The sequence below is a fragment of the Nyctereutes procyonoides genome, unplaced genomic scaffold (assembly GCF_905146905.1).
Source record: "Nyctereutes procyonoides isolate TBG_1078 unplaced genomic scaffold, NYPRO_anot_genome, whole genome shotgun sequence".
NCBI classification, from domain to species: domain Eukaryota; kingdom Metazoa; phylum Chordata; class Mammalia; order Carnivora; family Canidae; genus Nyctereutes; species Nyctereutes procyonoides.
The window spans coordinates 5,506,570-5,578,658 of NW_026575160.1; the positions used below are offsets into that span (position 1 = coordinate 5,506,570).

General features: G+C 35.6%; 1 protein-coding gene across 1 annotated transcript; it reads left to right on the forward strand.

The window, feature by feature from the left end:
* The first annotated feature begins 8,019 nt into the window (after positions 1-8,019).
* AHR (aryl hydrocarbon receptor) lies at positions 8,020-57,863 on the forward strand. Its single transcript, XM_055314747.1, has 11 exons — positions 8,020-8,212; positions 20,326-20,513; positions 34,561-34,664; positions 37,537-37,626; positions 39,269-39,392; positions 40,696-40,826; positions 42,274-42,476; positions 43,194-43,303; positions 43,949-44,090; positions 51,492-52,749; positions 55,370-57,863. The coding sequence occupies exons 1-11, from the start codon at positions 8,148-8,150 to the stop codon at positions 55,514-55,516; spliced, it is 2,562 nt and encodes an 853-aa protein (XP_055170722.1). The 5' UTR covers positions 8,020-8,147; the 3' UTR covers positions 55,517-57,863.
* Positions 57,864-72,089: the final 14,226 nt, after the last annotated feature.

Sequence of the window (72,089 nt, forward strand, 5' to 3'; positions counted from 1 at the left end):
ATATGGGAAGTCAATCTATGTTCAGGCAGGAAAGAAACTCAACTAACGCCTAAAATTTTACAAGGGAAATTCTTCTACCCTGCTTTAGGAGGGAAGGGTGGAGAACCTGATGTTATACAGGACACTCCACCCGCAGCTACATCCCCTTGATTAATTATGTAACCAGATCTCCTTTATCATTATCAATTTACCAATCAGGTAATGGCAGATTTTTTACTATGCTTGGTACAGGGTTTGACTGAGAAGGGTCCTAACCTTTACATATCATACTTGTTCTGCTAGCACTAATGTGAAAAGATTTAATTTGGTGTGCAAGTTAACATTTTTTCCCTAAAAATTTTTAAAAAACTGATTATTTTAGCATGTAAGCCTAACACATAAATCCTGACTATTGATGCATTATAAAGTCTTATGCAATTCAGGGAGTTTATGCAAGAAAATGGATAAAGAAAAAATTTCTAATTTACAGCATAAGAACAAGTAAAAAAAATATTTGGGAGGTATTAGAAATTTAGACTAGAGTAGAAATAAAATAGAAATGAAACTATTTGCATTTTAGTGTGTATAACTAACAAATGAATACAGTAAAATGATTTGTAGTTAGCATAAACCAGCTAAATTCTTGAAATGCCCAACTAGTAACACATATATTCCTCAGCTCACAGATGCTGCAAAATGGTGATTTTAGGCTTTTAGGTTTGTTCTCACACTGAAGAGCAGAAATTTCATGTGAGTCTTTTTTTCACTTATCTTTCATCTGTTTCCTGGAATATTAAGGGTTAGAGCAAGATCTAAAGCTTTATCTTAGCAAGAGCTGGGTGATTAATACATCAGTCCTGGCTTTGTCTCTCACTGAAACAGTTATTAGGCTCCAAATAATTATTTTGTTTCTGAATTCTAAACTTGAGGGTCAAAGGTTGTTTTTATTCTTACTTTTTATTGCGAAAATTTTCAACATACAGAAAAGATGAAAGAATAATACAACAAATACCTTTATACCCTTCACAGTGTATATGTGTATGTATAAATATGCATATCTATATGTATGTGTGTTTGTTTTTTTATTTTAATTTTTTTTTTTTTGCTAGGCCCTTCTTAGATAAGTTACAGACACGGGGATATTTCACACTTAAATGTTACAGCATGCATTTCCTGAGAATAAGGGTCTTCTCCTATGTAACCACAATACAATTATTATCCCTAAAAATCTTGATGCCCAGTCCATAACCTACATCATTAAACTAAAATCTTTGTAAAGAAACCCTAGACATCAGTATTTTTTAAAGCTTCCAGGTGATTACAATGTACAATGAAAGTGAAGAACCACTGTCTACAGATTAAATCCAAGTTAAACATTTTCAAGAAAGAAAACATTGTTTTTTCTTTTATTTTCTTTAAAGATTTTTATTTATTTGAGAGAGAGAGAGTGAGAACACAAGCAGAGGATGGGGGAAAGGGCAGAGAGAAAGGGAGAAGCAGAGTCCTTGCTCAGCAAGGAGCTGGACAACATGGGACTTGATCCTTGGACTCCAGGATCATGACCTGAGCCAAAGGCAGATGCTTAACCAACTGAGCCTCCTAAGCACCCCCGCTTTTGCTTTTTAATATGCATAAGAATGTGCTAGTCTTTAACGTTTAGCGGATCTAAATGATAGATTTTAGGTCAGAATGTCATAATAACTTACATTTCCTTAAGATTTTTCTTAGCATGTTTGATATAATTTAAAAAATATCTAATATAAATGTTTTTAATCTTTATTTCAATTTCTCCTATATGATAATTTAAAATACATAAAACATGTATCACTATAGGAATCCCAAATATACTTATCTGTAAAGTTAAATGGCATTAAACAGAAAATATTTACACATTTGTATGTTTTTAAATAAATGTTTAATAAATCAGATATGAATCTTAGCATGTGAAACATAAAACTTCTTCATAACCTATCCTGTAATCAAATTTCACATTTATAAAAGTTCCAGCAAGCAAAAACCAAGATCCAAATGGAATACATGCTAAAACAAACAAACAATAAATAAATAAAATACGTGTTAATATTTTAAGAATGTTCTTTCGTGTGTTAAAACTCTTGATGTTTCTTCCAACAAAACATTATCCCTAAGTAAAAAAAAAATAATCTTGACTAATTTCAAATTATTCCTACATTTTATTGTAGCGTTAGTGTTAGTGTTAAGATTAGCACTGGCCCAAAAGGTATTTCCAAAGTTCTTCACTACCTGTTAATTACTTTTGTTTTTGGCTTCTACCTATGACGGTGTTGTGGGATATCCAAACAGGGAGAGAAGGCATTAAGCATTAAGAAATAGCTATTAGATATTTATGTCTGCTCGTTAGTGTCAAAGCAAGTGATGTATAAACTGATGATTTGTAAGAAATGAATCAACCAGTTCACAGTGACATAAATATTTTTTATTGGAATAGAAGTCATAAGACCTACAGTCTAGGTAGGCTATGAGAAGCTAGCCACTTTCTCTCTCTGGCCCCAAGGTTTCTCCTCTGTTAAGGGAAGGGTTTAGCAATGTTACAGATTCCCAGACTTCCCCAGTTCATGGTATTGTTAGTGTGTTAATAACTTTTTCACAATAACACAGGGTAAAAGAAATACTTCACAATTCCATTTATCAAGTAGTTAAGTCTACAGTTATTAGTTGGTATTTTAAAAAAAATAATGCACCTTGCATTTTTAAAAATATTTATGTCGTTCTTAAAGAGATGTGCACATCTATTGGGCACTTTACAAATTCTCAAAGCTTGGAATTGGATTGGAAACCACTACCCTCATTTTCTATTTCATAGTCATTTTCTCATGGTCCTTGTGTTTTATAACTACAACTTACAGGGATGCCTGGCTGGCTCAGTGGTTGAGCGTCTGCCTTTGTCTCAGGCCGGGATCCCGGGGTCCTGGAATCGAGTCCCATGTCAGGTTCCCCACAGGGAGCCTGCTTCTCCCTCCACCTATGTCTCTCCCTCTCTGTGTGTGTCTTTAATGAATAAATAAAACCTTTTTAAAAAATTACTACAACTTACAAAAACCCAGCATCACAAAGACATGATGTCATCAAAAGGAAGAAGTACAATTTCATGTTGAAGTTCTGAACTACATGGAGCTAGTGGTTTGCATGGTGTTCAACTGATGTCATTGTGTTGGCTAAATGAAATGAATGAATACATGTACTGTGACAGAATAGGGTTAGCGTTCAATTTAGTTATTTTCCTTTATTCTAAAACAGCTGCTATCTTAAGCAGCATTCCTAAAACATAATTCTTTTTTTTTTTTCTCATAATACTTAGCAGGAAATAGGAACCAATAGACCTATAGCTGCATCTGAAACATCAGAGAGTAATCTCACATAATTTAAATAAAAGCCTAACATTGCTTTGGATAAAGGAGTAAAATATTCACAAACTCTTTTAGGCTAATTATTTGTTATAAGAAAGAAATTATATTGTTACATAAAAATTGATCACAGGAAATTTTAAAATCTGACTGATAGCCGCAAACTACACTTTGAGAACCATATTCAACAGCAGACATATTAGAAGTAGAAAGTGATAGCTTCCAGAAAATGGTAACTCTTTTTTTTTAATGGAATTATACTACAAAGACTAATTTCATTGACATACTAAGCAAAAATTGTCAAGGAAGAGCATGGTGTTACTATTAAAGTGAAATTCTGAAAACTGTATTAGTCTTATGATCTATTATACAAAGATCGATTACTAAAATAAGACTGTAATATAGTATAGCACCATAGGATTTCTGGATAATGAAAATAGTCCTGAAGTCAAGCAGAAGATTAGGGTATGGAAGTAGGACAAAATAAGATAATGATTATATCAAGTCACTAACAACTTTAAAAAGGGTGGACATTTTGTAATAACACTAAAATAGGATTGGTTTATGTGATTTAGTACATTGCGTTTATCTCATTTCTAAAAGGAGGTTTAAGCTACACAATCAATAAATTACATTTTGATATGCACTTCTCACTCCTGAAGTTCCTATGCTAGGAGGAAATTATTTGTACACTTTATACATTTTAGATAGAATGGCAATGAATAAGAATACAGAGATGAAGCAATAAAAGAGAAGGTAAGACATAGACAGCAAAGTCCTCTACATGCGGTGTCACTTTTGGGAATTTGTTCCCTCTTTTGCCTTAAACTGAAAGCTAGCTGTCCCTGTGCCTATCATCTCCCAAATTAGGTGCCTAATTATTTTCTCTCATCACACACCCAGGATATAGGGCTGATGTCTACCTAGTTCCCTGTTGCCATTTCCCAGATCAATTCTACTTCACAGATGTGTAAAATGGAAACAAAACCCATCAACCACAAAAAACACCTGGTTTCTTTGTAGGTCCTGCTAGAATATGTGCCTCATCACATCTCCCTCATCTTTATGAACAAAAATCACCAGCCTACCAGGTCTCACCCACTGTTCTTCTTTCCCCCAGCTTCTGTGGGGTAGTGCACCTCAAACTTTATGTACACTTGAACTATCTGATAGATCTTGTTAAGGTCAGACTCTGGCTCAGCAAGGACACTCAGAGCATCTGCATTTCTTATAACTCCCTAACAAGCTGTGGGCCACCATGAAAAATAAAGCACTAGAGGAGCTATTTCTACTATTACCTCATCTACTATACTCCTAATTCCCCTGTTCTGCTGGGCCACTCATTCCTTTCTGTCTTTACTATTTTTAATATGTATTGTTCCTTCATTGTTTCTTGTCTTTTTTACATAGTCAATATCCATTTCTCCTCTCTCTCTCAACTTCACAAGTTTATTCATTAAAATACACACACACATAAAATCCCAACCTAACCCTTTACTCTCCTTCTAGCGACCTTCCCAAGCCTCTCCCTTTTACAGCCAAACTTTAAAAAATTGTCTGTATTTATGTCATTTCTTCATTTCCAACCCAATTCATTATCCACCAACATAATGTTCAGTAAAGTCACCAATGAGTCCATGTTGAGAAGCCAACAGTTTCAGTTCTCATCTTATGTAAACCTATCAACAGCATTCAATACTGTGAACCACTCCCAACAGTTCTCCACTTTGTTCTCTATGACATAACGATCTGCATATTTTCCAGTTAACATTTTAGTGACTCTTTTTGAATTGTTGTTTTTTAAGTCCATCATCTTCTATTCAGCTATTAGATATTATATATTGAAATTGATTGGGGCCCAGCCCTTCTTTTCTAGCATATATTTGTACCCTAAAATCTCCATGCTCTGTCAACTAAATGCAAATGACTTCTAAATTTATGTCTCTAGCTTATACAGCTTCTTTGAGTTACAAACTTGTGTACTCTATTGCCTGATATCTTCCCTTAGATGTCTTAAAGGTATCTCAAACATAAGAGATCCATGCTAAATTAATGATTTCCCAGAAGTACTTGCCACATCACATAGCCAGGTACACAGTACGGAAAACTATTAAGTTGGTGACACATCCTCTTCCCTTGCTGTCATATATCCACTCTATCCTCCAAGAACTCCCACATATCTATGGAATGTATTCAATTTTCTTCATCTCTACCATCACCTCTACCCTAGTATCAATAATTGCCATCTCTGGGGTAGTCTACAGCAAATGGTTTCCCTAGTTGTATTACTTCCATGTACTCTACTCTAATCCTCCCTCTTTAATCTGTTCTACACTCTGCAGATATGATATTTTTTAAACACAAATTTCACCATTGATGCTCCAAGTTTGTTTTTGTCCTTCATATCAGCCAGGCTCCTTCCCAATAGGGAGATGTTGCTTATACTGTTTCACTGGCTTGGAATGCTTCTCTCCTCTTTTCTCCTAGCTAATGCTATTTATCCTTCAGACCTTAACTCAGTTACTATTTTTTTTGGGGGGGGGGGGGAGGACCTATCTTTGCCTTAATGACCAGGTCAAATTTACCTAATAGATCACAATATTACAATATTCCTTGACTACACGGTACATTTCTGCTTTTATTCACCGTTATCTCCCCAGTTCTAGCACAGTTCCTGACACATAGGTGTTACCCTTTACAAAATCTCTTCTCTTGATGAATTAATGTATGGAGAGGACGATAGCAGTTTAAGAATCCCAAATAGTATGCCATTTGAGTTGGGTACTCTCCCTCTGTAATTATTGAAGAATAAGGTGGAGAGAGATAAATTCAGGATATTGCAAAGAACAAAATGTATTAGCATTTGCTGTAATAATTAAGTAGAAGTGGAAGGGGACTTGAAGATGTTTCATAGGGGACCTGGAGAATGGTAGAGTCGATGGTAAAGCCGTTTCAGCTAATCTAAACAATAAGCTCCATTTATTGATGCACTGAATTTGAAGTTACAAGCTCACCAGTTGGAAAGGGCTTGAAGACCTATCAAAATGTAGGAATGTAGGATACGGTGAGAGATACCATCCAGACATCTTAGCCTGGATGCCCTTCGGTTCCTAGCAAGGAAACAGAACTTCTCTGTCTGTGTTCAACATCCTGGTTACCAGCACAGAAAGAGTCAGAAATCTTGGAGCCATTTGAGATCGATCGATGTCTTCTCATCTCCTGACCCGTCTCCATCATCATGTTTGTTCTTTCTTCTCTGTCCTACTGCCACTTTCCTGGACTTTCACCTGGACTATTTCAACAACTCTCTTACTACTCCCCCTGCATGCAGGCTTGCCCTCCTGTAATCCAGTTTGCACTTTCCTCCCAGAGTGACTTTTCTGAGAACCGCAGTGGCACTTTTCCTGCTGAGTATCTTTTATTAAGGGCTTCCACTGACTACAGGATAAACTTTATAGACTCTTCATCAAGGCTTTGTGATCGGATTCTAGAATCCCTGAACTTCACTTTCGGCTCCTCTCTCCAATCCTAACAGATTTATTATCTCCAGATGCTCCGTGATTTCCTTCTTCCTTGCTCCCTTTCCATCCCATTGACTAAAAAATAACCAAGTTATTCTGGCTGGGGAAAAAGATACTATATTGTCTAGCGTGGAGACAAAAAAAAAAAAAAAAAAAGGCCAAGCAAACTCTTAGGCTTCAAGTTCAACTCATACGGAGCCTCCCGAACGAAGCCTTCCCCTCTAGGAAAATATTTAGAGTCCCCCTGGCTATCTGCCAGCTCACTGTAATTCTTAGTCAAAGTTAGCTGAGTCACTCACAGAGGTGAAGTCAAGCTCACTACTTGGCAAGTCTGTCCTTGAGCTACCCTAGCCACAAAGAGTTCGGCTCCTAGGTAATCAGCTGCCACACCCCTTTTCTGGACTGGAAGGGTTGCCACAGAATCCTCCCCTTGACCTCAAGAAGATGGCTACGGGGGTGGGGGGGAGGGCGTCGTTACGCCTTACGTCACCACGTACAAGGAGGGTGGGGCCCTCGAGGGACTGGGGTGGAGGGGCGGGGCCTGGCGGGACGGGGCGGGGCTACGGTGTGCTGGGCGGAGCCGGAGAGGGGTCGGGGGCGCTTCTGCCGCGGAGCCGGCGTGTGCCGCGGCGAGAGGGAGCGCAGGGAGCGTCCACTCGACGCCGGGTCCCGAGGACGTGACCGGGACCACTGGCTCAGGGCAGGGGCAGCCGCGTAGCCGAGCGGAAGCTTGTGGCCCCGGACTGCGGCCGGAGTCCGCGTTCTGCAGGCGGGAAGCACCCGGGAGAGGGGAAGCCCCAGGAGCAGCGCGGCGGCGCCTCCCTTCCCCGAGGGGCCGCGGCGACCGTCTCGGGGCGCGGCGCCGCAGCTCGCGACCCGGGCCAGGATTCCACACAGGCGGCCCAGGCTCCTCCCCCGCCCGGGCCGCCTCACCTGCGGACAGCGCCGCGCCGCCTCCGCCTCCGCCTCCGCCTCGGCCGCCGCCGCCGCCGCCGCCGCCGCCGCCGATGTAGAAGGCACCTGCGCCTCTGGGCTCGCGGGTCTCCGCCCCTCGCCCCTCGGCGTCGGACCCGCGCGGCGCACCTGGACGCGCGGGGCTGCTGGGGCCCGGCGCCTCCGCCACCGCCACCGCCACCGCCACCGCCACCGCCCGGGGCGGACGCAGGTGGGGCGGGCGGGACTGCGCGGACCCGGCTCCTGCCCGGTGCCGCGGACGGGCCGTCTGCGCCCGCTCCCGCGGAGGAGCCGCCGCCCGCTGGGCACCATGAACAGCAGCAGCGCCCACATCACCTACGCCAGCCGCAAGCGGCGGAAGCCGGTGCAGAAAACGTGAGTGTCCCGCGCGCGTCCCCTGCCCGGGTGCGGGAGGCGGCCCCACCCCGCCCCCGGCTCTTCGCCGTCCGGAGATCAGGCTCGTTCCCGACACCGTCCCTGGAGCCGAGACGTGGAGGCCGGTGGAGAGACCCAGGCCTTTGGTTTTTTTTCCGTTTATGATTATTGCATTTTAAAAATTGCGCCCCCCCCCACCCGCAGTCCGTGGCGCGCGCACACCCTCTCGCACCCCCACCCATCTGCACCTCTGTTCTGATGTTTGTTTGTTTGTTTGTTTCTGCTCCTAATTCGTTGACAGGTCTAGCCTGCCCTGTGGGGCTCGTGGATTATTTGACATAAAACCGCCTTGGAATCCCCTTCCACTTTTAATACCCTCGTGGGTTCGGTTAAAGGACGGTTATTATTCTCATTCCTGGTAGGGCCAGATGTGTTAAAGAGCTGAACACGTGCCGTCTGCGAGAAGGGCTCTCAGTTCCTGTGAAGGTACTTTTTGGTCCTTGCAACCGGCTTTCTGGTGCGCTCTTATTTACCTATTTGGCAGTAATTTTGTAGCGCCCAACGTGATCATATCAGTAAAACACATAGAGGTGGCAGCAGAGATGAGTGAATGTAGTGGACAGGAGGCAGCGGAGGATTTGCATGTTCAGCCACCCCGTTGGGGGGAACTTACACTTTTGAGATGGTTTTAGGGTCTGGAAATTGAAAGATTTAGAGGTGGAATCATTGAAACAGACGTTTGCATTCTTAGTATCTTTCTCTCCCCACTTCAAAGTTTTATCAGTTCTAATAGAGTGATTAGAAACTTAGGTATTTTGTTTCGGTGAGATATTTGTGTGAGATGGTAACTAAAATAATGTTTCAGAAAAAAAAAAATCAGTGCTTGACACAGATTGACTGCTGCGTGTTGGCTGTACTCATGTGTTTATTACTAATGATGATGTTTGAGTTACTTAACGTTTTTCAGATTTTCATAAACCATTTCAAGAACACAAACGTTTACTCAACACAAGTCAGAAGTGTGCATTTTGCTTAAAGCTTTAATTTAGGTCATTAATGCAGGTCAGAAAAATAAGTTTAAAATTTGTGTTTGGAGCCAGTAACTGGATTTTTCGTTATTTTCGTTATGTTTCATTATTCTGGAGTTTTAATTTCCTTTTAGAATTCCCGTTATTATAGTTCTAAAGATTTAGACTTGGCATTAACAGATAATATTAACCTCTAAATACACTGATTAAAATTTGGAAGTCTTATCCTGCAGTGTGGCTGACATTAGGCATAATGCCTAGTCAGCAGTTTTCTGTCTTGGCGGTTCTGTGATACCTATTTTGTAGAGTGGCATCTTATATAAAAATATATTTGCCTAACTTACCCTCATCCTTATTTAAAATTGAGAGGCATCCCAAATGCCTCTTCATGTATTTATTAATATCCTAATACACCTAATATAATATAAAATAGAGATATCATGGGTTTTATCTGTGTGGTTAGAAAACTTGAACATATCCCTGATGAATTTTTAGGTTTTAGTCATTGTTGTAACAAAGGCTGATTTAAAAAACAAAATCAAAAGCCTTAATACTGTATGCATTATAAAGTGTAGCAACTTTGGTTCTAATTAACATTTTATTAAAGATCTTCCCTTTAAACGTATTTTTTTTTAATTTTTTATTTATTTATGATAGTCACACACACACACAGAGAGAGAGAGGCAGAGAGAGAAGCAGGCTCCAAGCACCGGGAGCCCGACGTGGGATTCGATCCCGGGTCTCCAGGATCGAGCCCTGGGCCAAAGGCAGGCGCTAAACTGCTGCGCCACCCAGGGATCCCTAAACGTATTTTTTTAATGTAAGATGTACCTTTCGTTATTTCATCTTAGTGTTTTAATATACTTCTAAAACTTTTTAATATACTTGTATTTAATAATCTCATAATACAGTATAATTAAAGCATTTTCCACATTCACCTTAATCTTTGTTGAGCACCATGCCTTGCTGCTAGTCATATAAATACCTTAAAATGTCACTACATTGCTCCCTAAGAAAAGCCTAGTACTGGCATTCACATACAGAATCATATAAAATTGATTATAAGTTATTTTTGCCTGAATGAAAAATGGTTTACTTTATAATGCAGTTAATCAAAGTTCATTTTAGGAATGTGGCTATTAAACCCAATATTAAATTTAAGTTGGATTTTTAGTTACTATTTTTTAGCTAATGAGGTCTAAAATATGCCAGTGTTGTCAGAAAAATACATCTAGTCTGAGCTGAAAATGCTATTGAGATCTATTTAGCTTTGATCCCTTAAGTGAGAGTCATTTTATTTTACTTAAAGAAAAAATATGTTGTAATTATAGGATTGTTACTAAGACAGTCATTTTAATACACAATTCCATAGCATCTTGGAACCAAGTAGGTGATAACTTTAACCTGAAGCTCTTCCAGCCCATCTTCAATTGAATTTATTAAACTCCCCCTAGTGGCAAGTCTAACATTGACAATTACCTAATCGGTAGGATATACAACTTTAATGTGTTAAATTTAATCCCACTAAAGTATCTTGTACATAGTAGATGCTCAGTAAATGTTTTATTTATTTTTGGAGTAATTAGGATAGGAAATATAAGGATCCAAAACAACCTTGCACCAGACCTACGTTCCTAAAGGAGTTTTCAAAAGATACACTTAACAGTGGATTCTTTTGTGACTTTCCTTAAGGCGTTGCTCTATATGTAATAACCCTGCTTGGAAGACAAACAATTTTTTTTTTCTTACATTCTGTTTCTGTTTTCTTTGGAGATGAAAGTATTTTTCTTCATTTGCTTTGTTTTCTTATGAAGATAGGTGAAAAGCACACTATTGAATTAACATCTTTTTTTTTCCTAGTGATAACTTTGTATATATTTTTATAGTTTTTAAAGTTTTATTACTACAGGGAAAATTTTATTGCTACTTCAATTTACTGTATTTCTAGAAAATAATTACTGATTGTTGGTAAATAATAGGTGTTGAATAAATGATATCTACACTTAAAAATGATTATCACCATAGTGATGGTGAAGATAGCCATCATGAAATGTCAGAACCAGTAATAACTTCTCAGTTTTAGATGATCCTGTTTCCTTTGTTAACATAGTAATAATGTTAACGAATATAAAAGCGGACAGCCCAGGTGTCTTAGTGGTTTAGCGCCGCCTTCAGCCCGGAGGTGTGATACTGGAGACTCAGGATCCAGTCCCACCTCACGTTCCCTGCATGGAGCCTGCTTCTCCCTCTGCCTGTGTCTCTGCCTCTCTCTCTCTCTCTCTCACTGTATGACTATCATAAATAAATAAAAAGAAAATTTAAAAAAAATATAAAAGCATGCTCTTTCTTGCTATATTTGCTAAGTTGCTGTTCCATTTAAGCCTCATGAACCTCATTTATATAAATAGTAGAATAAAATTATGTATTGCTTTGCTGAAAATGCTTTTTATAAATGTACTATAATACCATTCTAAATAGCTTTTGAAATAAAAGGATAGGTCTTTTCAATTATATAATTATTGCTTCGCCATCATTTTTCTTTCAGATGGTTTTACTTAGTTTGTACATAGTGACTCTAGAGACTTACATATTGAAACTATTAAATAAGTGAAAGTGTATAGTTATCAATATTTGTGAAAAATAAATGACAAAAATAAGAAAAAGTTAGAAATAAATTGAAATAACATTAGGTCTAAACTAAGAGATGAGGTCTAGTTTCCTTGCTTTTGTAGATCTGAGCAAGTGACTGACCAATAGAGCAGGACGGTCCATACATACAATGCCAGTTTCACAACTGAAATGAACAAAACAAAAGCTTTTTATAAACTGTAAAGGTTATTAACATGTAAATGAAACAGAAACATAAATTCTATTCTTTAAATAATTTTAGCTCATATTATCACTGAACAATCAGTTCTCCTGCAAGAGGCAGTGTATGATTATGTTCTCAGTTATGGTTAAAACTGAAATGGACTACTCCACTGACAAACTTACATAGTATGTGCTTAGCATTGTATATAATTAGGATAATTACTCAGGAATAAATACCATGCAGATATCTAACAGTGGTGACTTTCTACTTCCGTACTTCTTTTAAAATTTATTTTTTGTACAGTGGTTTAATTCTTAAAAAGCTGCTGTTTATTAGTATTTACTATGTTGCAGGTGTGCACAGTGTTTTATATACATCATATTTTATTTATATAATGATAGTATGAAAGGTATTATTATTTGTTTTATAGATGGGGGTCTGAGGTTCAGGTTCAGAATTGTCAGGTAGTACTTGAAAAATCTTGAGTTTGAATATCATGTTTCAGATCTTATGGCTCCAGAGCTTATGTTATTATCAACTTTACTGCTCAGGTGGTAAGTGTAGCAATACATTCAGTCCACCAATATACTAGGGATTTCCTGAATATCCACTGTTTCTCCTTAAATAATTAGTGTTCTGAAATAAATGATTTACCATTTCCTAGACTTGTGAACTCCACACTTGCACTCACACTCTTTCCTCTTAGTCTTTTCCTACAATCCTCTTGATTTACTACCTACCTCTTGTCCTTTACAATATTGTTTTCAGTGGCTGACTAGTACTCCTTTATGTGAATATTCCATGATTTATTTAACTGCTTTTCTTTTGGGGGTAAATTCTGTTATTTCCAACCTTTTAGTACTTTACTATTTCAGAAAATAACCTTGAGATACGTGAGTTTCTATGCAAATTCTTAGTTGTTAACTAAGGAAAAATTCCTGTAAATGAAATTTGAAAGTTCAAAGGCATGTATGTATACTTTCAAGGTGGAGCCAGATATGCTCTGAAACATAATATCAAATTACTCTACAAAAATTCGATTCCTATTGGTAATATGTGAGAGTGCCTGTGTCCTTGCATTTTTGCTTTAAAATGTGAATTGCCAATTTTGTAAGCAAAAAAGAGAGGTGGGGTAGGTAATCGAACATAAATGTTGGGATTGTGAGTGTACATGTGTGTGTATGTATTTGAAGTTGTAGTACTAGTAGTAGTAATAGTGTGTCTGCAGATTTTTCTTCTTGAGATGTCCTTTACATGCTATTTTTCTTTGTCTTATATTTTTCAATTATTTTTTAGTTTGCTTTTTCCCTTTTATTGATAGAATTTTTTGGAGGGGGGTGAAAAGTATTCCTATTAAATACATATGCAGGGTTAAGAAAGTCCATAATATGTGTATAAATGCTATCTTCTTTTTAGCATACAGGTATGATCTGTTTTATTGTGATAGTTAAGGTTATTAGTGTTCTTTCATCTCTCCTTCGCCCCCCTTTTTCACCCTCTCAGTATAACTATCACTACGTCAGTTTAAATACCACTTTTATGTTCCATTAGTTTTTAACAGTAAATATTGTTTGCTGCTGAGCCAAGTAATATGCTATGATTACATTTTCCTTCCCTTCCTCCTGTTTTATCATTTATTTTGTTTCTACCTATTTTTCATCTTCATATTATTATCTGGGTTTAACTCTCTCTTAGGTGTATTCGAGACAGACTGTTTCTGTCTCTGGTTTTCATTGTCTAGGAGGACTTATTCAAAGAGAAGGGTCTTTGTAGATAGTTATGTGTTCTGCTGTCATGAAACTGGAGGTGACCTCCCTGACTTTTTTTTTTTTTCAAAGATTTTGTTTATTTATTCATGACAGACACACACAGAGAGAGAGAGAGGCAGAGATACAGGCAGAGGGAGAAGCAGGCCCCATGCAGGGAGCCTGATGTGGGACTTGATCCTGGGTCTCCAGGATCACGCCTTGGGCTGAATGCAGGTGCTAAACCGCTGAGCCACCTGGGGGTCCCCTCCCTGACTTTTAAGATCTCATGTACATGTCACATCTTCATGAAACCTTCTCTCATTAGTCTACCTGCTTTTACTTTCCTGAACTCTTGGGCGTCACTTTTTTATGGCAACTGTATTATTGTAGGATACATTGTGTTTGATTTCGCCTTGTTATAATGCATTCCCTCCTGGTAAGAAAGATAAATTCTTTAAGGTTAGGTTAGTCTTTTGTCTTTGTAGCAACGAGAGCATCCTAGTATCATGCACGTGGGTAGTTGAGCTTTATTTACTAACTTAACAATAGACCACTTAAAATTTTCATTTCAGTGATTTTGGTATGGTAGATATATTTTATGTGGGTCCCAAGAGAAATAATTAAAAAAAAAAAAAAAAAGAAAAGAAGACAAAAGAAAAAAAAAGGTACATTGATATAAGAAGAGGTAAAGGGGAATATTTTTAATGAGTTTCTTCGGGATTTTGGAAGTAACCATGATTTCCAGGGCATATTTCATGTTCTGGTTTTCACTGGTAAAGTCCAAGAGACTGTTTGTATGTATTGCCTCGTCTTTTGTATAGCATAAAAAGGGAGAAGGAAGGACGTATTACTGTAGAGTAACATCAGGAGAGTGACTGAAGAATTCTGACTCATTAAAAGTGACTTCCAGTTAGATTCTCTGAAGTTTTTATAGATTTTTTTCTCATCTAAGAAAGTAAAATATTCACCTGTATTCAGCCTGCCAATGAAATTTGACTTCATTTGTGTTACAGATCAGTCTCCAACATTACATTAATCATATAATATATGACTTTAAACATTTCAACATTTACATTCAAAGATAAATAAGTACACACTGAAACCATGAGGTGGAAATGATGAATGAATGGCTTGAGTATAGTCACTATGGTACAGAGATTTATTGAAGAATATGTCAATTTTCTAGCTGTTGGCTAGAGTGAAGAGCAGTACCATGTCCCATGGAGAGAGGGGGATGCCCGAGGTCTGGAAAATATGAATGAGAGGACATTCAGGTATAGGGGCTAGAAGTAAAGATAAACAACTTATGAGTAAGTAGACTAAAGCAGTTGAGAGTAGATTAAATCACTGAGAGGAAAACGCTGATAGAGCAGACTCAGTACTGTGATAGGTAATCTTTTTTAGAAAATGCTGCTTTAATCTCATAGGATTACTGAAATTGTATCTTTGCATGTCATTTGAGGTTTTACGATAAATGTCATATAAAAACAAACATTTACAGTTAAGGTAATTTATGATTAAAGTGGGTTAAAATTTTAATTTTGCTTTTAACAGTGGGCACAAGTGATGTGTCTAAGACATTCTACACTGGGATATGAAAAAAGCTTGAAAGATAGCGCTTATACTGGCATTAGTTGTGCTGTTGGGCTTATTAACGACAGTACTTAGAGCATGCAGGGCTTCTAAAACAGAAGCACGGTACGCAGTCCGCTAGAGTGTTGATTTCACAATTCTGATTTGCAGGTTGGGGCAAGGTTTTTGAGGTAAGGCTTAAAAAATAATAAATTGCTCCTTGGCTTTATCAACATCAGTGGTCTCTCTGTTTCAGGAGATATCATAACTTCAGATCTCCCAAATCTAATCTTACAGGGATTTTGTTTGTATTTCAGATGTAGCTTTTCATTTAAATAGATGGTTGGCAGTATATTTTGGCATAGATTTAAAGGGTTTACAAAAGTAAAAGTACTAGCATAACCCAAGTTGAGTATAATTGATGTAAGTTTACTCTCTATATTTATTATGTGCATCTTTAAAATGTGTAAATAAAGATGAAATATTTTCACAAAATAGTTATGAGTATTTCTCACAAAATCAGTGAAAAAGCATGTCATGTCTGTTACTTTAGCTTTAACGACAGTGGATTTGAAATGCAATACCAAGTAGATACTTCTCAGCTCTGACCTTGCTTAATTTTTCTGTGTATTTGATTTTATTCTGTAACCTTGAAAGTATTCTGCTCTCGTTCTTTTCCTGTCTTATTATAATTCCCTCTCTGTTGTCTTTGCCTGTGCCTTTTCCTCAGCCTTAACCTCGATGTTGGTATCATCAAGGTCTGTCTTCAAGTCTCTTTCTCTTTGTTTGTTGTACCTTCTGTTTAGGAAATATGGTTGTTACCCCAAGCTACAAATTCCAGTCATTGGCAACCTCACCCTCACTCAATTTTGTCCTCTTCCATACTTCTTGTGCCCTGTCAGCAAACATTTGAGTCTTGCTATATAGCAAACTTTGTGATAGGCACAAAGTGTCATTTTTTAAACGTCTGTCACGACACCTTACAATCCCTGTTATCACTGCCTTTGGTCAGGCTCTGATAATTTTTTGGGGGGGGACACTTCTGATTGGCAAACACTAATTTAAAGTCCATTCTATGTGAGATGCTATGCTGAGCAACAGAGATACAAAAGTGATCAAATTTACATAGTAATAAGAGCAACTAACAGGAATATGTAATACCGGTTATGTAACTTGGGAAATTTGATCTCATGCTATGTATTCCATAATATGCATAGTAACACATTAGAGCTGTGGGCAGTTTTACATGGCACAAAGAAATAGTTTGATCTAGTGCAGGGTGGAGTACTGCTGGGTGCCAGCACAAGATAGGCAGCAGTACCACATGGAGGGATATCCTTTTTTTTTTTTAAAGATTTTATTTATTTATTCATAGACACACACACACACACACACAGAGAGAGAGAGAGAGAGAGAGAGAGAGGCAGAGACACAGGCAGAGGGAGAAGCAGGCTCCGTGCAGGAAGCCCGATGCGGGACTTGATCCGGGGACTCCAGGATCACGCCCGGAGCCTAAGGCAGGCACTAAACCGTTGAGCCACCCAGGGATCCCTACAGAGGAATATCTTGAGTGCTATTTTTCTCTTTTACCATGATTGTTATTTCTCTGTGTCCTATCCATTTGTCTTGCTTCAGTGTTTGTGTTACTGTCTTCTTTTTGATGTTTTATAATCATTACTGGAAAGGTACTAGAGTGCAAAATTGCATTTTCAACTTACTGAAAATGCTATTTGCAGAGGATAGTCCTTAACGGAATGGTTGTAGAAGACGTTTGCACAATATACATAAGGCACAGAAGTACTACAGGAGGAATCTATTGTGAGTAGGTCAGGGAGGACTTCACAAAAGTGATCTAATTGAGCAGGACTTTGAAGCTGATGGGACAGAACAAGAAGATTCTGGAGAGTAACACGTATGAAGCCATCAAAGTATATGTTAGTAGTGAAGTAATTTCTTCCCCCTGGAGTATAATGGACAAGGAAGGCTTTGGTTGGAAGAATGAGACCAGAGAAATAGTTAGGGGGCTATAAAAGATCCAGAAGGATTTTACTTGCTAGGCTAAGGAACATGGACTGTGCAGAGCTACTGAAAGCTTTGAATCAGAGGAGTGACGTAAATTTGTATTTTAGAGAGAAGCGCCAGCTTCAGTGAGAGCTGCCCTACATTTCATCCTCTCCGTAGCAAGAGTCAGCTTTGTAAAAAACAAGACTGGTCATGTAAATCCCAACTGAAAGCTTAAGATGACTCTTAAGATCTCAAAGTCTGATTTTATGCCATTTCTGTGAGGAAATTTGCTGTTTGCTCTATCTTGAACACTTTTTCATCAGACACCCACATGGCTCACTCTTTCATTGTATTTATGTCAGTGCTGCTATGTAACATCAAAGACCCTTCCTGGCTATCAAAACCAGCACCCTTGTCACTCCCCAGTTCTTATCTTGCTTTATTTTTCTTCTTAGCACTTACCAGCCCCCCAAATCAATCTCTCTCTCTCTTCTTTCTTTCTTTCTTTCTTTCTTTCTTTCTTTCTTTCTTTCTTTCTTTCTTTCTTCTTCTTTCTTTTTTCTTTCTTCTTCCTTTCTTTTTTTTCTTCCTTCCTTCCTTCTTTTCTTCTTCCTTCCTTCCTTCCTTCCTTCCTATTCATTCATTCATTCATTCATTCATTCATTCATTCATGTGTCTTCCGACTGAAATGTAAGCTTCATGAGAACAGGAAACTTGAGTATGTATTGTTCACTGCCAAATCTTCTGTGATTGGCCCATGGTAGGTGGTCACTGTTGCAAGAATGTGGCCTAACCAGCTTTCTCCTTCTCCTTTCTCTTATTCTCTCTGCTTCACACTCCACATAGGGAAGATCAGTTTTTCAGGCCTGCCTCCTCCTAAAATCCTGTTCATCTTTAAAGGCCCATCTCAGATACCACCTTGTCTATGAAAATCTTTGTTCAAGACTTTGCTCACATACTTTGCTCCTGTTACACTTTTTGAATGTGCAGAAGAATGTTTTCCTAGACTACCCAGGACATGATAAGTGAAAGTAAATATTTGTGTTAACAAGTAATTAACCAATAGAGAATTACTCAGTGAGGTAGACACGCATAATAGGTAAAATTTGAAATTTAGTTGATTAATTGAAGAAATTTAAGGTGACTTGAATTTGATTATAAATGGAGTATAATTAGGGGAAAATAGAGAAGCAGTCACCAGTTTCTGTTAAGTATGCAATTATACAGACCGTCTGGAGAGTGTACTTGATTTATTTTGTATATCATATACTTTACCAATTTATTAACTCTTATTTTTTTTAAAGATTTTATTTATTCATGAGCGACACAGAGAGAGAGAGAGGCAGAGACATAGGCAGAGGGAGAAGCAGGCTCCATGTAGGGAGCCCAAAGTGGGACTCCATCCCGGGACTCCAGGATCACGCCCTGAGCCAAAGGCAGTCGCCCAACCGCTGAGCCACCCAGGCATCCCTAACTCTTATTTTTGTAGAAATAACATGAACTGTAATAAAAATAGAAATATACAAGTTCTAGAAATTATTTGGTAGGAACAATATAAAAACATTAACCTTTTATATTGACTTTTTAATTAATTTTTTATATAAAGTATGACTTCACATATACCATTGAAAACAAAGTAGAAATTTTTTTTTGTTTTTTTTTGCTTTTGGTTTTGTTTTGTTTTTAAAGATTTTATTTATTCATGAGAAATACAGAGAGGCAGAGACATGCGCAGTGGGAGAAGCAGCCTTTCTGTGGGAAACCTGATGCAGGACCCTGAAGGCAGATGCTCAACCACTGAGCCACCCAGGCATCCCTTAGAAATATATTTATTAAATCAAATTAATAGCACTACACTCAAGTCAATTTCTACTTTTTTTAAGGCACTGTAATTTGAAATGTTGAAAATGTCTTTGTCTTCTCAATAAAACTGGGAGGGGGAGAGTCTTTGATGTAAGAATACTCTGCATAAGTTTTAATTTTTCTGGCAAATGGAAAGGTGCAGAAGATGATCTATTTTGCTTTTTAATATCGTCTCTATATTTCATTATGGGTATCTGATGATCTACAAATTCCCTTTAAATAATGAATTTCTGCTGTGAAACCCTGGCTAAAGCCTTTGTGAAGTTACCTAGTTTCTCATTTCTAAACTCAAGTTCTACTCCTAATCGTAAATATCTTTTTTTTCAGATGAGAATCATGTTAAATGTTGGGGTTTCATTGAATTTTCTAATTGAGACATTAACTATGAAAGCTAATAATTAAGTAGAATTATTGACCAGTCCTAACAGCAAAATTTGCCAGTAATCACAGTTAACCTCTGATATCTGTCAATCAATTATAAATAACCAAAGTCATTTTTTTTTTTAATATCAGAAGACCCCTTTAGATGGCTGGACGACCATCTGGAAGTACCTGAAGCCCTTTGAATACTTGTCACTGACAGGATGAAAGTGTTAAATATAGGAAGCTAAGGGTGATAAAGCTAAACTGTTTATTTGGGGTAGCTCTTAACTATCTACATCACAAATGATGCCAAGATGCTTCTTGTAGAAGATAACAGAGGAAGCATAATTTTCACATAATTTATTGCAGATACCTTTTTTTTTCTTTTTGTAACAATGGCTGGGTTTGAAGAAGACTCCTATTGGACTCACTATTGGGAATCATTATACAACAAATGTATGAAGTAAAGGAAGTATGACGCATGTAAGATATATGCAGCATTTTCTCAAGATGGGATCATAAGCTTTTAATAAAACATGAAGAATTTTACCCACTCCTTTGTTTTTCTTAATCAAGATACAAAGGAGCATTTTGAAAGAATTTATATTAACTTGAAGTAGATTTTAGATGTTTGTTTTATTAGAGAAATATTTGAGGAGCTGTAATGCAATAGAAATGTTTGCCTCATGTATTTTATTTTGTGATATTTTGTTTATTTTTCAGTGTCAAGCCAATCCCAGCTGAAGGAATCAAGTCAAATCCTTCCAAGCGACATAGAGACCGACTTAATACAGAGTTGGACCGTTTGGCTAGTCTGCTGCCTTTTCCACAAGATGTTATTAATAAGCTGGACAAACTTTCAGTGCTTAGGCTCAGTGTCAGTTACCTAAGGGCCAAGAGCTTCTTTGATGGTAAGAAGAAGTTTTGCTTACTGCTGTATAGTAACATTTAAGTGTTCCAGATTCATTCATCAAAAAGATGCTGCCACTTAAATGACATGTGGTATCATTCTTTGAAAATCATATGCTTAAATGTTAGGCCCATATTAAGTATGTCAGTTTTTAGTTCCACTTCTCCTTCCAATTCAGTTTTTGAAAGTTTCTCTTTTTTTGATGGAATAAAACACTTATGCTATGACATATTTTTGCTGATTCCCTCCAATATGTTTGTGTAGATATTTCATTCTTTAAAAATTATGTACACTTCTATTTTATGGTTACTGTGTATTTACTCCAGGAAAATAAAATTAAATTATTTTTCCAACCAAAAGAATATTTTAGTATAGGAATCAGTAGAATTGGATTTCAGTCTCCATTGTGCCATGACAAACTCTTTGTTTTTAACCCAACCAGTTAGCATCCTTGTACCTTGCTTTACTCAGCCATGAAGTTAGGGAGTTGAGCTAGCTCATGTTACCTTTCATTATTTCATAGTTGTAAAGTATTTTAAGTGGAAGTTTTGGGTTGAAAATAACATTTCAGTGTATCTTCTCTTGTAAAATAATTCTTCAAATTCTCTTTTTATCTCTTTATATGTCAGAAGTAGATTTTTTTTCCCCAGGAAATGTTCACTCTTTTAAATATATCATGTTATTTTACAAACAGTGGTAAAGAATTGTTGATAAAATCTCAATGGCCTATATCAGTGCTTCTCAGACTTGAAGGTACTTACAGATCATAAAGGGATCTTGTTAAGATGAAGGTTCTTATTCAGTAGGTTTGGGTGGTAGGTGGAGATTTTGCATTTCTAACAAGCTTTCAGATGATGCTGATACTGCTCCCCTAGACACATATAAAGATACACATTTATAATTAGTTTCTAGAATATTGCAAAAACAGTTATTTCCTCTTAGGTTTCTATTTAAATGGTTTGATTGTTTAGTCTGGGAATTTTTTTCTTTGCTATCCGCGTATGTTCTTTATTTTCAATAAAAGCCGTATCATTTAACAGTTGTAATTTGGGCAATATACGTTGATATAAGGATAATTATTTCAGGGAAGATTATATGTTTAAAGGTTCATAATGACACTTAAATTTTTTCTGGCCTATCAAGTCTTCGAATTTTCAATTTTCATGTACACCAGATCCTTCATCTTCAAGATGAGTTATGTGATATTCAGTGACGTGTGTGTACGTTTATCAACTGAATAGTCATTTTGTGATAGAGCTGGAACTCGAACTCCAGTTTCTAGATATCCTATGTTGTTTTTTCCTAACCATATCTCAGTTACTTCTCTTTTTTCAGGAATCATTTATTTAGCACAGTCCTAAAGACTTTACTCTAAACTGTGATTCTCAAAATGTAGTCTCCAAACAAGCAGCAATAGTGTCACCTGGAACTTGTTAGAAATGCCAGATCTTGGGCCCCACCCTAGACCTGCAGAATCAAACTCTGGCAGAGTGGTAGGGTTAGATGCATATGGAAGTTTAGAGCCCCTGTCATAGACTCTAACCTTGAGGCTACTCCTGGCTTTGTGAAATGCTATCCTAATCCTCAGCATTTGTTCACATGCAGTGCTTACTGCTTGACCTTGGGTGGGCGGGGTGGGGTTCCATAACACATAGGATTTGGTCTCTGCCCTTGGAGAGTTTATAGTCTAGAAGACAGAGAGATGTTATTCCTTGATTCTGGCAAAGATGAATTGATGTCAGTCATTTTGTCTTTTCATTTCCTGCTCCTCTACAATGAAAAATCAAACTATAAATGTTAAAAAAGAAAAGAATGTATAGATTATGCTCTATTTAGAAGTAATGAATCAAGATTGAAGCAACTTAGTATTTAGTCAACTGCCATTTAAGTATTAACATAATTATTGTTTTCTAGGCAGTATGTGTGTATGTATGCTAATTAAGGTAATATATGTATGTTTAATGTATAAATTTATATATAAGTATATTTTTTTAGCATGATTAGACATATGTGTCCTGTTCAGTACCTCAAGTAAAGAAGATTTTTAAGCCTACTTTATAAAGAATGCTGTAGGTTAGCAGGGTTCGTTATGGAGTTCTTATTAAAAATTATTTCCTAAACTCTTCATTAATGAGTTTATTTTTTTATTTTGGTTTACTGTATTTAATAGAGGATCTTATTACCCTACTTGCTTCATTCCTTCATCAATTATACTACCTTTAATCTTAGGTCCTTTGCATTACTGCGTTTAAACTTCATTCTATATCAGAATAACCTGGAAAGCCTATTAAAATTTAGCACATTCTAGGGCATGCTCCTCTTAGGCTGATTCTGTGTAGTTTCTATGTAGAACCAAGGAATCTATATTTTTCCTATGCATACTAGATGAGTCTGAGGCAATGATTTAACTTGGCTTCAATTATGCTTGCATTAGTTAATTTTTTTTATTCTCCTTCAGAAAGATAAATCCCAATGTAAAAAATTTTAAAAAGACTATAAATGTGTTTGCTTAGTTTTCAGTGGAGTGCATACCCTAAGTATTTTCTTAGGTTGTTCAATACAGGAACAGAATTAGATGGAAGGTGAAGGAAATAATCAGTAGAAAAGATCCCATAGTCTTCTCCAGACCTCTAGTGATCTAGGAAGGCAATGCAATATTTTGAAAGGACAGAGACAGTAAATTTTTCATGGTAATTCTTAAGACCTGAACAAATACTAAATGCTGCAAACGAGGAGACTTGGAGCATGCTGACTGATGAGGATTTTTCTTGCAGTTAAAACCACTCTCCCACTATTAGGGAAATAGTATAGTGAAGTGAAGGGAAGCTCTAAGTGAATAACAGGATGCAAACAGGGGGTGTGTGAATTCCTGCGGAAAGAACAATATAAACGAGTAATCATACAATCTTGTTAGAAAGGAAACTCAGGTTTTACTGTAACAATAGATATTTTTCCAAGAAAATACATCTATTTATTGCAAGTTTAAATAATCTGGCTTGGGTGGATCTTCTTAAACTTTGGAACCATGACTCTACTTCTATGACTGACTGAAAAGCAGCAGCGCTTAAGATTTAAGGACACAAATATTTACCCATTTCTAATTAATCCAAACATTCTGAAATATAACTATGAAGTACTTGAACAAGACTTAGTTATTTTTAATTTATGGTAAAGTTAGAAGCAGTTCCTTCTACACTACTCAATTAAAATTATTTATAATAAATTTTGTAATTCAAGATTGCACTTTATTCTAAACACTGTGCAGGTGCTAAATTCACAAAAAAGAAAAAGAGGAAGAAAAAGATATCTGCTAATAGCTCTAATAGTGTCTCAGCAACTGTGACAAATATAGTATATGAAATCCTTTAAAGATGGACCTATTCAATATTATTAATGCAGTATTTAGCATTTTCAAGGGAAGTAAGAAGATTAGGAGTTTGTTTTGGTTTGAACTGAAGAAATAATGGAGAGGATCTTTGAATGTTTAACCCTTGAAAACTCTTGAACTGTCTATATTCTAGACAATACAGAGAATCATCAGAGAATTATTTTTCCACTTTATACTCTGTTTACACTACAGATGAAGTAATCATAAAATTTTTCACTTTTATATTACAATACCTTGATTTTTCTGGTGCACTTAAAAGTACTATATATATTGCCTATTTCACTAATTAGAATGGAAACTCCTTGAGGATATTATGTGTACTGCTGTATTCATAGTAGGTATTCAATAAATATTAACTCAATTTCACTAACTTATATCTGAAAAACAATGTAAAATTCATGTTGAAATTCTAGATTATTTATTTTAAAATACAGTTCTAGAGCTTAGTTTAAGATGTAAAAATTTTGAGCAGCCTGGGTGGCTTAGCAGTTTAGTGCTGCCTTCAGCCCAGGGTGTGATCCTGGAAACCCGGGATCGAATCCCATGTCGGGCTCCCAGCATGGAGCTTGCTTCTCCCTCTTCCTGTGTCTCTGCCCCTCTCTCTCCACACCCCTATCTCTCATGAATAAATAAAATCTTTTTAAAAAATGTTAAAATTTTGCTTTTCCCAGACAATCTGCTAGTAGCCAATTACAGTTATTGGTTCTATTAATAATCTTTTCTATCTATAAACAAAAGATGTGAGAAATATTTTATGGAATTATAGCCATAAAATTTCTTACATGGCCTCTGATTGGCTGGCTTATATAGTAAAACGTGTACAAGTACTTAAGAATGCAAATGTCAAAGCTACATACATCTTTTTAGGACAAATTAGTATCAACTGTACCGTTTGCAAATCAGTCCTGCCCTTTGCATTCGTTAGCTATCTCTTTGCTCCTTTGCCTTGTCTTTACGGGTATTATCTTGTTCGTGGTTCACTGGTTTCCTTCTTTGTTGGATGCTCCTTTTGTACCTCCCAGCAGTCTGGCAATCTTGGTACTTTTAAAATTTTTGTTAGCGGAGATGGAATGTGCAAATAGAACTGAGCATTTTTAAAAAAATCACTCCCTCTGTAAATTTGAAAGATTAAAAATTCCAGAAGAAGGTGATACTTTATTATTAATTTCTACACAGTGGACATATGTAGACCTGTTTTAAGAATTAAAAATAGCAATATATTAATAATGAGAGACTAAAATAGTAAAAAGCTATTTAAGTTGTATTCAGTTCCCATAGTAACATTGCTCTTCTGTGTTATCTTTTATTTTCCCCTGAAGACTTCTCAAAATTATATATCTTTGAAGTCTCTCTGTAGAATCTTTTGTGTTTTCAGAAAATAAATACCCCAAATCCAAAATTGATGTTTTCTGATGTTGGTGATTAAGCATGATAAAGTGCCACTTTTGCCTCTCAAGACGAATTAAATCAGTCCAGACTTGAGGACTGTTAAATGATCAAATGGAGCTGTGATCTGACAAGTCAGTGTGGAATTAGGTCCTGGAAATACAGTCTAAAAGCCTAAAATCTTTAACATTACATTCAAACTTTTTCACCAAATTCTAGAATGTTAAGATTAAACCTTATTTGCTAATTAAGAAGAAAAGTGGAGCATTAAAGGAAGTCACAAAATAAGCATTTGTTGTTGCACAAAATGAGTATTAAACTCAAATACCATGTTACCTTTAGAGGGAAAAATATCTAATATGTTTAAATAACTTAATGACTACGATCAATAATAATTTATTCAGGGAGACTAGGATATGCATGTTCACAACCCAGCATTTGAAATTGGTTGATACTATGGGAACAGCCTTTTTCCTCCCGTGTTGTGTCCCTTAGTACCAGTTCAAATAGTGGACATTGGCCTTGTTGACCAATTGGAATCAGGATGGTAATGTTTTATTCTTAGAGTAATTACAGCATATAAAAAATTTTGAGTTAGATTTCATTATCACTTTATCATCATTATGTAAGTTTTAATTGTTTAAATTATTATTACTTTTGGAGAGCATCCCCGAAATTTAAAATATGGAAATGACTCTTTCATATCTCTGCTGAGACACAAGTATCTCATGAGGTAGAAAAGGCAGAAAAGTTTTCTTTCAGTGAGGCAATAGTAGGGGTCAGTGGCATGTAATAGTTGTTATTTCAATGAAATAATCATAGTACATATTACATCACTAAAATATAATTATTAACTGTGAGATCTTTTACATCTTCCATTATTATATGTAAGTCCTGGGTTATTCTTTGTGACATCTTTATAATTGGGGTAAATAAATTTAATCTGTGGAAAGGAAACTTAGAAATAAGAAGGAGATGATTTTTGTCTAGGTTTCAGGAAGCCTGACAAAAGTGAGTTTGGGGATCTGAGTTTCTAATTCCGAACTCCTGCATTATGTAGCTGTCACAGGGAACAGTTTCTGGTTAGTTTAAAAACTAAGGAACGGGGTAGCCCCAGTGGCCCAGCGGTTTAGCGCCACCTTCAGCCTGGGGTATGATCCTGGAGATCCAGGATCAAGTCCCACATCGGGCTCCCAGCCTGGAGCCTGCTTCTCCCTCTGCCTGTGTCTCTCTCTCTCTTTCTCTCTTTCTGTCTGTCATGAATAAATAAATAAAATTTAAAAAAAAAACCCTAAGGAACGTAGTTCTTGAACCATTTACACTCACTTAAAATAATCACCATTTTATAAAGTGTAGTAATATTTACATATTGGGATGTTCTAAATTCACAGAGGCTAAAAATGCTCTGAGAGGAGAGGATGACAACAGTTAATTTACATGATGGGATGATCTAACATTTATTCAACCTCAATGGTTACCATAGATCTTTGTTGACTTTATTTTAAATTTAAAAAATATCCATGCTCTTTTCTTGGTCTTCCTTTTTTAGTTATTTAACAGCTCCCTTCCAGTTCATTAGGTTTTCAAAAGAGAGCTATTGTATTTATTCATCTTCAGTTTGTGTGTTTCTCTAGATTTCGATCCTGTTTTGGTATCCGTGTAACACAGAACACTATCTTGAGAAGCATATATGCAAAGAATGAGTTTGAACAAGCAGAGAAATGAATTAAATAAAAAGCCCTTTTGAGCATTTAAGTTTTATAAAGTTTAATAGGTTTATATGTGTGCTTTTCATTCATGGAATTTGTATGCTTAATTTCATCTGCATTGCTATAATTTTTAAAACACTGAACACCAAGTAGTTTATAAACTTTCAGTATAACTCTATCACAGCAAATGTGATTTCTTAATTCTAGACATGTCTGTAGTAGGTTTATTTGCCCAAAATATGAACACATTTGAAATCATCATATGTATTGAGTTTCTTTTGTCTATGGTATTATCTACTTTATCGTAATTGAGCCATATTTTTTCCAGAATTCACATTCTAAAATGAAACTAATTATAACATTCATGATAGCTTCCATAACTAAAACTATAAAATTTAATGATTCTTTTAGTTAAAAAAAAAAAGATTTTATTTATTCATGAGAGACACAGAGAGAGGCAGAGACATAGGCAGAGGGAGAAGTAAGCTCCCTGAGTGGAGCCTCATATGGGACTCAATCCAGGACCCCGGGATCATGTTCTGAGCCAAAGGCAGATGCTCAACTACTGAGCTGCCCAGGGACCCCAACATTTTTCTGTTTTAAACTAAGATTGACCATGAACAGGTTCAGATGATCATAAATTGATACCTTTAGTTTTCTTTTTTTTTTAAAGGAGGATTACCATTGAGGTAATATTAAAGCCAGCTAACTTACAGCATTTTTTCCCCTTTTCCACCCCAAGTAAGGATTTTAAATGTCTATAGTTAATTTGTTTGATTTTTTTGTGTGGCTTTGTTATCTGGTTAATGGAAATCTACAACATCTTCCTGTTACAGAATTTTAAAAAGTGTATTCACATAGAGTAGAGAATTAATCACTTTAAAGCCTGTAATGAAATGCAGTTATATTACCACTAATCATTTTATTTAATAATCAGGTTTATACGTTATTTTTAAATCATGCTCTTACAGCTTTTCTACTTTCGAATCAACCATTTTTAGTCAGTAGTTCAAATTCATTTATTTGTTCATAGCTGGAGATTTGGATTTTGGAGTCATTATAATATAGTGGGAATAATATTCTAAATCATGAAAGTGAATAAAATATTCCAGAGACCACATAGAATAAGAGGAGAAATACCAGAGATGAGATGTTTTAAGGATGAGCAGAGGTGGAGGAAAGCAAATCTGTATATATATGGAATATAGAACTCTTCTGAGGTGACAGTTTGCTTAAGGATGCCTTCATTTGGTGTTTCAAGTTCTTGAATTAGAGGGTCAAAAGAAGATTGCACATGAAAGTATAAACTAAAATGAAATTAAAGTCCATACAGAAAAATCATAATATTACAGGAGTAATATTATGGTCCTTGATTGTCCTTAGAGGCCAGAAAACCATTCAGGTGTTTGCAGTGGGAGGTTGAGAAAGGAAACAAGCAGTCACATTGAATCAATTTAGCCTAAAATTGTATTTAATTATTCTGGTTTCTTCTAGCCTTAAATTTTCTCATATGGTGCGAGGTGCCTTTTATGGTCAGTTTTACAGATATTCTTTTGTCAGCTGGATTCTTGATAGTATCCAGTGTTATGTGTCTGGTCTCTATGTTAGGGAGGTTCCTCCTCTGTATCTTAGGATGGTGGAGGGAGATTGTCATCTAACAAAAGCACTGGTAGACAGGAGACAGAGAGACTAATCCTGTGGCCTTTGATATGACCTTTAACCTCACTGTTGCTCAGGGTCTTTATCTTCTCAGCATGGACAGTAAGAATGCTTGCTTGGTTTTAAGTTTGTGGTAGATTTACCCTAAAAATATGAGATGTGTGAAGTCAATTTTATAATTAAAATTGTTATATAAATTATAATTATTTCTTGTGGAATAGTGATATTTTACTTATTTTCATGGATGATTTTGTGGTCATTGTTCAATATGCATAGAGGCCTTTCAGACCAGGTATTCATATCATCTTACAATCTCTTGAATTCATTTTGTATTTTGATTTAGAGATGGAAATTTGCTAATAAATTTTTTTAGCTTTATAGCATAATATGTAATAATTTATATCCCCATGTTTCATTTTTCAGAAGTGGCACACACTCAAATCTAGAAAATCTGTTCAGGGAAAGATGACATGGCTTGCTTTGGTGAAGATATAAACAGGGCAGTGTGCTATTTGTTCTATTTGTATACATACAGTATTTTTGTTATTTTTTGTTTCATTCTTGAATTATGTGCTTCTTTTTTATCTTTATAAAATTGGCATTTATTTCCTGAAGACATTCATATTAAGAGCACTCTTTATGTAGAGGAATGATAATTTTAGAAAATAATAAGGGAATGAGATCTGGAACATTTATAAGTTATTTCCAAAATTGTAAATTTCCAAAGTCACTGGTTCTTAAAATATGGCACCTGGTCCTCAGCATCACTTGGGAACTTGTTAGTAGTGCAAACTGTAAGCCCCCATCCTAAACCTCCTAAATCAGAAATTTTAGAGGGTGAAGTCCAGCAACAGGTATTAATAGCCATAGCTTTCCTGGTGATTCTAATGTCTGTGAAATTTTGAGAATCACTGCTCTACTTGATTAAATTCTGCTACAGAATGCAATTTGAATTCCACTCTTGTATGTGTGGAAAGCTCAGTGCAACTTATTCCCCACTGAAAAGGTAAACTGAGCTGCTGTTGGTTTTGCTAATTCAGAGACCTAATATAGTTACAATAGAATTGTGTATAAATGTAAAACTGGGAAAATGTTAAGCAGATATAGGTCTAACTTTTTAGGACTTATTCAGCTTTAAAATGATGTTTTTCAGATTTGCTAAAAAGAGAGTAAACTACCAGTTATGCAACCTCAACCTACATTCATTCATAAAGATACAGACTAACATTTGCATTTTTAAAAACTGAATTTACTTTTATTCTGCCGTAGTGATTAGAAATTTCTAGGTAGAAAAAAAATCTGTCAGTATCATCAGAAACTACTGCGTAAACTGTGTAAACCTAGTCTTTGTGTCCTGGAAATTGAGAATATAGTACAGTTTTCTTTAATTTCAGTTTCTTCCTTCTTCTGCCCAAAGGAACACTTCATTTACAAACACCAAAATCTTTGTGTTGAAATCTCTCTCTCTCTCTCTCTCTCTCTCTCTCTCTCACCCCCAGGAATTTAGAAGAACTCTCATTAGGTGCACTTAATATATTATTTGGAAATTATTTGTAAATACTGATCATACTAGACTAAGCTAGGGGTGTTTTCCTTATGTTCAAGAAATACTGCATTACCTAACCCTTTGTAACTTATAGAAGTTTATGTGGTTGAATTTTATAGTGATAGCTGTGCTGTCTTGTATGCTTATATCAATGTGAGAATGGAATTTAACTTTTTCTGCCAGAAGTAATAAAGGGGATGATAAATGTTATTATAAAATAAATTGAATTTATATCAACACAAGAAGATTTAAAGTCTTATGCTTTTTCCTGGCAAGATATTTACCATGTCATCTTTCTGTTTAATTGCAAACTGCAGTAACATACAAAATATAGTTTACTACATGCCAATATTTCTTCCTTGTGAATTTTTCTGTTGAACAATTTGGAGCATGTTTTTCAAAGAGGAAATATTTGGCTTGTAGGGAGAAGTGGAAATCCACGCTTAGATGTATAAGGAAGGAAAGTGTCATATAGGAAACAGTTATGGTTAAATACTTGAGGGAGTAAGACTTGATTGAATCATTTGGTAAAATGACTATTTGATAATATTCTGGTAATATTTATACTCTGGTTTCCTTCATCAATTAGATTAAATGCTTGTGTAATTCCTTCATTGATCTCCGTGAGGAAATAGTTGAAATATTTCAGTGCTTTATTATCTTAATATTCCACAGACTGTTTAAACTCAGGTCTTTATATTTTGGAAGGTGTAGTGTTCTTGCAGGTGGGGAGGATTTTAACAAATGTCTGTTTATTACAGCAAATGCTTCTCAAGTAGCAGAATTGGTTGTGACTTACTTTCTGATATTACATTTTGTTTCTATGAAGTGTCATATATTTAACTCCAGTGATGTAATGTTTCAAGTATCCTGTGCATCTGATTATGTGTATAATTTTTATAACTTACAGTTGTGAAGTACTTTCAAATTTTTGTTGTATAGGCATCATAGCAGTCCTGATACTCATTTTTTTTTTCGTGTCATCTTTTCATAATGATTTGAGGGTATATCAACTCAGTAGCTTATAGCCCATTATTGCTGTACTGGGCTGTAAATTATGTATTCCAGTTGTTACTCAGGTACCCTGCCTCTTATTTTAACCCTAAAAAGAATTTGCCTGCAGAAGTATCATTGTCCTCAAGTACAGATGAAGTCCAACAGGTGGTTAATAATAGCTTGAACACTAGGATCAGGCTATCTGGGTTTGATCTAGGCTCCACTACTTCAAACTCTGACCTGGAGACAGTTTCTTCATTTGAGTCTCAGTTTCATTGAAAGGACAAAATAATACCAGTCTGATAGGATATTATTATAAAGATTAATAAGATCTAATGTATAGAAACTTCTTGGTATATGGAATGTGTTCAGTAAGTATCACATGTTATTATTAAGGAAGTTATTTAAGGCCACTTAAGTGGTAGGAAGTACACTGGTGATAGTACTCCACATCATATTACTCTTCTGTTGCTGTCTAACCGAGGCTTGAAATATATACGTGGAAGTGACTAGTATTAAGGTAGTTCTAGCAATTTTAAGAAGGGAGAGGTGGTGGGTATGAGGTCAGATAGAGGATAAACTTCGTGGAGGGGCAGAAATTGTCTAGTATGGGTCAAGAGGCTCAGACATAGATAAGATTTCTAAAAAGTCACATTAGTATATTTTTACAAAGAATGTGAAGGGAATTCATCTTTCCTAGACTCATCTTTGCACAGTATTTACTTAAATCCTTTACTAATTATTAACTTTAAACATAAGAGCAACAGAAATATTTTTAGAAGAACTCTCCATTGATCTTTCTTTAAAATGTGCCTGTTGCTTTTCCCTTACACATATTAAATATTTACCTCCCAACATTTACAGTTGTAAGCATTGGTGTTGAAAAAGAGTTTCTTCTCTTTATTTTTTCTTTCAAGTTCCTGTAATACTTTAATTAAATCCCATTCTGCTACTTAATGTTTCTGACATTCTTTTCTAGTCATTTATTTTCCATAATTTATATTCCCAACTAAAGGCAGAGTCTGTTTGATGTCCATTTATGTTGGCCAGTATCCCCAATACAGGGTCAGAAACAAATCATAGATTATTCTGAGATGAATGATCTTGGTGGTCCAGTAACTCTAGCTGGAACTGACATCAGTTCTATTAATTAGAAATTCATTTTAAAAGATTCCTAATAAGATAATTTAGACATTTCAAAATTTGATACTAGTAACATCCACCCATTTTTACAATTACTTTGCTGCTTTTTACAATGTGAGGGTTTTGTTGTTTTCTTTTTAATGGTGCATCTTACTGACATATGGTAACCCTTAAATGGTGCCTCATACTGGAGCTTTTAAAAAGTAAGAGAGTGTAGATAACCCTGACATTGTGAGCTTTTAATGCATTTAAACAAATTTGGCCGTTAGAAAGCAAGCAGCAGCAGAATAGGAAGGGAGAAGAGACCTTTTTTCTCTTGTCTTTTTCAATGAGAAAGATGAAGCATTTCCTTTGGTCCTGATTAACTGTTAGATCAATTTATGTACCTCAATTTTTTTTTTGCCCTAAGGAAATATGTTCTCTGGCCTTTTGAAATTGTTACAGAGGCCAAACTTTTGGCCTCTTTAAAAGCAGTATGTTTCAGGTTCTGCAAAGGCAAGAACTTGGCATAAGATTGCAATGTGACACATGCACTGATTTACCAGAAAATATATTTCAGCATGAAAATGTGTTATGTGTGAAGCTTTACTCAAACTGAGAGAAAATCTGGTTATTAGTAAATCTAGTTTTCCACTGAGCCAGATTATCTTTGGCACAATAGAAATCTAATGAAATAAGTCTTAAAAAGAATATTAAAGTCCATGCTTTTTTTTTTTTAAGATTTTACTTATTTATTTGTGAGACACACACAGAGGGGGCGGGGCAGAGACACAGACAGAGGGATAAGGAGGCTCCATGCAGGGAGCCCCACGTGGGACTCAATCCCGGTCTCCAGGATCAGGCCCTAAACCACTAAGCCACTGGGGCTGCCCTCAAAGTCAAATGTTATTTAATGATTTCTCGTATTTAAATATTGATGTTTAAAAACAGATCAGGAAATGGAAATACACTGTGATTGTATAAAAAAAGGCTGTACTTTTTAACAAACTAGCCTATAGGATCTGGGAAACACTGCTAATAAAGTTACCATTTATTGAACTTTTGAGCTGCTGTATACCAGGAACTTCACATATATTCCCATTATTCACAATAACCGAACAACATGGTTTTTTGTTTTTTGTTTTCAATTACCAGTTCACATTTTGGGACATAGGCTCAGAAAGCCTACACATTTAGTAAATGGCAAAGCTAAGATTTGAACTTCATTCTGTCACTTACCAATATTAAATGAAATGATATTTGAGAGTGCTTGGAAAAATTCTAAGTAAGTACACAATAGTTCTTACTACTCTTCAGTTGTGTTGCCTCCCAGACTATACAAGACACACACACACACACACACACACACACACACACGAGATAAAGAAGAGAGATGACAGAGAAGGAGAGAGAGTGTTATAACCTGCTACCTCCAGGAGTAAGCATCCTGCCATGGCATCAGACTTCCCCTTATATATATAATCCACCAGCAGTTAGAAGATAATAATGGAGAAGCCACTTTAAAAAACGGAATATGTAGAAATAAACATAAAAGTTAATATGCAAATCTTTTTGTGAACAACTTCAAAATACTCTAGTGGGACAAAAAATACAGATTTGAACAAAAGGAAGAACATGTTCTTGGATAGAATGATTCAAAATCATAAAGATGTTAATTCTTCGTGTGTAGATTTACAAATTTAACAAGACTCTAGTAACAATACTACTTGCTTTTTACTCTAAAGCTAGACAGAAGGATTCTAACCTTAATGGAAATATATTTCTTAATAAGGCTGATGGTTGATTCTTCCTCCTCACCATTATATGTTCACTGTTTAGGTATGTATATATTGAGAGTAAAATCATTTTTACAAGTCATGTTCTGAGGAACCTTATAAGTAAATGAATAAGAGTGGGGAGAGTTTTTATAGCAGCACCATGCAGTTCTTTAAAACTCTTAAGTTACATGCCAAAAATCCTATTGAGCTCATCACAAATTATTTTTAATACTTTATTGTTTTTTAATAAATTATTTATTGGTAATTAATTATTTTTAGCAATCTGTTCACTGATTTGGAAACCACTTATTGACAAAGAATTATACTTAGTCATCATAGTACTAGAGGACAGTATTTCACATTGTGTCTCTGTTAGGTATATGGAGATTTTCCATTATAGCCCTTTCAAGTCACTTACTTGAAAAACTACTTACTATATCATTGCTTTTCCCTTTTCTACATAGTTGCATTACAGTCCTCCCCAACTGACAGAAATGAAGTCCAGGAAAACTGTAGAACAAAATTCAGAGAAGGTCTGCATCTGCAAGAAGGAGAATTCTTATTACAGGTAAATTTTAGTAAATATAGTTTCTCATAATAAAGACATAGTAAATGAAAGATTAATGAATCAGTCTTTTAGTTACTCCAGTTTATTTAGAACTCACCCAGTATTTCATGTCACTTCATCTGAACTGCAATAGTGGTGTTGTGTTGCTAGTATGTGAAAAAATATAATTGTATCAAGTAGATTAGAAGTCTACTTAGCGATTTCCCTGTTGTATTTCTTTAACTAGAAAGAACTCCTAGATTATTTCAAAGGTTCTCATTTAAGACATTGAATTTACATATGCTTTTTCAGGGGTATCACTTTATTAAAACAGTTAATTACATTTACTTAATAGTTCAATATTGTTCTTAAACTAAATTTCATTTTTCAATATGTTCTTATAACTGTATTGTCTCTTAGCTCCATCATGTCGTATCAACATGCTAAAGATTTTTCTCAACTAGAAGCCCTAATTTTTGCTTTAGAACTCAGAGAGCTTTTAGATTTATTTGTAAAACTATTTTATTTTTTTTTTACTCTATTTTTACTCTATTTTTTGGATACGATGTTTAATTCTCATCTAAAATTCTCAGGTATTTATTCTGTTGAAAAAAAAGATAGAATGAAGATGTGTGCTGTGCTATGTGCTATTACTATTATGTGATCATTTTCAATTCCATCCAGTGAATAGAGTGAAGAACTTAGTTTCTTTTTGTGACAGAAAGTAGCTGCAACTTTTACTAACTCCTTTAATTCATTCTGAAAATGTTTGTATAAACTCAATAATTGTGTAACTCAAATAATTTTAACATTTTTTATTATTTTTATAATTGTGAAAATTAACTTTTGCTCCCATTAGGTTAAACAAATTAAATGTATTCAAGCATGAGTCCTCTTCCTGGCCCTGGCTGAGGATCTTTATTTATATAATAGCTTCAAACATAAAGACTCCTTATTCAGGTCATAGGAAAACATTTTTATAATTGCTGCTTTATATGATTAAACACACACCTCGGGTTCTGAAGTAAAGTAATAAGGAAGTCCTACATTTCAAGAGAAAATAAACAAATATGGAATGCTTAACATTTGATAAAGCAGTTTAAATTATGGGCCAATGATTTTTTCCCTCCTAGAATATTTAGGTAAATTTTAAGCATATACTATGTCAAGGACAGAGAATAAAAATAATATTAATGCAAGACTAGTATTATTTTTTAATTTTCTGAAAATTGGAAACATTTAGGTATTTAAAATAAATGCATCTGTTACAAATTATGTTGGATATCACTTGTAAATTAGTTTCCAATAGGAAGCATCGCATATTATATGATTTGCTAGGACCCAGTTGGCTGGATCTCTTCTGAAACAGATGATCAAGAACATTGTAGACATATGAAAATGGTGTATTTCATTACATACAGTTGCCATAATGACATCTAACTATACTTTCAACATATGGTTATCAACCAAGTATCGCTAAGGCATAGAGAATGTTTCCAGAGATACAATATACTACTTGCCGTGACACTTTTAATGAGAAATCATTTCCTTTAGTTTTAACAAAGGAGATAAAGAAAATGTTACATCGTGTTTTATTACGAAAAATTTAAAATACTTTCAAGCTTAGCTTAAATTCATTAGTATTATATAAGGTATAAAAATAAAAATAAAAATGACTTTCTCGGGCAGCCCAGGTGGCTCAGCAGTTTAGTGCTGCCTTCAGGCCAGGGTGTGATCCTGGAGACCCCGGATTGAGTCCCACATGGGGCTCCCTGCATGGAGCCTGCTTCTCCCTCTGCCTGTGTCTCTGCATCTCTTTCTCTGTGTGTGTGTGTGTTTCTCATGTATAATAAACCAAATCTTTAAAAAAAAATGACTTTCTCTGTCTTTTCATTATCCATCATTTATTTCAGTCATTTTCATTTGTTTAATCATCTTCTGCCTGCTGCTATTTACTATCATGCCTATTAGAATCTGCAGCTTCATTTTTGAGTTAACAGAAGTTGAAACCATAAATAACATTATCAGTTGCAACTTATTTCTCTCATATTAAATAGTAAGTGAACCTCATCATGATTTTCAGATAAGTAGGGCAAATCTTTGTGACTAATACTAAAGAATAATAATCTCTTTCATTAATATGTAATTAACATATTCTGTTTGTTCACTAATAATTCAATATAAGTAATAACCTTCTTCCAAATAGTATTTAAGATCTTTTGAGAGATACATAAAATTGGCATGCATATATTCTTTTTAAAGGCTTTTTTGTTTTATTTTTGACAACATTTGTCTAAAAGCTTGTGATACTGTATCTTAAATTATCTTTGTGCTTTCTGGCATAAGGAGTTTATTGGAAAGTACTAAATTCATTTCACTGTTTGAACAATCATGACTCTCCACAAAAGAAAATGCATATCATCAATGGATACTCTTCTCTATAAAAAAGATAATTCAGAAGGAAAAAAATACAAAATTGGGTATAACTGCTAACTGAAATTTAAGACTATTTAATTTTGAAGGTGTTATTAAACATTTCAGTTCCCGGTGGGTGCCACCACCATTCATTTGGGGGCACTCACCAGGTACTATAGCTATGATCTCTGAACACCCAAAGCATGAGGAAAAAGAAACCAGTTTTTTATTGAAGTTACTGTGATTGAACATTAAGTTTAGCTGTCAGCTTTTCCTTACCTAAATCAAAAGGTATAAATAGATTCTTTTCATTCCACAGTATATGGTATATCTGTGTTTATGAGATGTTATCATTTTAGCCATTTTAAAGAGAGATTTTCCAGCAGTAAAAGTGATAACCGTAACTGAAGTCAGTATTTATGAGTGGCAATATTGTTATTTAGTCACATTACTAATTTTATAATCTTTTTCCTTGTAGGCTCTGAATGGCTTTGTACTGGTTGTCACCACAGATGCTTTGGTCTTTTATGCTTCTTCTACCATACAAGATTACCTAGGGTTTCAGCAGGTAAGCATATTTTTCTCAAGCCATGTAAAAAAATTTTTTTTGGAGAATTAACTCTACTTTTTACGTATTGTATGTTTTAGGGACATAAAAGATAATTTGTATATATAAAATATCAATCAAAATATGCTTTAAAATAAAAATATATTTTAGCTAAAATAATATATTTTAGCTAAATTTTACTACATTACAATTTTCTTAAATATTTATGAGATTCATACATATTGTGTTTCATCTTACACTTATTAAAGACTCTTATATATAAGAAACATTCAGGTTAGGGGCAGATACGCTTTGGATGGGGGGCAGACAAGGGAATATTTGCCATCCCATTAGTTATGGATACCGGAGGGCATACGGCAACTGTGAAGTGAATGAAGGTACAGGCAAAGTATCATGGCTTAAACCTTTAATTCTGTCTTAAGCTGATAATGGAAACTTTCCTGAAGGAAATGGTATTTAAGCTAACCTAAAGAAAGCATAAGATTCAGGTGGGTGGGCAGTTGTAGAGAAAACACAGGAAAGAAAATGTAGAACTATGTTAAGCGGTAGTAGACCAGAAGTACTTTAAGAGATGAACATGTTTGGTTTGTTTAGTGTTATTGAATAAATGGTACACAAATGGAGTGGTGATTGTCATATTTGAGGGACAAAAATATTTGGTATAATTTGAGAACAGTTTGTAAATACCCTTGAATGTTAGCTATTCTTATGTGCCAGCATTTCTTAAATTCTAATATGTGTAGGACTCACTTAAACTTCATGTAAAACTTGAAAATCTTTGGGCCTTACTTCCAGCTAATCTGATTCAGTTTGGGTCAGAGTGGGGCCTATCAGTTTGCATTTCTCACAAGCTCACAGGTGATGCCAAGGCTGCTGGTTGGAATAGCAGCGTCTACAGTGTTATATAGACTGAAATTTAAACTATGTTGTATACACAATAGAAACCACCAAGAGTCTTTAGTTTTTGTTAAGGGACTGTATATGCTGCAGTCTGTGTTTTAGATGAGAACTCTGGCAATTGGAGAATAGATGGCATTAAGATGGTTTAATGCTAGATTAAGTACACAGGGAGGTTTAAGTGTAGATAGCTAAACTCGATAGATAGTGGAATCTGGCCCTGCCACAAAGCCTGACTTACTGAGAGGCAAGAGGTAGAGGAAGGAATCTCAGCTGGTAAAAACATGATCCTTTACTCTTCTGGAGTATGCTAGAAGTAAAAGTTTAAAGAAAATCATTAGAGGACAGTGAAAGAAATACATAATACTTTTAAGTGTTAGAGAAGTCTAAGATGCTAGATTTTCAGACAAGGTTTTGTGAAAGAAGTAGGATTTAAAAGATCAATAAATTTAAAATGAGCAGAACTGAATGTGTTGCAATTAAGGAATGAGAAGATGACTTAGTTGACTGAAAAGCATTCGAGTAGGAAAGTGATGGTAGTTAACTTTTGGCTGACCGGTTACAGTGTTCTGCTCGCTCTAGCTTTTCCTATCTTGGATGACTAGAGAGTTTTGCGACCATCTGACATACATTTGTCACCGCTGACAAGCACTCAGTAATCTAGCTACGTTTTGATATTAATTTAGTAAACCACGTTTTTTAAATCAGTACTTTAAAAAAGTCTCCTTGTATCTTTTTTCTTTAGTCTGATGTCATACATCAGAGCGTATATGAACTTATTCATACTGAAGACCGAGGTGAATTTCAGCGTCAGCTACACTGGACATTAAACCCTTCACAGTGTACAGACTCTGGACAAGGAGTTGATGGTAAGAATGTTTGCCAAAAGACAGTATGGTGATTTCTTGATACAGTTCTCTGAAAGGAGGCCAGAACCTCTGGGAGATGTATAACTCTACGGTGAAGGTTGGAAAGAAGTAGAAAGACATTAGTCTGTCGTTGTAGGCTCCAGCCAGATAACAAAGAGCTTGGTGACCTAAGGAATATTTTGACAAATTATTGATGAATTTCAAGCAAGAAAGTGTTACCATACTCAGTAATATATTTTAAACTTTTTAAAAAAATTATTGATTGATTGATTGAGCACGGGTGGGGGAAGTGACTGAGGGAGAGAGAGAGAGAGAGAGAGAGAGAGAGAAGCTGACTCCTTGCTGAGCACAGTCTCATATTTAGGGCTTGGTCCCACACTCTGAGACCACGACCTGAACCACAATAAGAGCTGGATGCTTAACTGAGCCACCCAGATGCCCCTCTCAGTAATATATTTTATAAAAATCACATATATTTTGAGAGACTGGAAGGAATGTGTAAGGTTGATACTCAAGTATGTATAAATTGTTCTGTCTATCAAATGGATCAAATAAAAAAGCAAACTAGAATGTGCAAGTATAAAAAAACTTTTCGGAATCCCTCAGCAGTTTAGCACCTGCCTTCGGCCTGGAGCGCGATTTTGGAGTCACGGGATTGAGTCCCACATCGGGCTCCCTGTGTGGAGCCTGCTTCTCCCTCTGCCTGTGTCTCTGCCTCTCTCTCTCTCTCTCTCTCTCTCTCTCTCTTTCTCTCTTTCTCTGTCTCTCATGAATAAATAAATAAAATCTTAAAAAAAAAAAAAAAAAAAACCTTTTCCCTCTGCAGTGCTTTTAGAAGTCTATGAAAGTGGGCAGCCCAGGTGGCTCAGAGGTTTAGCGCTGCCCTCAGCCCGGGACGTGATCCTGGAGACCCGGGATCGAGTCCCACGTCAGGCTCTCTGCCTGGAGCTTGCTTCTCCCTCTGCCTGTGTCTCTGCCTCTCTCTCTCTCTCTCTGTGTGTCTCTCATGGATAAATAAATAAAATCTTTAAAAAAAAGTCTATGAAAAGTGTTAAGATAAAAGGCATTGGAAAATATAGATATTTTTGACAATAGAAATAAAAACAAAACTGAGTAAAGTTCTATGTAGTAAAAGTGATATTTTGTGCATTCTAGTTTCTTTTCATTAGCTACTCTTCTGAAAATGATTCTTTCTTGTATCAGAATAGAATCCAATTTAGAAATTAATGCAAATTTCAGCTCTACAAACACTTGATTGTACAGCAAAATGAGACGTAAATTTGTGTTGCTATTATTTCTACAGACGCTAATGGGCTGCCACAGCCAGTAGTGTGTTATAACCCAGACCAGCTTCCTCCAGAAAACTCTTCCTTAATGGAAAGGAGCTTTGTGTGCCGACTAAGGTGTCTGCTGGATAATTCGTCTGGTTTTCTGGTAAGGTGCAAAGTCTTATGATACTGGCAATTCCTATTAAGTTTCAGAAAGCAAAAAAAAAAAAAAAAAAAAAAAGAAAGAAAGAAAGAAAAAAGAAAACTGAAACCACTTTCTTTGGTTAGATTTGAGTTTGATATTTAAAACTCCTTTAAGAAATAATTTCATGAAGGAAAGTAACTTAAAAATTACTTTTTTCAGATTTTAGTATCTTCCATAATTCAAAATCTTAATCTTTTAGGATGTAGTAACAAAGACTGAGTGAAATATTATAGAACCTTGATCTTGCCTATTTTTAGGATTTCATGCTATGTAAGACAGAGAACTTTGTAGCCCTTTTTTAGGAGCAAAATGCTTACCCTCTTTGGATTTAATCCTTGCCAGCCAGAAATATTATCAGAGCTTTTTCTACACAACTACAGTAACTGCTATCTAAAAATGGTTGTATATTTGTGATTGCAGAATTGTCATGTGGTATGAGCTGCCATTGTGTAGCTTGAACACCTGAACAAGATAATCAGGGAGCAAGCAGGTTTAGCAGGATACTCAGAGTGGAAGGAGTCTTTGTCCTTAAGATAGTGCACTCCACTGGGTACAGAAGAGAATATAAAGCATGATACATATTACTTTTGTGAATTATCAGGACTTTGAAATAGATAATAAAATCTTAAATATTAGCAGTTATTTTTGTTGATGTGTTTATTTGTGAAGGTAATTTTGCTGACCCACAGTTAGAATTGTGCTTTCAGGTAGCTTTCTTAGTACTGATGATCCATTAATATGTATTTCTGAGATAGAATTTGTATACTTGGGTCTTTTCTTCCTTGTGTTGCTGTCATATACTGAGGTCAGAATCATTGCTCAGCCTGGTTAATACACTTCTAAGCAACTAAATTGATCATTTTCACATTTAAGTTTCTTTGTTTCCTCTGTCTTCTAAAAGTGCCCTTTATTGTTAGTAGAATTCTACATTCTTTACATGATTTGATTATTCATTCTAGCATCTTAATAAAATTGCATTTTATCTCTATATGAAAGATTACCATAGGTTATGAAATAGACAGTGAGCTATGGACTATAGCTTATCTGTATTTGAAAATTAGTATGTACTTGATGACTTTATCACTATTCATTCATTGAGGAAATATGTACTGAATGCCATGGTGAGGGGAAGGAAGGTATTAATAACAGGGCAATTGTGAGCTCAGAGACAGATACAGATAATTTTGTTGTGACAGTTCCCTTGTCAGCTCTTTTAGGATAGTGTTTGTACTACCTGTGGGGATAGTTGTTAATGGGCTTCCTGTGAAGAAAAGAATGAAAATAGCATTAGTCAGCCTCACGAACTTTTATGGAATTATCAAGACTACTGGAAATGGCCATGATTGAGCCTTTTGAAATGAACAATTTTTAAGCATTAATTTTAATGAACTGGTTTCGGTTTTCTAAGGCAATGAATTTCCAAGGGAGGTTAAAGTATCTTCATGGACAGAACAAGAAAGGGAAAGATGGTTCAATACTGCCACCTCAGTTGGCTTTGTTTGCAATAGCTACTCCACTTCAACCACCATCCATCCTTGAGATCCGAACCAAAAATTTCATCTTTAGAACCAAACACAAACTAGACTTTACACCTACTGCTTGTGATGCCAAGTAAGTAAAACTTTTTCAGTTTTGTTTCATTAAATATATATTTTGTTGCAGTAAATCTCTTAGCATATGAAACATAGAGTGTACCTTGTAATGTTTATTATTATATGAGCGATTATTTCATACTCTTTCACTATAGCCTCTTAAAGTAATTTCATCAGGCTCACAGATCATCTTAAAATTTTTTACAATACTTACCACAATTTCTGTATCATAAAGATGACTTGCTTATTTTAGTAATAAGATTCAGTATTCTGATAACATTTATTATTGGTTTATTTTACATTTTTAACACATACAAACTTTGATTTTTAGCTTTAGAAGTTTAGTAACTTCCAGAAAATTATGAAGTGGATTTGATATTAGCATTCTTATCATACCAAAATGTAAAATTGTTTTTCTTGTAACAATGGGATTGCAGACAGGTTTGAAAAACTTTGTCCCTCAAAATGGAGCATTCTAACATTTTTATTACAGATTCTTTTTTATCTATGTAACTCTGTTAGATTCATCTTCCATGCTAATTTTCATGTTCTTTGTTCAAGAGATGAAAATCATCTAAAACTTAAATTAACAGTCATAAAAAGAAGAAAGCAGTTACATGAATGTGGTTAATTGATTGTTTCTACCTGCTACTGTTAAATTCTGAATTTAAGAGGAAGACACAATGCAGAAAAGAGCATATAACTAATTTCTTATTTTACCTTTTTTTTTAAACAGAGGAAAACTTGTTTTAGGCTATACTGAAGCAGAGTTGTGCATGAGGGGATCGGGATACCAATTTATTCATGCTGCTGATATGCTTTATTGTGCTGAGTACCATATCCGGAGTAAGTTGTATTTCCTTGTACGCATGCCTGAAAAGTGGCATACATTCTGGTACATATTTCAGATTATTACATAATGTATTTAAGGTAACTATTTGAATAAACTTACACCTAGTGTCATACCATTATGATTGCCCTGAATTACACTCTATTCTAAAGTGCTCTATAGCTGCCACACAAGAATATAATAGCTTAATTACTAGGAAAATGACCATTTGTCCAACATTATATTTAATTTTTAATAGCATTTTAAATGGTATCATTAATTTATAAATCTATTAATATATAGTAACATTTTATTACACAATTTTTAAACATAAATGATAAATGATGTTCCCCTTTTAAAGTGAATATATTTTTTATCTTTTTGTTTTCCCTAAAATGTATACTCTGTAGTTTCATGTATTACCAGGATTTTCTGACCTATCTTCTCTTTAACCTACTAAATAATAAGTTTAGGCTGAAATAGAAAAAAACAACTTTGAACAACTGTTTCTATGCATTTTAATAAATTGTGTTTAAAAGTTGTCAAGACATTTATCATATTTGATGATCAATACATCGAAAAATATGTTAGAGGGGCTTTGTTTCAGAGATTTTCTTTAGTATGTTGATTTTGGGTTTGATAATTTTTGTATTTTATTTTAGTGATTAAGACAGGAGAGAGTGGCATGATAGTATTCAGGCTCCTTACCAAAGACAATCGATGGACCTGGGTTCAGTCTAATGCACGTTTAGTGTATAAAAATGGAAGACCAGATTATATCATTGCAACTCAGAGACCTCTAACGTAAGTACAAAGACAAAAATGTCTCATACTTTAATTTTTTAAATGACACTGCTTATGAATCCTCTTACATGAAAACTTCCAAATAAATCCTATGAGAGTTTTCTCTGGAAATAAAAGTTGAAAAGATAATATGTATAGAAAGAAGGCATAAGTGAAGGACATTGAGAAGATAGAATTAACAAACTTTATTGAACAACTAAACTTATAGAACTACAGAAGAGAATTAACAATGAAAACACCAGGGTTTTATTGTGGTATATGAAGATGAAAAGTAATACCATCTGTAAAATAAAATAAATATAGAAGAATGCTGTGTTTAGTATACTTTCTAAGCAGGCAGTGGTTTTTAGGTTTCTTACATATTCTATAAATGAGTATTTTGTCAAATACTGTATTGCAAATATTTTCTCCACTCTAGAGAGCTGATATTTCTGTGTGCTTTGTATTAAGGATCAATGTCTATATTCCTTTATGTGTATATCCAAGTGACCAGTAACATTTATTGAAAAGGCCATCTTATCCCCCCTGCACTGAATTTTAATTAGGGGATTTGCCCCCTATCTCTTATTGCTAGACTGAATTCCATGAGTCTAGTTGTCTATTTTCACACCAACCACACATTGTCCATTGCTCAATCTTTATAATAAATCTTGATCTCTGAGTGTATGCTCTCCATAATGTTTGTTGAGTTTTTTTGTTGTTTTCCTTTAAGACTGTCCTCTGTTCTTTATATTTCCATATATATTATAGAAATCAGTTGTCAATTTCCACCAGAGTATCTGTTGGGATTTTGAATGGAATTACATTGAAACTATAGCTTATTTTGGGAGAATTAACGTCTTCATAATATTGTTCCAACCCGTGAACATGGTGAATAAATGTATGTACATGGGCATATGGGTACATGGGTATGTACCTGTCTTTGTTTGAATAATGGGTTGTATTTTTCTTACCCAAGTCTTATATTTTTTTCTTAATTTTATTTCTAGATACTTGAACCTTTGCAATGGTATTCTAAATGGTGTGTATGTGTAGCAGTTTCTTTTTTTTTTTAAGATTTTATTTATTCATGAAAGACACAGAGAAAGAGAGGCAGAGACCTCTCTCAGGTCTCTGAGAGGCAGAGGAGGAAGCAGGCTCTGTGTGGGAAGCCTGATGTGGGACTTGATCCCAGAATCCTGGGATCACCCCAAGCCAAAGGCAGATGCTCAACTGCTGAGCCACCCAGGCGTCCCTGTATAGCAATTTCTAATTGTTGGTTATTTTTATTTTATTTTATTTTATTTTATTTTATTTTATTTATTTTTATTTCATTTCATTTCATTGTTTTTTTTTTTTAATACTGTCTTGTATTCAGTGACCTTACTATAATCCACTTTTTCTCAAAAGTTGTCTGGATTATTCAATATTTTCTAATACATACCATGTATGTAATTTTTGTCTTTTTAATCTTTAGATATTATTTTAAAAAAATTCCTTTATTGCACTGGTTAGGTCCTCCATAAAATGTAAAAGAAATAATGATACTGGGACGCCTGGGTGGCTCAGAGGTTGAGTGTCTGCCTCTGGCTCGGGGTGTGATCCCAGGATCCAGGATCTTGTCCCACATCAGGCTCCCTGTGAGGAGTCAGCTTCTCCCTCTGCCTATGTCTCTGCCTCTCTCTGTCTCTCATGAATGAATAAATAAATAAATCTTAAAAAACAAAAAAAGAGATAATGATATCAGGTTTCGTTTTTGTCTTCTTTCCAGTCTAAGGGGGAAACTCTTTAGTATTTTACTGTAGAGTATGATGTTTGTGGTAGTGTTTTCTTTTGCTATTTATATATACATATATATATATATTTTTAATTTAAAAGCTTCCTTTCTCTCTAGTTTATTAAATATTATCAGCATGAATGACATTGAATTTTATTAAATACTTCCTCTGGATTCATAGACATGATGATGATTTTTCTCTTTTATGCTCTATTGTCTTTTTTCATTGTAAGATCTATAGTGATTAAGAAACATTTCCTGATATTAGAAATTTGCCCCCTCTCTTTTATTATTGCTAGAAGGCTGTTAGGTTTTTTTTTCCATTAGTTTTTTAGTCTTTTCAAGGATTCAACTTTTGTTGATTTTCCCTATTGTATGTTTGTTTTCTATTTCACTTTGTCTGCTTATTATTTTCTTCCTTCTACTCTCTTTGGGTATAATTTGATATTTTTCCAACCTTTTCTTTAAGCTATTAGTTTCCTTTTAAGTACAACTTCAACTACAGTCCTAATGTTTTGACAGGTTTTGTTTTTTCTATTCATGATTTGTTTAGAAATATAGTGGAATGTACTTTTTACATTGGGGATTGTGTAGTCCTTTTGTTACTGAATTTTAGGACAATTCTACTGAAGTTAGAAGACATTTTCTGAGTGATTTCAGTTCTTTGAAATTTGTGGTAGCTTATTTATGATCTAACATATGGTCAATGTTAGTAAAATATCCCATGTGCTCTCAAGAATATATGTTCTGTTGTATGTATGATATTCTTCATATGTCAGTAATATAGGTTCTGCTGTTCATATTTTCATTATATGAGTTTCATGTTTGCTTGTTTTGTAAGTTGTTAAGAGGTTTGTTGCATTTTCTCATTACTAATGAGTCAGGACATCTTTTTAAATCTTTCTAGGGCATTTTCCTTCTGTGAATTGTCAGTTCATATCTTCTGTTGTGTTGTTTGATTCTCTCTTGGTCCTCACTGAAACTTTATTTGGGGCACCTGGGTGACTCAGTGGTTGAGCATCTGCCTTTGGCTCAGGTCATGCATGATCCTGGGGTCCTGGGATCGAGTCCCACATCAGGCTCCCTGCAGGGAGCCTGCTTCTCCCTCTGCCTGTGATTGCCTCTCTCTCTGTGTCTTTCATGAATAAATAAATAAAATCTTTAAAAAAAAACCTCTTTACTTAACATGGATATTAAATTGTATATATTTATACACACATATACTATATAGAGTATATATATATATATATATATGAAATAATAAATATGACCTATTTTTGTCTATGCTTTAACTTGATTTGTTCTTTTGCCATGCAAGATTTTTAATTTTTATATCATTTATGCCACTATTTTCCTTTAGAGATTCTGGGTTTTATTTAGATATGGCTCTTCCTACTCAGATTTCTAAATTTTTTTAAAAGTATAATTAACATACAATGTTATATTGGTTTCAGGTGTACAACATAGTGATTCAACAATGATATACATTGCAATGCTCACTGTAAGTGTAGTTACCACCTGTCAGCATACAAAGTTATTACAATATTATTGACTGTATTCCCTATGTTGTACTTTTCATCACCATGATTTATTATACCTGGAAGTTTAAACCACTTAATCTCCTTCATTTGTTTTACCCATCCTTCCATCCCCTTCCCTCTGGCAACCACCAGTTTATTCTCTGTATTTGAGACTGTATCTGTGTGTGTATGTCTTTTTGTTCATTTTTTTTTTCTCTGGACTCCATGTAATTGATATCATACATTTATCTTTCTCTGACTAATTTCATTAGGTATGCTATACCTTCTGGGTCCATCCATGTTTTTAAAATGGCAGGATTTCATTATTTTTTTATGGCTGAGCAATATACCGTACCTTTCTTATCCTTTCATCTATTGATGGACACTTAGGTTGCTTCCATATTTTGGCTATTATAAATAATGCTGCAGTAAACAGAGGGGTGCATTTATCTTCTCAAATTAGTGTTTTCATTTTCTTTGGGTAAGTACCCAGCAGTGGAATTACTGAGTTGCATAGTATTTCTATTTTTAATTTTTTAGGGAACCCTCATACTGTTTTCCACAGTGACTGTACCAATTTACAGTCCCATCAGTAGTACACAAGGGATGTGTACTTTTTTGATGCCCTTTTCCCCATATTCTCAGATTTATTATTTCTGGTGTTGTTGATTTTTGCCATTCTGACAGGTGTGAGGTGATAGGTCACTGTGGTTTTATTTTGCATTTCCCTGATGATAGTGATATTGGTAATCTTTTCATGTGTCTGTTAGCCATCTGTATATTTTCCTTAGAAAACTATTCAGGTCCTCTTTTTTTGAAAAAAATTATTTATTTATGATAGTCACACCGAGAGAGAGAGAGAGAGAGAGAGAGAGAGAGAGAGAGAGAGAGAGAGAGGCAGAGACACAGGCAGAGGGAGAAGCAGGCTCCATGCACCGGGAGCCCGATGTGGGATTCGATCCCGGGTCTCCAGGATCGCGCCCTGGGCCAAAGGCAGGCATTAAACCGCTGCGCCACCCAGGGATCCCTCAGGTCCTCTTTTTAATCAGATTTTTTGTTGTTGTTGAGTTGTATGAATTCTTTATATATTTTGGGTATTATCCCTTTATTGGATATATCATTTACAGATATTTTCCTGAATTCAGTAGGCTTCCTTTTCCTTTTGTTGGTGGTTTTCTTCATGGTGCAAAAGTTTTTTGTTTTCAGTGTAGTCTCAATAATTTATTTCACTTTTGTTTTCTAATTTGTTGGCATCTAATTTTTCTTACTAGTTCCTTATATGTATTTCTGTAGTGTTGATTATTACTTTTATTTCTGATTTTATTTGTGTCTTCAATTTTTCTTCTTCCTGGCTAAAAGTTTATTTATCTTTTCAAAGAACCATCTCTCGGTGTCATTGATCCTTTATATTGTTTTTATAGTCTCTATTTCATTTGTATCTCTCTGATCTTTATTAATTTTCTTCCTTCTACTAACTTGGGGTTTTTGTTCTTTTTGTAGTTGCTTTAGGTGAAAAGTTAGATTGAGATTTTTATTTCTTGAGATAGGCCTATATTGGCATAGCTTCTTAGAAACTACTTTTGCTGTGTCCCAAAGATTTTAGACCATTGTGTTTCCATTTTCATTTGTCTCCAGGTATTTTCTGATTTCCTTTTTGATTTCTTTGTTGACCCACTGGTTGTTTAGCCAGTAGCATGTTGTTTAGCCTCCATGTGTTTGTGATTTTTTTCCTAATAGTTGATTTCTAAATTCATACAGAAAAAAATGCTTGATTTTGGTCTTAAATTTATTGAGACTTGTTTTGTGACCTAACATGATCTTGCTTTATGTGTGTGTTCTTCTTTTTTGTTTGTTTGTTTTGTTTTGTTTTGGTGTTCCTCTTTTGGATGGAATGCTGTGTGTGTATATAGTTGGCCCATCTGGTCTAAGGTATCCTAGAAAGCCAAAGTTTCTTTATTGATTTTCTGCCTGGACAATCTATCCACTGATGTAAATGCAGTGCTAAAGTCTTACTACTATTGTATTACTGACAATTTCTCCTTTTATGTCTATTAATATTTTACTTTATATATGTTAGTGCTCCTATGCTAGGTATATAGGTATTTACAATTATTATATCCTTTTGTTGGATTGATCCCTTTATCATTTTGTAATGCCCTTCCTTATCTCTTGTTATAGTCTTTGTTTTAAAATCTATTTTCTCTGTTAATAAATAAAATAAGCTGGGGTGATACTACTTATTTATTTATTTTACTTTCATTTGCATGGAGTATTTTTTTTTTTCCATCCCTTCACTTTCAATCTGAATTTGTCTTTAGGTCTGAAGTTTTATTCTTGTAGGCAGCATATCGATGTCTATTTTTTTAATCCCTTCACTCACCCTGTATCCTTTGATTAGAGCATTTAGGCCATTCAATAGGGATGTACTTACTCCATTTGGTTCATTGTTTTCTGGTTGTTATTATGGTTATTCCCTGTTCCTTATTTTCTTGCTCTCTTGCCTTGTGATCGATATCTTTACTTAATGTTATGCTTGGATTCCTTTTTCTTTATTTTTTTTTCTGTATCTATTATAGATTTTTAGTTTGTGGTGACCTGCAGGTTCCTATATAACATCCCAAGTATATAGCAGTCTATATTAAGTTAATGGTCGCTTATGTTTGAACAGATGGTAAAAGCACTGTTTTTTTACTCCCCCTCTCATCTTGTATGCATCTGATGTCAAATGTTACATCTTTGTGATTCCCTAATTTTCTAGATAACTGATTTTGCCGCTTTTGTCTTTTAACCATCATAAGGTTAAATCAATCATTTGCAAATGATTGCTCTACCTGTACTATAGGTTTCCTGGTGAAATTATTTTCTTTCATAATTCTCTTTACCTTGGGAAATTCTTCCTCTCTTCTTCAATTCTGAGTTAAAACCTGGCTGGGTGGAATATTCTTGGTTGTAGGTTTTTTCCTTTAAGCATTTGAATAGCTCATGACACTCCCCTCTGGCCTGCAAAGCTTGTGCTGCAAAAGTAGCTGACAACCTTTATGGGGTTTCCTTTGCATTTAAACAGCTGCTTTTCTCTTACTGTTTTTAACTTTGATGTGTCTTGGTGTGGGACCTCCTTGGGTTCATCATGTTTGCAGCTCTCTTTAATGCTTGTTTCCTTCCCCAGTTAAGGGAATTTTTCAGCTATTATTTCTTCTCATATGTTTTCTGCCTTTCCTCCCCCATCTCTCCTCCTGCTAGGATACCTAAAAGGTGAAATTTGTGTACTTGATGTGGTCACAGAGGTCCCTTAACTGATCTTCTTTTTTTTTTTGTGGTTCCACTTGGGTGCTTTCCGTTGCCCTGTCTTCCAGATCACAGATCTGTTCTTCTATCTCTTCTATCTCTTATGTTTGAACAGATGGTAAAAGCACTGTTTTTTTACTCCTCCTCTCTTTTACTCCCCCTCTTCTAACCTGTTGCAGATCTCTAGTGTATTTTTCATTTTAGTTATTAACTTTTTCTTTCTCTTTTTTGAAGTTCTGAGTTCATCCATTCTTCTCCCAAGTCCAGTGAACATTACTTTGAACTCTTTTATCAGGTAGATTGTTTCATTTGTTTCTGAAGTTTTGCCTTACTCTTTCATTTGGAGCATATCCCTCTGTCTTCTCATTTTTCACTTTCTAATTAGGTAAAACAACTACCTCTCCCAGTCATGAAGGAGTGACCTTGTGTAGGAACATCTCCTGTGTATATTGCATGTATGCCACTGGCACCTTTGGCTGGCTGGCTGCTGCTGTCCTGGGCACATGGAATCCTGGGTTGCTCTGCACAGGGGGTACCCTGGCCAGGATGGTTAATTCTTAAATTCTTACAATTTATTTTTATATTTGGATCCTTATTCTACTCAGAATTTATTTTTTCTTCAGGATGTCATGGATGTAAACTGAGTGTGGAAATAATATTTTTCTAAAAACTTTTATAGCACTTGTCATCAGAGAAATCTTTGTCAAAATTAAGTTCATGCTCCCTGCACTCAAACTCAATTACAATGAACTTTGCTGGGTTTTTAAATGTTTTTTATTTTAAAATATTTATGATACAACTCTTCGTAATATATGCCAAATTTTTTGCACCCAATTTTAGAGATGAAGAAGGAACAGAACATTTACGAAAACGAAATATGAAGTTGCCTTTTATGTTTACTACTGGAGAAGCTGTGTTGTATGAGATAACAAGTCCCTTTCCTCCCATGATGGATCCCTTACCACTAAGGACTAAAAATGGTGCAAGTGGAAGAGATTCTGCTACCAAATCAACTCTAAATAAGGATTCTCTCAATCCCAATTCCCTCCTGGCTGCCATGATGCAACAAGATGAGTCTATTTATCTCTATCCTTCATCAAGTAGTACACCATTTGAAAGAAATCTTTTTAATGACTCTTTGAATGAATGCAGTAATTGGCAAGACAATATCACACCCATGGGAAGTGATAGTATCCTAAAACATGAACAAATAGGTCATTCTCAGGAAATGAACCCAACACTCTCTGGAGTTCAACCAGGGCTCTTTCCTGACAATAGAAATAGTGACTTGTATAGCATTATGAAACACCTAGGTATTGATTTTGAAGATATCAAACACATGCAACAGAATGAGGAATTTTTCAGAACTGACTTTTCTGGTGAGGATGACTTCAGAGATATTGATATAACAGATGAAATCCTGACATACGTCCAAGATTCTTTAAGTAAGTCTACCTTCGGGTGTTCAGATTACCAGCAAGAACAGCCCATGGCTCTGAACTCCAGCTGTATGGTACAGGAGCACCTGCAGTTAGAACAGCAGCAGCAGCAGCAGCAGCAGCTCCTCCAACACCACCAAAATCACATAGCACTGGAGCAGCAGCAGCAACTGTGTCAGAAAATGAAGCATATGCAAGTCAATGGCATGTTTGCCAATTGGAACTCTAACCAGCCTGTGCCTTTTAGTTGTCCTCAGCAAGATCTACAACAGTATAGTGTCTTTTCAGACTTACCTGGGACCAGTCAGGAGTTTCCCTACAAATCTGAGATTGATGCTATGCCATGTACACAGAACTTTATTCCCTGTAATCAGTCTGTGTTACCACAACATTCCAAGGGGACACAGTTAGACTTTTCCATAGGAAATTTTGAACCATCCCCCTACCGTACTACTAATTTGGAAGACTTTGTCACATGTTTACAAGTCCCTGAAAACCAAACACATGGACTAAATCCAGAGTCAACCATAGTAACTCCTCAGTCCTGTTATGCCGGGGCTGTGTCCATGTACCAGTGCCAGCCGGAACCTCAGCACAGCCATGTGGCTCAGATGCCATACAATCCAACCATGCCAGGTCCACAGGCATTTTTAAACAAGGTAAGGGTTTTATCAGACTGAAGAAACCCTTTCAGTGATCCTTCTTACATTATAAATACACATGAGTTGTAAACGTTTTATGTCTGTGACTACTTTTATGTAAGCCAGTACTTTTCTGGTATTAGTATGTTAATATGAATAGGTCTTTTTTGCTTGAATTATAGAGGAGAAAGAAGTCAAGGGCTAAGGCAACCTAATATGTCCTTTAGTTACCAAGTGAAATTATTACAAAGTATATCGTTTAGAATAGATTCTTGAGTTTATCTCTCTTCTTTATATGATCCTTTGAAAATTCAAAAATCTATTTGCATTTTTTTAAAAAGATTTTATTTATTTATTTGACAGAGAAATAGAGCACAAACAGAAAGAGAAGCAGGTTCCCTGCTGAACAGGGAGCCTGACATGGGGCTCAATCCCAGGACGCTGGAATTGTGACCTGAGCTGAAGGCTGACACTTAACTGAATGAACCATTTACGTGCCCCTATATTTGCAAAGTGTTATCTTTAGGTCCACCTGGGTGGTTCAGTTGGTTAAGTGCCCAACTCTTGACTTCTGCTCAGATCATGATCTCAGGGCCGAAGATAGAGCCCAGCATGGAGCCTGCATAAGATTCTTTCTCTCCCTCTCCCTCCCCCTCTTAAAAAATTTAAAGCTCAGTCTTTTTTATATGAGTTAAAGCCAATATAGCTGTGCTTTCTTCAAATGCCTTTGTCCTGGGTGACCCCTGAATTCAGCCGCAATACCTTCAAGTTATCTGCCAGATGCTCATTTTATCTTTAAAAGTGGAATATTTTCTTCTGGAATTTAAAAAGATTTTCTCTCATGTTGTCAAGCTTGACACTGTATTTTTATTTTTTTAAATTTTACTTATTTTTTTAAGAGTCATATACTTTACTGCAAGCACCCCTGCATTTTGATTTTTTTTTTTAAATGTGTCATCAGGATTCTTCTAGCAGCCACCACAGTTTAAATCTAAAAGTAATCGCTGAAAAAAAAAACGTTAACAATGATGGTAGCTGCTTTCTCTTTCTATCTCTCTGGCCTCCTGGGAATATATTTTGTTTGCATTCATGCTTTTCCATTAAAAAATATTTAGTGCACTTTAAAGAATAATTCAGTAGGCTTTTGAAGAAAATCCTGATCAAAATTAAATTCATTGATCTCTATTTACTGTGTATTAAAGTGTTGGAATAGCAGAAGAGATTCAAGTTCATGACATTTTTCACACATTTGGTTTGCCTATAGATGAGGTTTTTAGCAGAAAACGGCAGTGGAAGTTTTTCCTCTGATATATATCCAACGTCCCTCCCGACATCCTTCAGTTATTTTAAAATTTAGTTTTCAGTTCGAGTCTATCTCACAACATCGCCATAACGTGGCAGAGGTAGGCAACCTGAGTAAACTGCTGACACGTCCCTCATTTACAGGGTTTACAATTGTATTATTCAAGTTGTTCAGTTTTGTTTCTTTCTCCCCAGTTTAGTTTTTTTATTACTTCTTTATGAGTAAGAAGATAATAGGAAGTGAGTAGCCCTATGGATTCCCCCAGGAAATTATTTAAAATTAAAATTACCTATGTGGCTCACATTGTATTTCTATTGGACAGCACTGCTTTTGACAATATATTTAAAAAGAATTGCTGACATGCATCATGCTTTGACTAATGAGTCATTTATTCAAAGACTACCATTCTCTGATAATACCAACATCTGTTTGAAGACTCCATGTAGATGCCATTCATTGAAGACCTAAATTATGTGACTTTTTATTATATATTTAATGTTTTGGAGGATCTTTTAAGCCTAATGTTAACATGTGACATAGGATTTACATGAAGCAATTAGAGTTATGAGTTCAAGCTATTTGAAAGTTGCCACAACTTTCACTAACTATATACTAAAATACAAAGGTTCTATATAGATCCCTACAGAATTGTGTATCTGCCTCTTTTTTTCCAGTAGCAGTTATGGACTAATTTTATTGTAAAGAAGATGAGAGCATTTTATTTGGTAACTTAATCTGTAATTGGGACCATTTTTAATAGTACTTCTCAAAAGCATATAACAGATAAAAAATTGGTTTAGGAAATCCTATCTGTGCTATATTTTAGGAATATTAAGACATCTCTATCAGAACTGACCTTTTATGGAAAAGTCCTAGGTCTGCAGTCCAATGTATTAATTTTGAATGCAGTCAATCCATTGGTACCCAGAACTTGACTAAAATGGAATCTGGTCAAAGCAAACCTATTTATAACAGATACATTATGTAACTGTGAATCATAGCTGATACTCTCTGACCTGTCAGTTCCTATCCAAACCAAAGACAACTTGTTCATCAGATACTCTTCTAATGTATGGAATGCCAAATCTGAGCTCAGACTGATATATCACAGATTTGTACTATCTAATGGAGAAACCAGGAAGTTATAAATGCAACACATAGTATATGCTCAGTAGGTCTTTGCTGAATGATTGAAATTTTAGCAACAGTAAAGAACTTGAAGTTTAACAATATGCAAGGCAAATGTTTTAAAAATGCAGTTTAATATATCATTTAGTGGCTTAAGATACTTGAAAGATCTAGTCTGATTAATCGCATTGCTATTTTTGTTTGCAGTTTCAGAATGGAGGAGTTTTAAATGAAACCTATCCCGCTGAATTAAATAATATAAATAACACTCAGACTCCCACACATCTTCAGCCCCTTCATCACCCACCAGAAGCCAGACCTTTCCCTGATTTGACATCCAGTGGATTCCTGTAATTCCAAGCCCCTTTTGCACCTTGGTTTTTGGATGAGTTTGCAGAAGATTACAGAATAATAATACTGTCAGTGTTGGTCATCAGCAAGTTTACATGGAGGCATTGATGTGTGTTGTTTGCGCTATTTTTCCAAACCAAACTTCAGTGTTTTTAAGAGTTAAGAAAATTACCAGAAATACATATAGTCATTAAACTATAAATTGTGCTGCCACAGGGAGTGAGATTCCATCTCTATTTCACATGATTCTGAGTACGAGAGAATATACAAAACTTATTTAGGGGAACTGTAGGACACTTTTAAATAAAAATTTCTGTCAGAAAAAAATACTTTTGAATTTTCAGCTTCTAGATTATTATTAATACACCAAATACAAAATTAAACTCATTTTGTTTAGCTTTGGCTTTTATCTCAGATATTAAAGTAAGTGATTTGGTGCTTTTATAAAAGATAATCTCAGTGCTTTCCTCCTTCATTGTTAATGTAAGTGCCTCACAATTTTTTATACCTATAACACTGTAGGATGTATATTTGATAGAAAATATACTTTTTTTAATAACATTCTGTGCACAAATATCATTTGTATTTCTTAAATTCAGTCATTTTTATTATTCCAAGCATGTTTTAAACTGCACTACTCACCCACTTTCTTCAGGAAAAGGGCAAATAATGATTGAAAAGATATTTATTATATAATCTAGTCGCTCCTAGACTTTAAATGTTGCTCTGTGCCTTATGTTGAAAATTTTTCAAAGTAAATTGTGTTTCCAAATTATTTTTTGATTATCTTATAAATATTAAGACCACAGCACTAAAATTCGAACAGTGTTTTCAGAAGAAAGAGATATACTACCATTTACTAAAATCTCCATGATAGTTGAATGTTGCAATGTGGAAAAATCTGCTTGAATGCAACCTTGTTTATTAACTTGCAATGAGAGGTAGCTTTATTTCTAGCTCTTTAATCAATCACCCATTTCAATGTGTATAAATTCCTTAAAAACTATTTTAGATCTAGAATGAGCTCTAAGGTATAGTATGTTGACTTTATAAATTTCACTTCTTAGTACGGTGGAAACTATTTGTTTTTCTCATATTTGAGGAGTGTTCAGATTGAATATAGCAATGTTTGATGCAAAATATTGTTATGAGTGAAATGAATGGTGCATTTATAGTTTATAATGAACAAAATTATTTGTAAAATATTTTCAATCTTTCATTTAAAAAAAGTCTATACCTTATATATGCATATAATTTGGGTCTTACATATTTTATCTGTGTGTCTTTGTAAGAAATCATATAATGAATCCAACTGTTTTTTACCTTGGTATCGAGACAACCATGCAGTTCTCTTAACTTCAAGCATTATGTTGTTTCTATGATAAAATGACCTTTATTAATCACCCTACTAACTTGACCGTCCCTCAGGTGATTTTTTAAAAAATACCCTTTTATTTAAATGTGACATCTGAAGGGCAGACACATATTGCATGTATTGCATAAAAATATGATGGAGTAACAAACTGAGATGTAGTATTAAATATAACATTTTTCACTTTTTTAGTAAATGTATATAAAAGTGGCTTCAGATAAAATGTCAGTTCTATGCATTTTTAGTCAAAATTTTGAATCTGTAAAATCTATTTAAATTCTGGAAAAAAAACAGATTTTAAAACATTTCATAATTTGTTTCCAGCACCAAGTATCACTGAAGATTTAGAGTAGGGTCTGCATTAATATTCCATTTTTTACACATAAGCCTTTCATCAAAAGTCTTCATGTAACTGTTTTTGTTAGTCTTTCCCAACATGTTACTGGGTGAGTTAATTAGCAGAAAAATAGGCTTATTTAAAATTGTGAATAGGATGACAGTTATGCACTTGTACAATTACAAAATTTTAAAGCAATATTGTATATTTTTATCTATATAAAATAACTAAAATGTATCTAAGAATAATAAAATCACATTAAACCAAATAACCATTTGTCTGTATTGCTAAGTGCCAAACAAAGAATGCTCTATGTGTACTGCTCTATCAAGGGATTCCTTTTTACATGATGCGCACTTCTGAGGATGTGGATATGTCTAATTCGAACTCTTCGTATACCAGGTTGTTCTTACAGTATCTGAAGATTTACCAGTGTTCCGGTGTATTAGGAAACTGTCAATCATTACTATGCACCAAATAGTGTTTCTCAGTATTACCAAATTCTAGGCACATGTTTTCATGGCTTTTCTCTTTTCTTCAAAATGTTACTGTTTACCTATGCCATGCATACATTTTTGTTCAAAATATGATTTATAACATCCTTATCAAGCAAAATTGTATACAGTAATATATGGTAATAAAATAATCACTAAGTATAAATAATATGTTTTGATGTAAATTCTTTCTGATCCATATAGAAGAAATGAGCATGTTTAATTAAGCATTATAGTATTATAACTATATTAATGAAGGCAATCCACAATATTTAAGGATATGTTAAATAATTTATAAACTTCTTATAAAGTTCTAAGAAGAACTTCATTGGATAAATAAATTATCCTGGATAATTGTAGCCTTTACCTGAATATATATATATATATATATTTTATAAATACACTCTTCAAGTAACTTCATAGATTAAAGTGCTGCTGAAATGGGATTCTTTTTAAACTTTCTATTAGTGTTTAGATGTAGTGGTGTTAGGATCTCAGATTACATTTTTAAATTCCATTTTCATATTTTAAGAATATTCAACACATTTTTAGAACAACTCACTGTATTTTGTGTTTAGATTAGAACGAGAATGACTACTCCCCTCCTTCCCATCTGGCAGCAGGCTTAGTTCTGACCATTTGTGATTCTCTTTCTCAATATACTGTACCTTTGGAAGCACACCCATTCTGCAACTCTTTATGAATTGCTTCAAAATCAGTTATCTCCCCTCTGTAAAGGGGTAAAATAAAAAGACACCTCAATCCTGATTGACATTTGTGGGACATCTGAGAATGTAGCTAAGCATGCACGCCCTGGAGTCCGTTTCCTGGCCTTCCACAGATATGACCGGAATCTCTGGAAAGGTTTGTTACTCTGAGAGTTTCTGCAAAGTAAGGATCACCTTAATACCTGCCTCACTGGACTGTTGGAAGGATTCAATAAATAGTTTATATAAAAATATTTAGTTCCCAATGGCCAAAACTGGAACAATTTGAGCAACAAAATAAATAATAGCATATGATTAAAACCCAAAGAATAAATATCCATGAGTGCCTCCTCATATATAGAAGTGATTAAATAAAGGAGCAAAAAGGGGCAAACCTTCCTCATGGAAGAAGCCCAAGTATTTAGAGATACTACACTTTCCAATCAAAGGAGTTTAATACCTCCTCCTTCTCAGAATGGGCTAAACTGAGAACAGAGCAGAAAAGGGGGAAAAAATTACATTCTAGAAACCTGGCAAACACTGCTTTAACCTAGTGATCGAGGTTGATGTCACCAATGTTAAGCCAGGCTAGCATGTTCTTCCTAAATGATACTGTGATAAGCACACTTCAGCTCTATGGTATCCTCAGAAACATAATCCCAGTCCACTTGTGAGAGAATATCAAACAAATGCAAATTGAGAAACATTCACAAGACTCCTTAAAGCATTCTTTAAAAATGTACAAGTCAATAAAAGCAGAGACAGAAACACTGTCACAGACCAAAGGATACTGAGGGGGGCACAGTGATTAAACATGGTATGGCACCTTGGACTACATCCTGCTACAGCGAAAGGACACAGCTGCAACCAAGGGTCCAACTGCACAAGAAAAGCAACGAATGTAGAAATCCTAATAAAACAACAGTGAGGGGTACAAGACGACAAACTCATTTCCTAGTTTCACCCATGTCCTGGAACTGCAGGAGACATTAGTGTTGGAGGAACCTGAATGAAGGGAATAAAGGAACTCCCGATTTTTGCATATCTAACGTTAATCCAAAATTATTCCAAAATAGTTTATTTAAAAATAATTTTCCTATTAAAAAAAGTTTGTTGATTGCTACGTAGCAAGTACTCAGTAAATACCTGCCATTCCTCTTCCCTGTGATACTTAAACTCTTCTCAAGTGGAGGTAAAATTGCATGACACCAATCCTTCTCATCCTGTTTACTCTTGGTTTTTAGTCTCCAGTTCAGTGTTCCTTTTCACTTTTACTTCCTACTACCATCCTTATCAATGATTCTTCTAGTCTTATTTCTGTAACTCCTACACATCAACTATAAGAGTCTATTTTTCCATTCCAGCTGAGTACGACCCCAAGTCAGACTTGGCACATGTGTGACTTTATCCTGTGAATTTGAAAATTTCTTCTTTAATCACATTATCTTCTCTCCTTTCCCAATCCTGTCTTCGTTTAGCCCCTCACCTTCTAATAATCTCCAGTCCCTAGATGGCATATTATTCTTTTTCAGTCCATCAGCCTGGACCTCAGCATCAGGATTTCAGTATTTTTTCCTTGTATCCTGTAATTGCTCACTTCCTAAATTGGTAACTGCTACTCTAATCCATAGTCCTGGCCAAAACACCTTCTTTCCCTAATAAGCTGGAAAAAGTGACAAAACTGAAAGAATTGGCCTCACCACAAACTTTTAACATGTCTATGGCAGAGACTGACAGTTACCTACACTAATAGCACCCCCTACCTTCTTAGTAAGAGAACTCTGACTTTCCTCTGGTCACACTAAGGGAAAAGGACTACATTTTCCAGACTCTTTCATGATTAGGTGTAGCTAGTGTGAGTTTTTGGCAAAATATGAGACCAAATCATGTCTGATACTGCCCGAAAGGCTGCTTAAAGAGACCTAATGCAGCAGCAAGGAACCTACTCTGCCTTTTTCCTTTCCTCTGCTAGCCAGCACATGGCATGTGACAGAGCTAGCAGCTCTCTCCAACTGGGAAAACAGGACCTGGAAACTAGACAAGTGAAGCAAAAATAGGACTCTGCACTTTCCCTCCTTCCATCCTTTCTTCCCTTCTCTCTCTCTCTCTCTCTCCCCCCCCCCTTCTTTTATTCCTTCCTTTTCCTTTCTTTTTTCTTTCAGAGGAGCACATGGGCTTGTGTGAGATGAGGGAATGGGCAGAGGGAGAGAGAGAATCTTAAGCAGGCTCGGTGCTGGTTGGACTCAATCCCACCACTCTGAGATCCTGACCTGAATGGAAATTAAGAGTTGGATGCTTAACCAACTGAGCCACCCAGGTGCCCTGGACCTGTTTTATATAAAACCTCGATAGGCTTCTGTCTCAGTTAACCCATCTTTCTAAAATCTACTGCACCCCTACTCAATAGCATTCTCATCTTCTCTCTAGCTACAGTATCTCTAGTTTGCCTGAAAATAGTCTCATGGAAACTTCAGTATTCTACTCTTTGACTTCTACTTTTCCTTCAACCATCCTCCCAGGTCTCCCTTATTCTATTTTCTCACATCTTTGGTGCACTTGTTTCTTCAGCATACAAGCATAATCCGCTTTCTCCTAAGAAAAAGAAATCAAACTACTATCTCATTGTTTTGTTTTCATTACATCTGAATAGAGCAGCTAGATATAGCTTGCTTCCATTACTTCATTATAGACCTCATTAAATCTTTACACTCTGAATTTTACTAATTCCAATTTTATGTGTACAAATGTGCTATTAAGTCTCAAAGTTTATCTTCCCTGATACTTTCTTTCCTTGGATTCTCTAAGATTGTGCTAGATTTTCTTGACTTCTGCTTACTCTTGGTCCCTCTCTTCCACTTTCTATTACTCTACAGATAGATATTTTTTATAAAGTTCAGTCTGTCCCTTTTCCTCATCTCTATACCTATCTCTCTTTATAATTTCAATCATGTGTATGACTCATGTGTATGACTCAATGTATATGACTCAATGTGTAGCTTAGACCTCTATTCTGAGTTCCTGCCCCAACTTTTCCATCATATATTCTGTATAATAAATAGTTTTAAAATATCCCACCAGCACTTTAAGTTGTCTTTGAACAAAACTGAATGAACCATTTTCCCCAACTCTAGTGATTCTCCCATCATTTTTCTGTGTACCTCCATTTCTATGCTTCTAGTAGCCTAAACTCAAATCCTCACATCTCTCCCTCTCCATCACCATAGTAGTCAGTTCCACTGGACAATGGAATCTTTTGCTTCTATACTTAAAAGATCTTAGACACTTTTGATTGAAATCATAATTAATAACTCAGCTAGAATGATGTGCTGACCCACAGCAAGAAAAGGCAGACTAGGGAAGAAAAATCTACATGAGATAGGAAAGGAGTGTGTAGGAGAGAACCAGTTATAGAGATTGAAAGAAGTTTTAAAATTAAAAACACGCTTTTAAGAAGGATTTGAGAGTGATTAGAGAGGGGGAGCAAAGAATCATTCATTCAACAAGCATTTATCTAACCAGTGTTATAGGGAGAAGTTCTAGGTTGAAGCTAAAGTATCCGTCTTAAGAGTTTCTATTTGACTCCCTCCTGGTGGAACCCATAGGTGTCCCTCACTTATAGTCTATGTCCTTAAGGACTTGGTGTCTCTGATTTCAAAAGAACCAGTAATAGTGTATTTTACAGGGTATTCATGGGCCATCTTTGCATCTATATCATAAGGGGAATGCTATAAAAATTAGGTTTCTGAAGACACTCCATGCTCACTCTATTAACAAGCATCTCTGATGATTTACATGTACATTAACATGTCAAAAAAAAAAACACCCCATAGTCTTATGATGTAATTATTAGAGTATGGAGGCTGCCCAGGCTACATGGTCTTAGGGATCCTGATTGACCCTCTGACTCCCACCTGAGAGGCAAAATCACCTCATTAGGTGAACTGCTCTTCTCTCATAATATGTGATCTTTAGGATATCAACACTTGCTTGGATAGAATTTATGTCTGCCTATTTAGCTTTGCTGTGCCATTGAGATTAAACTTTTAAAACTCCCTAGGCAGAACCAGTTTTGGCTTCCTGCTTCCACCTCTAATCCCACTACTACCATCTTGGGCAGCCCCTAAGGATCGGTTTCTGACACCATGCCCTCTACCTCCAGTGAAATTTTTCAGGAGGGAAGATAGAATTCTATTTGTAGTGTCTGACATATATAGTCTTGCATAAAACAGCTGACATTTTAAGACCAACTAAAACTGTGAAGGAACACAAATTCACATACAGAAGAAATAGGAATCAGGTATTAAGACATTGGGAAACAAAAGAATGGTCTGAGATATGACTGCCTACTTCAAATAACTAATATACTAACATGGGAGGAAAAAAAACCATTCTTTTGTTGTCTATAGTACAAAAGTTAATTGATGATCAATGATAAAAGTTACAAGTTCATAGATTTTACCTTAATATAAAGAAGGCTATTATTTAAAGATGCCTGGGGTTACCTGGGTAGCTCTGTCAATTAAGTGTCTGACTCTTGATTTTGGCTCAGGTCATGATCTAAGGCTTTTGAGATTGAGTCCATGTTGGGGGCTCTGCACTAAGCCTAAGATTCTCTCTCTCCCTCTCTAAAAAAAAAAGAGAAAGAAAGGAGAAAGAAGAAAGAAAGAAAAGAAATAAAGAAGAAAGAAAGAAAGAAAAAGAAAGAAAGAAGAAAGAAAGAAAGAAAGAAAGAAAGAAAGAAAGAAAGAAAGAAAGAAGAAAGAAAGAAAGAAAGAAAGAAAGAAAGAAAGATAGGTAGATGGATGATGCTTGGAGATAAAATAGATGAGTTGGAAATCTTATGATCTTCCTGTCTCTAGAAATGATCATTTTGAATTTATGCTGAGAAAATAATTCAAAATTCTTATGTATCATATACCCTATCACTGCTAAATTTCCTTCTGAGAGTCTGTGATTGCATAACTTCTATGTTAATCTTTGAGATGATGTATTTCTTGCCCCTGTTTGAGGTTTCAAAAAAACAAAGGCCCAGAGACTATTCTGTACAAGTCTCATAGTTGGTGATAAAATGACCTCACATATCTAGAGTTCTGGTCCAGTATTCTTTCCCAACACAAGAAGTTGGTTTTACCTCCACCCAGGAAAATCAGAATATCCAAAATCCCTTTTTAGCCTTGATATATGAAAATTTTTGTTTTCTTTTATTCAGAATTATAGTTTCGGGTAATGCTAAATATCCCAATGCTTGAAAAATGTCTCTGAATTTATTCTCAACTCCATTCTCTTAAGATGTTATATCTTTAAAATGTTTTAAACTACCTATTTGTTGACACTTTAGTGTATTGAAGTCTAATTTGGGGACTTTGGCATGAAGATTTAGAACTGATACTGAAGGGCAGCCCGGGTGGCTCAGTGGTTTAGCTCTGCCTTCAGCCCAGGGCCGGATCCTGGAGACCTGGGATCAAGTCCCACACTGGGCTCCCTGCATGGACCCTGCTTCTCCCTCTGTCTGTGTCTCTCGTCTCTCATGAAAAAAAAAGAGAGAAAAGAAGAGAAAAGAAAAAAAGAAAAGAACTTATACTGAAATCTGTGCTGTAGAATTAGGTTAACATAATTAGAATTTACCATGAATTCTAAGTGAGTATCTGTTTTTTGTAGGTATTAATTTCTATTGCCTTTTAAGCCACTTCCCTTCCTTCTTATTGCATCAACTGATGTAAAAAAAATCCAGACTAGCTGTCTTTGAATACTGATGGAGTCATTGTCCTTAGAAGGAGGACATTTACCTTATTGTGAAGAACTGTGAGTAGTCTGAGAGTTGACCCTACGTTCAAGCTAACAAGTGAGCCAGCCACAGTTTTATCACTGCTAGCAGAAGGACATGGCATACCTGTGCCAGAGGCCAAGGACAGTTTATTACTTACAATAGCAGCATCTGTTCTGTCTGCTGGTTCTCCACAAGAGCAGCAAACCTCTTCACAGGCATTAACAGGAAAGAAACCCTGAATGGAGGCAATCCAAATCTTCTTTAATGATGTTAGAGATACCTGACCCTTTGCTCTACAGGAAGACATTACCTGTATCTTCAAAGGCTGCTCACTATACAAACATCTTGAAAAGACTGTTCGAACAAAAGCAGTCAGTGCCTTCTGTAAGATATGAAGAAACACAAGAGACCCACAGAAAATCATCTCCATCACTTACGACTGGTTCTGATTGTTCTTTCAAGCATAACACCTTCCTTGCTTGATCGCCTCCCCATTCTTAACTGCAGAGACAACTGTTTTTTGAGAGGGATAACGTTAGACCAGAAATATTCTCTAGCCTCAAAATACATTAGTCTAAAGCTCCTTGGACATTGTTTGGAAACCCTGACTTTAACACTCTATCCCAAGTCCCTGTCCTAATGTACTATTCCAGGGTACATTATATTTGAACTCTGGCTCTGCTCCCCTGTTGGATGTATGATATAAAGAGCTCATTTAAATTTTCTCTGCCTTTACTTCCCTTCTCTGTAAAAAGAAGGATATACAAAGAATGACTTCACCTTATAGGATCTTTAGGAGAACTAATGAAATAATACACATAAAGTGCTCAGCATAGTCATTGGCTTATGATAATAAGTGTTAAAGAACTGTTAGCTCTTATTTTTTTGGAATCTGTATTAGCTATGTTAAAGATGAAGCAGTTCTAACAAAAATACCAAAAATGGTAAAAAATAGACTTGGTCTAATATAAGTAGGCTTTGCTCCACAAGGCCACAGATGGGTGGGACAACCCTTCCATCCTCAATATACTCTAGCCACTACCTCTTCCAACCAGGAAGAAGAAAAGGAAGGAACTTGTCCAGGCCAAGGACCTTTGAGAAAGTAAGTCAGAAATTACACACATCAATTCATCTCACATTCTGTACCCATAATCATAGTTATGTGGTCACACCTGGTAGCAACCATCGGCCCAACTACAATTCTATTTCTATGCAAAACACAAAACAAAACAAAACAAAACAACAAAAAACCCAGAGTTTGATAGACTAAAGTATTTAAAGTATTTAGGAAAAAATAAATAGCACCTTTTCCATTCAAATTTTGAAGCTATTGAAAAATAAGAAAAAAATATCAACAGAGAAAAAAACTTGTCATCATTAAGCACAAGAGTCAAGCATGGATCACCCACTGTATTCCCCAGTCTCCAATCTCGGCCTTAGAACAGACTATTCTGGGATAATTTGAGTATCCAGTCCATGTCCACTTTTCCATGTCACTGCCTTCTTATAGTTCCATAAAGAGAAAAAAGGGAAACGATCAAATCCCTCATGCCCAGGAATATTGACAGATTTGTTCCACATATTGGAAGAATGTGGACAGTGGCTGTCACCCATTTGGCCTTTCTGCTACAGAGAGAATCAAGGGGTAAGGCAAAATAAAATGTTGCCCAATAAAACTTAGGAGCACTTACAGCAGATAAACTGGCTCAGCATAGAAGTAATGCCTTAAGATAAAGTGATGATGACTATGGATAAGGGCTTCAATCCTGTCTGCCTTTCTAGAGGCGCTGACATTTTCTTCATGATCATTTTCTTTAATACTGCTAATATGAAATTACTTGTATTGTCCATGAAATTTTTTGGTTTTGGCCTCTCTAATATTCTCAATAATAGTTGTCTTATATATTCTACTGTTTCCTATCCTACAGATTATCTGTTTTCTTTGCTGGACCAGTGCACAGTGGGAAGACTTGAGAGCTGATGTGTGGAGACATGAGAACATTGCCTTAATACTCCTATAAATAAATGGGTGGCACTGTGGGCCCATTCTTACAGGTGGATGAGAAAACCCAATTATACAGAGATGAGGAAACTGATAGGAAGGAGTGTCTGTTCAGGTCACACAGGCAGTAGGGGATCCAGCATATGGGCTTTGCGGTTTTAAATTAAGAGGACTTTCAAAGAGTAGCATTTTCTAACAGCCATCTTTCAAGGGCTTTGCTGCATTGCCTAATCCAGGTTTTCTCAATGACTCTCTATATTCCATGAGGAAAACATAATTGTTCCTATTTACACATGATATAAGTATTTTATTTTATATTTAAAAGATTTTATTTATTTATTCATGAGAGACAGAGAGAGAGAGAGAGAGAGAGAGAGAGAGAGGCAGAGGCACAGGCAGAGAGAGAAGCAGGCTCCATGCAGGGATCCTGACATGGGACTTGATCCCGGGTCTCCAGGATCACACCCTGGGCTGAAGGCAGACGCTCAACCACTGAGCCACCTGTGCTGCGCAATAAAAGCATTTTAAAAAGCAATCAAAATGACCAAGATGGTTCTAGTAGACAGAATAATGCTGCCCTCCTCCCTGCACCCTACTGAATATGTTCATATTCAAATCCCCAAGCTAGATGGCAGAAATGTCTTCCCAGACGTTATTAAGATCAGGACCTGGGGAAAGGATTATCTTAGTGGAGCCAGTATCATCATGAATCTCTGTAAGAGGGAGTTGGGAATGTCAGAGTCAGAGAAAGAGATGTGATAACAGAAGCAGAGGTGAACGAGAGAGAAAGGAGAAAGGGAGAGAGTGTGTGATTTGAAGATCCTCTGCTGCTTGCCTTGAAGATGGAGGTCCCCAAGTCAAGGAATAAAGGTGGCTTCTAGAACCTGGAAAAGGCAAGGAAACCAATTCCCCCCCTGGTGTCTTCAGATGGAAGTCAACACTACTGACACCTTGATTTTAGGACTTCTGACTTCCAATACTGCGAGATAATACATTTGTGCTGTTTTAAGCCAAGAGAAAACTAATATAGTGATTAAAAATTTTCAGAAGGCAAGAGAGGCAGTGGAAAGAAAATACTGACTTCTCCATTAAAATCATATTTAGAGAAGAATAGAAAAGCTGCTCTTCCTATCTCTCCCTGGCCTTTGTGGGGGGTGCAGATCAGGAAAATCTGGCAGTGTTCTCCATCCTTCCTCTCCACCCTCAGATACATCTGGGCCTACAAAAGGACCTCCACTTTATGAGGATGATAGTGGTGCCTGATGGGCTCCAGCCTTGTGCTGGCATTGCAAGGAAATGTGCAAGAACACAGCCAACTCACAGTTTCATTATAGCTTTGGCTTTTCCAGATGTTTTGCTCATGTCAGAAGCCAGGAAATACATTGCTTACAGTCCTGCATGTGCTTCTAAAGAAGGGTCCTGATAAATGTGTCTGGTCTTTCCAAATAACCCTAAAAGTTGGCCTAATTCCTAGGAGGAAAATGGCTTTACTTCAGTAAGTTAGACATCACTCAAGTAGAGTCAGATATACGTCCTTACGTGTTTGTTCTGCATTTAAAATTAACAAAACTATTTTGAACATGCCTTTTACAGCTATGTATCTTAAATGCTTATGTGTGAAAAACAATTTTTTTACTTGTACCTAAACCTTTCAAGTCATACAGTCTAAATAAGATCATTTTAAGAGAATAAGTGGTAAGATAACATATATTCAAGTAAAGAAATAGAATTTTTTAAAAAATAGAGTAAGCAACCCAAAACTGTCAGTAAAGCTCTTTTTTTTCTGAACACAGTGCAGCATACATTTGTTCAATGTTTTATTTGCATAGCAATTTCACACCCATTTTCAAAATTGATTCTGACTACTATACTATAAGGTGAGTTTTTAAGGGAAAGATAGAATCCAAACAAGATTTTCAGCACACACAGCTACTAACTCTGGCTCAAGTCATTTATCTTCCAACTTCAAACTTTTTTTTTTCATAAATTGAAACTTTAAAAAAATATATATTTTAGGGTGGCCTCTGATAGGATACCATGAGTTGAATTACTGGTTTGAATTACAAGCATCTACAAGTTCCCTTGAAGGTCAGGTGCTAAACTGGGTTAATTCTCAGATAACAAGACAGGATTACTGCTTTGGAACCTATTTAAGAATTATTATTGAAGGATTATTATTCCTATAGTTGGGGAAACTGAGGTTAGAATAAGTGATAATTAATGCTTGGTTTGCTTAAAGTGTCTTGCTGGTAACACCAGATTTAAGAATGATTTGAGGGATCCCTGGGGGCGCAGCGGTTTGGCCCCTGCCTTTGGCCCAGGGTGCGATCCTGGAGACCCGGGATCGAATCCCACGTCGGGTTCCCGGTGCATGGAGCCTGCTTCTCCCTCTGCCTGTGTCTCTGCCTCTCTCTCTCTCTCTCTCTCTCTCTCTCTCTCTCTCTCTCTGTGACTATCATAAATAAATAAATTAAAAATTTTAAAAAAAGAATGATTTGACCATTTGACTCATCCATCATTCAGGAAGTTTCTCACCTTTACTCAAATGAGACATGAACTATAACGTCTCCCACTGAACATTCATATCAGCTAGGAAGTTCAAGATGGCTCTTCACTCTTGATGGAATTTAATCATTCCTGGAAAATTAATGTAGGCCTCTGCACCAAGGCTATTTATAAAATTTATTCTTATATTTGTGTATGTATCAAAGTCCTTAACTGCAAACTGGACACTGAAAAAGTTATGAGAACATTTCAGTTTAAAACAAAATATGAAGGACACCTGTGTGGCTTAGCAGTTGGGCGCCTCTCTTTGGCTCAGGGCATGATCCTGGAGTCCCAGGATCCAGTCCCACATCATGCTCCCTGCATGGAGCCTGCTTCTCCCTCTCCCTATGTCTCTGCCTCTCTCTCTCCCTCTGTGTCTCATGAAAAAATAAATAAAATCTTTAAAAAAATGAAACAAAATTATGAGAACATTTATCGAGTAGATTCCCATGCTTTCCTTGAATTTACAAATGACAGCATTTAAACATTCATTTAAAAAATCAACTTACCAAACAGATTTTTTAGATTTTTTTTATTGGAGTTCAATTTGCCAACATATAGCATAACACCCAGTGCTCATCCTGCCAAGTGCCCCCCTCAGTGCCCATCACCCAGTCACCCCAACCTCCCGCCCACCTCCCCTACCACTACCACTCGTTCATTTCCCAGAGTTAGGTGTCTCTCATGTTTTGTCACCCTCACTGATATTTTCATTCATTTTCTCTCATTTCCCTTTATTCCCTTTCACTAATTTTTATATTCCCCAAATGAATGAGACCATATAATGACCAGATTTAATAGTATAGAAAGGAACTCTGACTTCTGGTTTTCTCCCATGTTCTAGATACTCAATATACAATTTTTCACTAGCTTTTTGGTATTTTGAGGAAGCCATACTTCCATCGTATACTTGTTTGAAGTAGATTTACCAGAATCCTATTCTGGCTGTGGGTGTGCAGGAGCTTTGAGTTAATGTCTATTGTTTCATTTCCTAGAACATTCTTCACAATGACATTTTTAAAGCTATTTTACTCTTAATAGCACACTGAGTCAATGTCTTCTGAAACTACAAGATTTTTTTGACATGCATTTTATAGAATATTAGTCACACAAGATGTTAATATGTGGATTTGATGACCAAATAAGTTGGAGACATTAGGCAAAGAAAAGTTAATCAGATTTCTGGATTACAGGTCTCTAATGTATTACTGTACATCTTAATTATCTAAGACTTGGAAATGGTGTGTATTATTTTCCAAACTTATTTGACAATAGAACCGTTTTCAGAGTTCATCACGTGATGCTAGCTATTCCAAGGAAAATATTTTGAGAAAAATCTGAGCTGTGGTAAAAGATCCCAGGTTCTTCTCTTGGACTGGTCCTGTGGCTCAGAGTCCTTATTTTATATATATGATTAGAATACCTATATTGTACTCATTTACATTAAACTTATCTTCCATTTCTTTGCACACAGATTCCCCAATCCAGCTTTTCCCTAGTGGGAGAGTTTAATGTTATTTTTGCACCTGAATTACTCATTGTATGGGCTCTTATCTGTATCACATATAAACATATTCTAAATTTTTCTTTTGGTCAAGACTGACCATCAAAAAACTCTTTGTAGTTTAGCCCTATTATTTCGACCATCTGCTGAGAGAATCTAACTGAGTTTTCTTTTGGTGTTTTTGATCTTAGTTTTTGTTGAGGGGTACTAGGGAAAGCAGTTTTAAGAAATATATTATGGCATTTACTGTAGGGGATGTATTTAAGTTCCTTAAAAAGGATCCATATGCTTTCTTTAGTGTTAGAACTAGGAAAACAGCATGTTTTCTCCTCATCAAACTGTAATTGACTTTCTTTTTATTTTGAACACCAGGAAACTTAAACCAAATCAGAGAACAACAAGGCCAATGATTTATGCCTTTATAGCCTGCACATTTGTGTTACATTTTTACCTCCCTAACTTGCATTAACCTCCTTCTCTGATTTATATTTTTACTGCTGTTATTTATTTTACTGCTATTATTTATTTTTCTTTTCGTGCTATACTATTTTATATGTTCCTATCCTAATCAAATTAATTTTTACTTGTTGGAATGATTGCTTTTAAAAAGAATGTGAAAAAATAAAGAAAAATAATTCTGGTTCTGACTTAATCACTACATGCTATGATAGCAGATATAACTGATACTGGGAGATCATTTAACATTCGTAGTTCAATTTGTAATGAAATTTCAATGATGTTCATGACAGATGATTTTTTTCCTGGTTTTATAATGGTGCCAGTGTACACATTTAAAGCATTCAATTTCTTTAATATTCCTTAATTGCTTTGGTTAAAAATCCATGAATGTCTAAGGGTTTGACATAAACCATCAAGATATTTATGAATGGAGAGGTCATTCAAGCTGGCAGGAGGCTCCTGAATTTTCCCCGCCCCCCTCTCCCCCCACACCAGACACATCAAATCTACAGTGATGGAGGAATTACCTACAAAAGAAACTTAGAAATGAATGAACTCCTACACATCAGGCAAATGAGAAAATCTCAACATCAAAGTGGGTAGGAAAGGCTGAGATACACTCTCGCCATACACTCCACCCCTGACACAACATCACACATTTAGAAGCGAACTCCCAATCCCTACCTTCTCCCTGAGGAGCACAGGGCTTGGACCCAACATTTTAGTACTCAACTTTTAAGACTCCCAACTGAGGGGCAGGCCCCAAAACATCTAGCTCTAAAAGCCAACAATGATTGTGTCCATAAGACAACAGAAAACAAAGGAGCAGTTGTTAACAGTGTGCAAGCACTTGCTGTAGGGCACTCCTTCTAGGATTCAATGCAGAGAGAGCAGGAAAAATTGCCCATCTCCTAGTATTTCTCTAAAATGGTCCATCTGCAAACTTTGAAAGCTGCTGCCTAAGAGTTAGGCTTCTAATATAGCACACACATAGGGGCTGGCTGTATTCATCCCTAAAGACCAGGGAAACTCTGGTCTCCAGACACCTCTCCGACTACCTGTAGCCTGCTCCAAGTCACCAGTATCTTCCTGGAAGGAGCATGTACACATGTCTGTACACAAGTCTGTACTCCAGCTTCTGACTAAGGGATGAGTCCCTGATATACCTTCTCTAATAGCTAACGGGGCTTCCATTTACAAGTCCAGGTCCAAGTCAGGATCACCTTCCTGTGGCTATATACCTGAGTCCAGAACACAGACAGCAGGATAAAACACCCACCTCCAGGTTTTTCCCTGAAAAAGACTTAACTACATACATCTTCAGCTGCTGCTTGAGGTTCCAGCTTCCATTTAATCTATATCTGGGTACTGAAGGCAATCATTTCCT

What these genes read in the sequence shown, in the direction of transcription:
- AHR (XM_055314747.1), top strand. Translation starts at nt 8,148, where the DNA reads ATGAACAGCAGCAGCGCCCACATCACCTACGCCAGCCGCAAGCGGCGG. An exon ending in CCTACTGCTTGTGATGCCAA is followed by an intron (nt 42,477 to 43,193) that starts GTAAGTAAAACT and finishes TTTTTTAAACAG; the next exon opens with AGGAAAACTTGTTTTAGGCT. An exon ending in GCAACTCAGAGACCTCTAAC is followed by an intron (nt 44,091 to 51,491) that starts GTAAGTACAAAG and finishes ACCCAATTTTAG; the next exon opens with AGATGAAGAAGGAACAGAAC.